The following is a 62,752-nucleotide window of genomic DNA, read 5'->3' as shown; positions in this document are numbered from 1 at the left end:
AATCTCCAAAGTAGGCAGGCATGCACACCAAAGGAAATGCAAATATTGAAGTAGTTTAAGTGTCTCAGATAACAGGTGGAGCTGGTTCTTTGCTGGACAAACTCATGTGAGGGGAATTCACTGGCTGGTGGGGGGTAGCAGAGCTGCGAGGTCTACTGGCAGGGGAGTCACAGGGCTTCCTCCTTTAAGGGGCTCAGTTTCCCTGTCTGCACGTTGCAGTGACTGGACTGCGAGATCCCTAGATTATAAAATAAACAAGGTGCAGAAGTGCAGGATGTCTGTCTGCAGATGGCAGAGAGAAAGGTAAGAAAAAATCAGAGAGCCAGGACCGGTTTGGCTCAGTGGATAGAGCGTCGGCCTGTGGACTGAAAGGTCACAGGTTCGATTCTGGTCAAGGGCATGTACCTTGGTTGCGGGCACATCCCCCGTGAGGAGTGTGCAGGAGGCAGCAGCTGGTCGATGATTCTCTCTCATTGATGTTTCTGACTTTCTGTCCCTCTCCCTTCTTCTCTGTAAAAAATCAATAAAATATATTTAAAAAAAGAAAGGGGGGAAAAAAAGAAAAAAATCAGAGATGCTGATACATCCCCACCCTAGTGCGAACATGGAGAGACTGGGGCTCAGAAAGGGGAAGGGTGTGGCCCACATTTTCCCAGGGCACCAGAGGGGGAGCAGAACCAGAGCCGTCCCTCCAAAGTGCTTTTCTCCCTGATGCTTTCTGCGTTTCTGACCCTGGGGCAGCTGAGAAGCTGGGGCCGGAGAGGGAGGGTGCTGCTATGCCAGGCACGGCACTGGGGACGTGAAGGCTGCCGGGTCCCAAAGCGGTCTGGGTCAGAGAGTTCAGGAGGAATCCAAGCCCCGTTTCACAGGAATGGCACTGGTTTCAGGGAAAGAATTCCCAGATGGGCCTGCCCTGTCCTCCTCTGTTCTACCCCACACCAGCACTGCCAACACTGGCCATTGTTTTATCTTCACATCCTCCCCCTTCCGGGAAAGGACCAGTGGGTGTTTCAATAAAACTCACAGGGCGTAACCTTTCTTAGCTTCGGGGCAGGTACTAATGTTTCCCACAGAGCGTGGACCCATGCCCCTGGAGACCTGCCTGTTATTTCCTGGTAAGATTCTGATAAATTGTAAGAGCATGAGCATGTATGGGTTCTTACTTACGCCTGCATGTGGCTTTTCTTGGGCCTGTTGTGTCTTTGTGGCATACCTGCTCGCTCCTCGATTGACGTGTTTGTCTATGATTCTTGGGCCTGTTGTGTGGACCGCAGACCAGCTGGACTGGCAGACCTGAGAGCTGGAGAAATGCAGTATCACTGGCCCCTCTCAAGATCTGCTGAATCAGAATCTGCATTCCACGGTTCTTGTGCACATTGACGTTGGACAAGCTTGGCATATCTGCATTCTAGATCTGGATAGCAAAGGCACACGTGAGTACAATGTGTCCCTTGTTCAAAGAGGAAGCATTTCCCAGGGCTGACACACTGCAAGTTCTTTAAAAAAAAAAAAAATATATATATATATATATATATATATATATATATATATACACACACACACACACACACACACACACACACACACACACACATATATATATATATATATATATATATATATATATATATATATATATGATTTTCCACAGAGAAGAAGGGAGAGGGATAGAGAGCTAGAAACGTCGATGAGAGAGAAATATCTACCAGCTGCCTCCTGCACACCCCCTACCGGGGATGTACCCGCAACCGAGGTACATGCCCTTGACCAGAATCGAACCTGGGACCTTCCAGTCCGCAGACCGATGTTCTATCCACTGAGCCAAACAGGTTTCGGCACACTGCAAGTTCTTAACACAAAAAAATGTATACCTTCTGCTTCATGTGATTTTCCTAAAGGCCTTGGGAGAAGAGGAGAGTGGGTGTGATTTGTGTTGAAAGTCTTCACAATATTCAAACCCTTGAAATCAATACATTTCATTCTAGGCATCGGTCCTAAGAGAAGAATCTGTGATAAAGAAAAAGTGATTCACGCACAGGGTTTACATATGCACAGAATATACAATAGAAACCAAGAACTGGTCATAACTGGTTTGTCCAGTGGAGTTACAGCTTTGATGTGAGCAACAATATGGCCATTTGCGGCTAAACAGTATTTCTTGGGTGGTCTCTCCATGCCAAGTTCATGCTGTGAAGAAGACTGATGAGCCCACTGAAGTCGTGAACACAGCCCCTGCTCTCATGATCAAGATGCTTAGGAAATTTGTGTAACATGGGAGATTGTGCTATAACATAAACCAGAACAGAGGATATGGAATCTTACCTAATAATAGACAAACATGTAAATTGACTGTACCTCTGCTATGCCCACAGCCAATCAGAGCAAGTATGCAAATTAATCCAACAAAGAGGATGGGTTAATTTGCATATGCAGGCTCAGAGTGGCCAGGAGGGGCAGGATGCCTGCTATGAGGGGTGGGAAGGGGATGGAGGAGGGAGCTACAGAAGCGGTGCTCCAGACAGAAGCGAGGATTTGTCAGCTCCTGGGCAGGCCAGGAGTGGGGATGTGCCGGTTCCTGGGCAGCTGAGAGTGAAACCAGAGGAAGAAGGCCTATTCTTGCACGAATATTGTACAACCAGCCAGGGATCAAACCTGGAACCCAGATAGGTGCTCTTGACCAGGAATAGAACCTGAGACTCTTAGGTGTGCAGGCCAACGCTCTAACTATTGGGAAACACAGGCCAGGTATGATCACTTTTTATCATTGTCCTTAGGTCAGGTTTCCTGGGAAACAGTCTCAGAGACAGATACTTATGTGCAGGAGTTGCTCCTGTGAGAGGTAAGGAGCAGGACTGGAGAGGAGTGGAATTGTGATGCAGTTGCAACAAAGTCTCAGCCATTTTCATGGGAATCCTGAGGCTTAGGGCCCTTCAAGGTGTCTCTAACCAAACAAGGGAGCTAGGCCTTAAGGTGCTAGGCCTTTGTACCTTAACATCCAGCAGTCCAAGGATAAAGTAATATTTCAGGTTCACAGTCTAGGGAATGGGGTGTGATTGTGGGTGGAGCAGCTTACTTTGGCCCAGGGAAAGTCCCAGGGAGGGACTGAGCTATGAGTGCCTCAGCCCTAAATGGGGATCTGGACAACACACCACCCCATCCACTCTAAAAGCCCCAAGAACAAATAAATTTGAAAAACAAAGGACAGGAATGTGGGGTTTGGAGGTAAAGAATATTCAGCTCCACCACTGACTGGCTGTATGATGTTGGGCACTTCTCTTTGGGCCTCAGTTTCCCCATCTTCACAGAAGGTGCTACTAGACAGACTATCTTTCACTTCCTAGTTAAAGCTAATTGCGACACCATTAGTCACAGTCACCAGGTAAGCAGGTGCCCTGGAAGCTGACCACACAACTAGAGAAGATGGGGCTGAGGTGGGGCTGAAGGGTGGAGAGAAGCTATAGTCACAGGGAGTTCACAGAACTAACTGGGGAGACCCACCCCACTGGGACTGTCCCTCAAGGTGTTTCTCCTGAAGCATTACATTAATAGCAGAACAAAATGGGACCTGAATCATCCTTTAATTACACAAATAAAGAATCAAGGAACATGCCCAATGTCACAGACTGAGTCAGTAGCAGACTTAGAAACAAACCTCTTGGTTCTTGAAACCTGGCCAAGTGATTTCTCAATACCCCCACATTGTCTGTACCTGGACAGACTGAATGAAAGTTTGCTTTGGTTGGAAGAAAGAGATATTCTCTCAAGCTAACTTCCCTGATAGGAGACCTGTTTGAAAAGAGTCCGGATGAAAGAGCATTTCCCTCACCATCCTCTTTAAAAAGGAGAGACCAAACCCCTGGCCAGTTTTTCTCAGCGGTTAGAGCATGGGCCAGAGGACTGAAGGATCTCAGGTTCAATTCCCAATCAAGGGCAGGTACCTGGGTTGCAGGTTCATCCCTGGCTCTGGTTGTAGTCAGAGTATTGGAAGGGCAGATGTTCTCTTAGCATCGTAAGGTTAGCATTAGATGAGATTCCCTCATGTAGACTTTGGGAGGTTCTCAGGGAAAAGTAATATTTCAGGTTCACATATTTGATTTTTCAGTAAGCTAGCTGTAGGCTCGAGCCAGAGTGAGAGATGGCAATCCTTATCCTCCTTCTCCCACCAAAGAAGATGAATTTCTCTCTTCTCTCTTCTGGACCTCCACCACTCCACCACACAGAACCAACGGGCACTGAGAGTTGAGTTCTCCCTTCCCCACCCAACACCAGAAGCATATGTAAGAGAAAATTGCTTGCTATTCAGTGTACCTGGAAAGCAACAATAATTTATTTATACATGGTGTTCCTGCAGGGAGGTTTCTGACCCTTCTGCTTTTATTCTCCACCCCCACCCCCACCCCCACCCAAAGATGGACTAGAGACAAACAGGTCCATGTGGGATCCATGATGAAATGAGGCATCACCCAGAACTCCAGGGCAGGAAACAAAGCGAGGTTATCCAACGGATTCCAAACAGTGGTCGGGACTGTGTTACTCATGTAATAAACCAATTCCAAATCTCAGTGGTTTAACACAATGATAATTTATCTCTTGCTCATGTCATAGTCCCAGGCAAGTGGGGAGGAGAAGCTGTGACCCACACGGAAATTCAGGGTCCCAGGCTCCTTCCACCTACACCTTCCTCTGGGTCCTCCAAGTGCTCTCCATGCAAAGACAGCTAGGGACAGAGAAGTTTTGTGGGCCAGGTCCAGAATTTGGACGCATCACTCCCACTCACATGTCATTGACCAGAACCCTGTCATATAGCTACACTCAACCGAAAAGGGACCTATCATGCAATCATTGTGCCATTATGGAACCGGCATTGCTATAATCATCCCTCTATTGTAGATAACCAAACTGAGGCTCAATGGGATAAAGTCATTTGGCCAAAATTACAGAGCCAGTAATCTACAGACACAAGATTTAAACCCATATCTGCTTGACTCCAAACACTTGCCTCTTTCTACTTCAGGGGTTGTGGGAGAAACCCCATACATGCAGACATTTCATTCTTCATCTCACCTATCATATTCTAGGTCAGACTCAATGAGTCAAGGAAGATGGAAACACAGAGAAAACTTTGCACATTTGTTTATTCATTAATCAACATACATTTCCCATTTGTGCCCAAGACTCTTGTTGGATGCTGAGGATTTATAGATAAAATAGGTAAAAACTTAGCCCCCAAGGAGGTATTGATCTTAAAGCCACATCTTCATCAAAGTTCTCTGTTTTTGTCCAGGCTTGAAGAAAAAGGAATCCCAGGAAGTAATTTCATACATAGCAGGAAGTGCTAATCTAGATTTATTCTGTGGAAAGAAAATAAAACAGAGCCTCAGCACAGGAACAACCCAAATGATCCTTACATCCTCCCCACCGAGAGGAGCCTCCTGCCACCAGGCCCTAAGTCCCTTGGGATAAGTGGAGAGAGACCATGTGCTGGAATAGGTGAAAGGCTGCAGATCCCTAGGTCTTTGGTCTAGGGATCAAGAACAAATCCAGACTTTTCACTGACTCTTGCTTCAGTCTTCCCTCTGGTAAAATGAGGACCCTACGTCAGAGGACCCTGCAAAGGCCTCTACATCTGTGCATCATCCTAGGGTTTCCATTGGTTCCAGATGACCCAGCCGACCGAGGCCATAGACATAGCAGTACTATGTCAATGCACATTGCACCTCCAGACTTTTTTTTTTTTTTTTTTTTAGCAAGAAAACATAGTTATTATTATTTACATTTTATGTGCCAGATAGTATGTTCAGAATTGTATTTATATTCGACAAACAGTACTATCTCAGTTAATCTTTGCAAAGCTTTTAAAAATTTGATTTCATCATCATCATCATCATTTTATATATGAGAGTCAGGGAGGCTAAGTCACTTGCCTCGCTCTTACAGCTGGTAAGTAGTAGAGTCAGGTTTGTCTGACCACCAAGCACTTGCTATATGCCACAGAGATGGACAACCTAACAATTACGTTCTTTTAAACTGTGGTAAAATACACATAACAAAATTTACCATCTTGATCATTTTTTTAACTTCTCAATTGCAGTTTACTTTCAATATTATTTTGTCTTGGTTTCAGAGCACCTTCAGTCTTAAAAAGCACTTTTACATTTAGTATTTCAGGGGGTATAAATGCATCCATTTCACAGATGGGGAAACTGAGGCCATGAAGGATGCAGTCAGTTGTTCATAGTCACCCAGTCAGTCAGAGGCAGAGATTATACTAAAAGATAGAACTCTTGCCCCTTTTCATGGCTCCTTCCTCCTGGCTTATTTCAACAATCCTTCCCTTCCAGGACCCAACATCACCGGTCACAGGGGACCCCGGGGGATTCCTGGGGGTAACGGTGTGGAGGCAGAAGGTCTGCTTGTGGCAGGAGGGACAGGGAGAAGCAAGCATCTTCCTTTGCAGGGAAGGGCATAGGTGGTTGAGGCTGCCTGAGGATGTGGGGAGGAGTGGAACGCTCCAGGTCTCCTCCTCACCTTTCACTGGGTGGACACATACGTTCCCACACGGCCCCCTGCAGCACTTGAGACTCTTCTGGCAGTGGCTGTCGTTCAGGCAGTCGCTTGGGGGGCTGAACAACTTACACTGGCCAGTGACCACGGGACACCTCCCAGGATTGGCGAGAAGAACGTTACAACTCAGGCTAGATCCCCTAGGGACCACGCCAGCTCCCATCCCCATCTCCATCTCATGCATGGAAATCAGGTCCTCGCCCACCTCAGCACCCAAACAGAGGCCAGTGCATGTCTTGCAGGAGACTCCTTCCCACTGAGGGAGCCCCAACTGGTAGTGTAAGTGCCAGACAGACAGTTGGACTCATGGACTGACAGCAATCAATGAGTTGACAGATTGACTACTGACCAACCGACCGCCGGAGAGTACAGGGATGGGAGTGAACAAGCCCTGACTCTGCCCCACCCTCCAGCCCACTTCAGAGGAGCCCCCTCCACTTCCCCAAGATGCATGTCCTCAAGCTCAAATCTCACTGGTCCCCTTTCCCAGGACCCCATTTCCTCACCTGGCTCTGATAGTCTACAGGATCCAAGCATTGGAAGCCACAAAGGTCAGGCAGCATTTCTGCTTATTTGGACAGTGCCAGTCACTGTGGCATTGAGGAGGTTCAAACACAAGACACGTGGCTGGCTTTATGGAGGGGCAGGCTCCATGTTTAGCTTTTTCTGAAGGATAGGAACAGAAGAGGGAGAAGGAGCTGATTCTGAGTCAGGACCACAATCTGAACAAGGAATCAACTGCCCAGGAGGGGAGAGAAAATTCAGGTGGCTGACCCCAAATGAATGCAGGGAGCAGTTAGGATTCCAGTTTGAAGGCAGCTATGGGGCAGCATCAAGCTCAGACAAGCACTCAACTAAGAGGGAGTCAATAACCCAGGAAAGAAGGTACAGATGGAAGTGTGCCGATAAATGTTGTGAGAAGGCAGCCTTTGCAGCACTTGCCAATTTCCATTGTGTAAATACTCCCATCATGATTGATTTCAAACTAGTAGTATGATGTCAACTAACTCATGACAGTCTTGGAAACTTGCCAATTGGCCATTGCAAGCCAGTATAAGCCAACTCCAGGGCACGGCTGCATAGAGCTCATTAGGTGTTCCTAGGGAGAGGGAGAGTTACATCCTGGCTGGGAGGGAGGCAGAGAGGGGCAGGAGGGACAACTCATCAGAGACTGGAAGAAAGAGGGCAGATCAACTGATAAACAGAGATAAAGTGACCACCAAAAAAGCGATGCGGAACATTTGGAAAATGAAGCAGGAGATCAAAATGCCGTGACCGGGAAAAAGAGCAAACAGTCGGAAAGAAAGCTTGAAATTAGGGGCCGTGGACCAGACCACGGGAAAGATGACTTCCAGGCACCGGGATGGCCTGGGAGACGCTGACTCGCCTTTGCTAGTACCTACTACAGCCCCGGACGACAGATTCCGAGGGCCAGGAGCACCAGGAGGCTGGTCAGCTTCATGGTGAGGGCAGGAGGCTGTGGTGGCTGTTGCCAGCCGCATCCTTTATACCTTTCGCTGTGGGTGTGGCTCCACCGGAGCTGCCCCAGCCATCCCAGCGGCTATTTCATAAGCAGGGAATTCAGGCAAAGACAGTGACCTCACCACCGGGAGGGTCAGTGGTTCTTTCTCCCCCAGGCAAGAGTACAAGGCCCAGAGAGGGAAAGGTAGAACTTGGAGGGGGACGGTCACTGTTTGGGGGGCCTTTTGGGGTGAATGGAGGAGAGGGGGGTTGGGGAGAGCTTCTTAGAAACCTGGAACAATCGCCAAGATGTGTGGAAAGGCCATCAGCAGCAGCCTCAGAGAAAGTGTAGCAAAAAGCGTCGCTCCTCCTTCTCAGAATAACCTATACACCTTTCATGGGACCCAGACTCAGAAAATATGACTCCACATGCCCCATGGCCCAAAGTCAGGTTTTGGAATCTGACCAACAGGAAATCTGAGTGTCAGAAGAACATGACAGGAAAACAGAAATGCAGGAATCAATCAGAACTCTATGGGAAACAGCCCTGACCGGTTTGGGTAGGTGGATAGAGCATCGGCCTGCAGACTCAAGGGTCCCAAGTTCAATTCTTATCAAGGGCACGTACCTTGGTTGTGGGCACATCCCCAGTGGGGGGTGTCCAGGAGGCAGCTGACTGATGTTTCTCTCTCATCAATGTTTCTAACTCTCTTTCCTCTTCCTTCCTCTCTGTAAAAAAAAAATAAAAAAAAAAATAAAAAAAATCAATAAAATCTTTTTAAAAATCTATATGGGAAACAGTAGCCTCATCCTTTTTTTTTTTTTTTTTTAAGAGGTGAAGACTTTTATATCATATATATATTTTATTGATTTTGTACAGAGAGGAAGGGAGAGCGATAGAGAGTTAGAAACATCGATGAGAGAGAGTCATTGATCAGCTGCCTCTTGCACCCCCCCCACTGGGGACATGCCCGCACCCAAGGTACATGCCCCTGACAGGAATCAAACCCGGGACCTTTCAGTCCCCAAGCCGACGCTCTATCCATTGAGCCAAACCGGTTTCGGTGCCTCATCCTTTTTTACAAACCCTCAAGGATTTTCCCAAAAGGCGGAACACAGAGAGATCCGGCAGTCTTAGATTTTCATGGACAATTGTTTTAGGCATATGACACTTTATTCCTTTGTGTTGTTTTCATAGTAACAAGCGTTGAACTCTGATAAAGGAAGTCTGGGGGATGAGGAGGACATGGAAGAACTGGAGCCCAGTTATCTGAGTCAGAGCCTGTACTACCAGTGTCTTCTCCCGCCCGGGTAAGAAGGGATTTCCACCTGGGGAGAGAAGACAGGGTCAGAGATAGGGAGAAACTGTGCAGGGGACATTGGCTGGGTCCCAGAACCGCTGTGGTCGGAATCCTGCTAAGTCCCTCCCTCCCTAAGGATCAGGGCCTGGGGATTAGGAACACTAGGCAAGCCCTCCTAAGGAATGAAGAACATTGTGTCCTTCACTTCACAGTTTACCTGTGGAGAGGAACGAGATTCATTATTATAAACTAAGAGAAAAAAAGCAAGAGCACCTGAAACCTGCCATCATAAACATTCAGTGACAGCGGAGGAGTTTAGAGGTACATGTCCCCGTCACTCACGGAACAGCGACGCCCACGCCACGACGAGGAACTGTGCCTTTGCTGAGGAGAGAGGTCTCTTGATTGTCCTGGAGGCAAACTGTTCAGGGCCGATCCCCAGTTTCAAAGCTCTGATCTCAGCGACTTCCAAGGCACGGGCGGCGGCTCTCAGCTCCCTCTGGGGACCTGCTTCCCTGGGGGCGTGTCTGGGGCAGGGGCAAGGATGGCAGCAGCTGGGAGATTTCTTACCTCAATCCAGACTCAGCCACGGAGTCATGCACTGCTTTCTGCAGTTGTAGAAACAACACTTCATGTCCTCCTTGCAGCCTTTATCGCGCCAGCACAGCGATATCATGGTGAAGGGACAGTGGATTGTGAACTCCGGGCATATTCCAGGTTTTTCCACATCTGAGGAAGGAAGCCCCAGGGTGAGTTGGGGGCAGCTGTGAGTCCTTGCTGGGCCTCGGTCCCAGCCACTCCTCTGAGGACGCATTCCCCACCCCATCACTCCCAGGACCTCTCCCTATACCCACTCTTCCCCATTTCAGGACGCGCCATGTGGAGGCAGAGGAGGAGGAAAATCCCAGTGAGCGTGGACAGGCTGCTCTGCCTCATCTTGCAGAAGAGAGCGGTGAACCTTGGGACGGGACGTTTATATCGCCCATGGCAGGGGCCCGCCGGCAGGGGGAGCTGTAGTGCCTGTGACCCAAGGTCAGCAGCGCCTTCACTTGACCTTTCTTCTCATCAGCGGTTCCGTTCTGGGACCCCGGGAAGAGGGGGAAGAGGCGCTGGAATAAATTCTGGGGCATAAGTCTGAGAGCCCAGAGGAGCTTCCTCTTTTTCAAGGAGTGTTAGGGCTGGCCCGGCCCTTCGTAATTCTTGCTTTCTGCAGTGGAGTTTGAGGCAAAGAGAGGGAATTACCTTTCAGGACATTCCTCAGGTCTAACACACGTCACTCCTCACTATGTAAGCCACACATCTCCCAACAGATTTAAGAAACAGGGACATTCGAAAAATTTACTTTGGATAAATGAACACTTGAAACACTCACAGGCACGATGAGAAGGCAAGATAATGAGCTATTACGAGGATCATTTTCAGATTATGGAGAATTGGAGATCAGTTAACCAAGTCTGGGGATATATTGTGAACTGACTGCATAGACACAAGTTTAAGTTGTGTGATGAATATTTTCTGCCTTAACTCCTGTCTTTAGGTCTCCATGACTTTGTATAGACTTCTTTTGCTTTTTATTTTTATTTTTAATATATATATTTTATTGATTTAAGAGAGAGAGAGAGAGAGATTAGAGAAAATCATTGACTAGCTGCCTCCTGCGTGCTCCACACTAGGGATCAAGCCCGCAACCCAGGCAGGTGCCCTGACCAGGAGTCAAACCGTGACCTCCTAGTTCATAGGTCCATGCTCAACCACTGATCCACACTGGTCGGGCTTGTTTTTAATTTTTAAAGAAATAGTTACTTTATTTTTTTTTAAATGACCTTTATTGTTGAACATATTACAGATGTCCCCTCCCCCCCATTAACCCTTTTCCCCTGTGCCCCCCACAAGGCCTTCACTACACTATTATCTGTGTACATGGATTATGTATATATGCATATAAATTCTTGGGTTAATCTTCCCCCTCCCCTTTGTTTTTAAGGTTAAAAGTCTAATGAGGTCATTTTGGAATGTGAACCATCAGCCAAATAACTCTTTTAGCTCTTTCTGTGCTCATGTAAAAGTGTGTGTTGCTTCTGCTTGCTTGTTGGCAAAGGAGGAACCTATCTTAAGTCATGGTAAGAACTATGACTTTTTTTTTTTTTACAGAGAAGAAGGGAGAGGGATAGAGTTAGAAACATTGACCAGCTGCCTCCTGCACACCCTCGACTGGGGATGTGCCCACAACCAAGGTACAATACATGCCCCTGACCGGAATCAAACCTGCGATCCCTCAGTCCGCAGGCCAACACTCCATCCACTGAGCCAAACCGGTTAGGGCAAGACCATATTAATGGATGCACACAGGACCATTGGTACCAGGTGTGGGAGGCAGAGAGATGCTGAAGAAAAAGAAGGCTCTCTTCTACCACAACTCTACCCACTAACTGGTAGAGTTACTCTTCCTTCCTTCCTTCCTTCCTTCCTTCCTTCCTTCCTTCCTTCCTTCCTTCCTTCTTTCCTTCCTTCCTTCCTTTCTTCTTTCTTTCTTTCATTTTAATTAAAGTATAGTTGACATACAATATTATATTAGTGTTAGGTGTACAACAAAGTCATCTGACTTTTATATACCTTATAAAGGAATTAATATGACAAGTTTAGTATACACCTGTCACTGTACAAAATTATTGCAATATTATTGACTATATTCCCTATGTTGTGAATTATTTATTTTATAACTGGAAGTTTGTACCTCTTATTCCCTTTCACCTTTTAACCCGTCCTCTCACCCTCTGGTAACCATCATTTTGTTCTCTGTCTCTATGAATCTGGTTCTGTTTTGTTTAGTTTAGATTTCGCAGATTTCATTAGTTTTCATGGCTAAATAATATATACATACATAAATAGCTCACATCTCCTTTATCTATTCATCTATTGATGGACACCTAGGTTGCACTCATATTTTCACTTTTATAAATAAAGCTTCAATAAACATAGGCATTCATATATTTTTATGAATTAGTGTTTTTGTTTTCTTTGTTTTCTGTGGGCTCCCTTTTTGCCACATCTTTGCCAACACGTGTTGTTTGTTATTTGTTTTTTTATGATAGCCATTTTGACAGATATGAGGTTCCTCTTCTTTCTACTGTAATCTTGTGGCTACCTCCTGCTGTTTTGTCACTGTGCACCTACATTGCTCTCTTCTAACTCTAGTTTGGCCTGTCCTCTGTGTGTTTCCATCCAAATTTAGAAGGGGGGAAAAAAAAAACACAAACCCAACCCTTTCTAATTATTTTAATTATGTAAGTCCAACAACTTACAGCGCCTGCACTTTGTTTTGATCATTCTATTATCCTGGAATTCTTACTATGAACTTGATTTCTGGTAAAAGGAGTAAATCAATTGAGAGGAGCAGAAAGATTATTGAGAGGACACCAAAATGATGCAAAACCCGTGGCCTTTTATGGAGTGTCTATTTACAGTTTAATTGTTCTCATCTTCTCCCCCAATACATTATTTTTGATTCTCCACTTTGGTTTGATCATTCCATTATCCTGGAATTCTTACTATGAACTTGATTTATGGTTCAGGTAAAATGAAAAGATCAATGAGCCTTTTTTTTTTTTTTTTTTTTTTTTTTTAAGGCTACTAATCCTCCTGACCAAGCCTATAGAAAGAGATCAAGCCTATTGGCCAGGCAGTTCCCAGCCTCAGCTCTGCCCTTGACGCGTGTAGAAGTCGGTTTCCCTGTCTGCAAGATGAAGATCTGGATTATGTCAGCAGGTACTTCCAATTCCAAATTCAGTGGAAGACTGTGGCTCAGGCCCCTGGGACAGGCTGAGAAGCAAGTGGTGTGAGCATGACCCTCATCACGCTGGACTCCTGGGGGCAGACACACATGGCTGGCTGGGACAGCGTCTCCTCATCTGAGGAGGTTCTGGACAAGGAGAGCCTCAGAAGAGGCCAAAGAATGTCCAGTCATTATCAGTGACTCTGGCTGCTCACCCCCCAGGATGCACACAGAACAGAGCTTGCAGGTGTAACATCAGAGTTACCGCTCAGCAGACGCTCCTCTGCTGGAGAACCCCGTGTCTCTGGGAGGAGCCTGGTAGCTACTGAGCTGCTCCCAAACAGCCGGGAACCTTAAGGCACCATCCTGGGTGCTTCGGCCAGCAGCTGTGGCCCTTTCACTGACACGCAGCTCAGAACTTCACTTCCCCATCATTCTTGCTCTCTCCCCTCCACTTCATGCAGAGCTGAAAAAGCCTTTTATGAGGCCTGAGGGGAGGTTAGGGAATATCGGCCATGAGGCCTTGGAAGCCCTACGAGCTCCAGTTTCCTTCCTTTTCATCATAGGCTAAACTAGAGGCCAGAAGCTGGGGCTGGAAGACGAAATGGAGGGAGGGAGCATAGCAGCTGCCCCAGTGGTCACAGGTGGCATGGGATTGGTTTAGACAACTTTCATTTTTTTAAATATATTTTTTAAAGTTGATTTTGAGAGAGAGAGAGAGAGAGAGAGAGAGAGAGAGAGAGAGAGAGAAAAACATTGACTGGTTGTTGTTTTCCATATGCACCTTGATTATCAACATAACATAACCTGGTATGTTGGCATGAGCCCTGTCTGGGAATCAAACCAGGACCTTTCAGTGCATGGGACAACACCCAACCAACTGAGCCATACAGCCAGGGCCAACTTTCGTTTCTTGACTGCTGTGGTATATAAATTCCCATAATTAGAGCATATTCGCCATGCCAGTCTCAGAAATGGGAAGCTGAGCCCATGTCCACCATGGAAGCTGGAAGGGCCAGATGCCTGCTCTCCCTGCCTCCTCTGCAGCCACCCCATGTGCACATGTACTGGCTCAGACAACACATGCTTCCGTCACAGATGTGGGGACTAGTGATGGTAAAAAACAGACACGGAGGAAGGATGGGGTATAATCCAGCATCCAACGGCTGCAGCATTTCACTTCTAGGAAGGGGCATGGAAGTGATGTCCAAGGCTATGGCAATGCTGGCTGGACAGGATGCGACACCAAATGAAGTGCCCAGAGGCAGCAATGGTATGCTGCACTGTGACTCGAGAGTAAAAGGTTGTGGGAGCTTCCAGGAGCACAGGCATTGTGGATGGATATGTGTCTCCATAAAAATGCCAAGCTGCAGAAAGGGAAGACATAGTACTGCCTAGTGTGAAAAGGCTAAAATGTAACCTGTGATTAAAATAGGGGCAGGAAGATAATTGAGGTTCATCAAAAGTGGCCTTGTGAAACTGATGGAGTAACTGACAGAAGATAAGTCTTGCTGTCTAGCTTGTTATAAGAAGGCACTTTTCTAGGGACATTTCCATGGTGACTGGGGAGTCTTCCAGAGGTGCCAAAGCTGGGGCTAGAACTCAGATCACTGACTCCCAAAATGCTCCTCCTCCCCCTCCTCCTGTGGCTTTGGTTTCCAGAGAGCTTCCTGTCCAAGTGCAGGGGAGGGGGGGCAGTGAGGCCAACAACAGAGCTATGAGGTCATTCAAGTTTGCCCAACGAATACTCTCCATTCTCATCACTACTTGGATCTGCCCCACCCCCAACTTTATATCTCCAGAGAACACTATTCAACATTCCTACTAAAGGATTAAGGACTTGGTGTGTCTTGTCTCCTCATTCACATCTTAAAATGTAAAGTTGGGAGAGGATATTGCTTAATCCAAAAGGAATATGTGTTAATGGAGGCATCTTGGACATGAACAAGTGAAATGTCCAGATTTGCATTTCCTGGTGATATGGAGAATATAGTTCTTGGGATGTTTATTGGATTTCTAATATTAATCCCTAGAAGTGGGCCTCTTGCTCCTGCCCCTTGCTCTCCTTCACACCAGGAACAGCTCACATGGAGCCCTCTCACCCCACCCTCACTGGAGAGAGGAGTCCCAACTCCACACCCACCTCCAGGAGCTTCCAGGAGCAGAGAAGTCATAGGAGCCAAACAAATGGAGTAGAAAGCAGTCTTTTATTGAGAAATCACTGAGGGAAGAAGCCCAAATTTAGGCATCCTCGATGAGAGGAAGAATGAGCCATGTGGGAAAGGAGTTCAAATGCTGTAGGGACCAGGGACTGTAGTCTTGGGCCTTCACCGGTGCAGCAAGAACAGGCTCCACCTGTCAGGAGAGAGGAGAACCAGAGCTGTGAGTCGGCAGGTCAAAGCACTCAGAAGCAGTGAGAGATAGGGTCAAGTTCACCTGTCACTCCTCTAAGAAGCCCAGTTACAGCCTCTGAGACACCTCAGTTTCCCCGTCACTTTCCAGGTTCCTCCCGCTCAAGAACCAAGGATCATTTCCCACCGCTCAGCTTTCTCTGTGCCCTCAGGAGTTACCTCTTCCTCCATTCAGTTCCTCATTCTGGGCCTCGTGCAGATTCTTCCACAGGAGCCCATGCAGCACTTCTTGTTCCCATTGCACTCAGAGTCCCTCATGCAGGCGTTGGGGGGATTCATCATGGCGCACCTCATCAGAACCCTGGGGCAGGAGCCAGGCTTCGAGGGGACTTTTTGTGGTTGTTGGACTGGACCTTTGGCTGGATGTGAACCTTTGGCTGGATATGAACCTTGTCCTTTGGCCATCACATGTTCCACTTGTTGACCTCCATAAGGAACTGTTGAAAGAAAGAAGAAATGTACCGCAGTTAGACCTCATGTCCCTCTTCCAGCGGTCTTGTCTTTATTCTTGGTCCAGTCACTGCTCACTCCCGTGGAAGAGGAGGATCGCCAAGGCTAACTGGGGTTTGTGCTCTGAGCTCTGGGGAAGGGTCTACAGGACCACGCTTTACCATCCCTCCTTCCCAAGTCTGGTGCTCAGGGAGAAATGCCAGACTGGAGCGACTCCAAGAAGTGAGGAGGACATATTGTGACTTCCGAGGGGAGAAGAGCTCGGAGACACATGCCAGGAGACCTGAGCTCCTCCTGGCTCTGGAGATTTCCTAGACAATTCCGCACCCTCTCTTGGTCGCAACGTCCTCCTTAGTAAAATGGTGGTCTTCTTCAAATTACATGCTCTCCGAAGCTCTTCAGGTTCTTTTTTTTTTTTTTTTTTTTTTTAATAATATTTTACAGAGAGGAAGGGAGAGGGTTAGAGAACTAGAAACAACAATGAGATAGAAACATCGATCAGCTGACTCCTGCACACTCCCTACTGGGGATATACCCGCAACCAAGGCACATGCCCTTGACCGGAATCGAACATGGGACCCCTTAATACACTCTATCCACTGAGCCAAACCAGTCAGGGCTGCCCTGCAGGTTCTTAAACTCCTCTTAAAGGACTCACTAGTCTCAGGTGCTTTTACAGGGCAGACAGACAGGGGACAGACCCTACACCCAGGGTCCAGATTCCTGGGACTCCTCACTTCATTCTGCAGAAGTCCCATTGTCTGAGGCCAAGGGGACAGGACAACACTTCTTCCACAGTCTTCCTATCTCAGTCCTGGGGTGAAAAGCTAGACAACTTCCTAATTTATCTGGATACAACAGAGGTGACCAGAGGCTGAAGTGAGGGCCTGAGCCCTGCCTGCTGCTCCAGAAGTGCTTCCTGTCAGCACCCAGGTTGCCCCTGACAGACCCTCCTCAACCCAACCCAGCCCCACCGGGCCGCTTGTCCACTCACCTCCCCTGACAGCGGCCTGTCCCACCAGCACGCCGAGGACAAAGAGAACCGCCAGAACCAAGAAGCTGCTGGGTCTCATGTTGTCGGGATGGTGTGTGGCTAAGGGCTGAGGCCAAGCCTAATTTATGTAGCCACAAGTTGGCCTGGTGCCAAGGGCGGGTCTGTGGTATTACAAGGGACAGGATCTACATTTTTGTGTTTCTTCCAGGAACTACCCACCCCCAGCCTGGGAGGGACCTTGGGGCTTTTCCCAAAGACTATTCACAGAGGGAAATGACAGTCACTGTGTTACGCCACCTATGACAGTGCCAAGAGCTGTCCTACTTTCTCACGGGGAGCAGGGCTGCCGGCCCTGAGGCACCATCACCACCAAATTCTTTATATTTAGAAAGGATAGGAGAAGCCCAGAGAAAAGACAGAATTCACTCAAGGTTACTCAGCAAGTCAGTGGTCCTGTGTTCAGATTTCAGAACGGAGGCCTTCTCCCGTTCCTCCCTGGTCCTGCCAGCCCCACCCAAACAGTTTAACACCCCCCCTTCCCAGCATCAAGTTGGGCTTCTCTTTCATTTTCTCCAGGTCCTAAAAACAAACAAACAAACAAACAAAAAAACAAACAAATGTCAAAAGACAAATTTGCCATAAAAGTCTAATGGCTAATCATTGCATTTTGCCATTTCATGGGTGGTCTCTGAAATGCACCAAAAAAGTAATGAGAAAGGTGGACGTCTATATCTGGAAGGAGATGATGCCTAGAAATCATAATAAGAAGAAAATACCCAGCAAAGTGACAGGTAGAAAATATTGTAGAAATCATCTATTCTTAGAAGAGCACCCTATCTCTGAAGAGTCTAATGAGAACTGCTAATCATGAAAGTAAGGGTGTATGTTCTTGTCGCTCTATTGAAGTTTAGGTATTATATATATATATATATATATATATATATATATATATATAATATTTTATTGATTTTTTTACAGAGAGAAAGGGAGAGGGATAGAGAGCTAGAAACATCGATGAGAGAGAAACATCCATCAGCTACCTCTTGCACACCCCCAACTGGGGATGTGCCCGCAACCAAGGTACATGCCCTTGACCGGAATTGAACCTGGGACCTTTCAGTTCACAGGCCGATGCTCTATCCACTGAGCCAAACCGGTTTCAGCAAAGTTTAGGTATATTGAAGTACATTACTTGAATGGACATTAAGGGGAGGAGGGAAACCCCTCCTCTTGGTTAACATGCTATTATAGATATGAGCCCAGGAACTCCAAGAGATGGTCCCATCCTAGGAGGAGTTCAACTGTGGGAGAAAAATGAACCTAATTAATCCACTAACAGAGAGAAAGTGGCGAGAGAGAATTCAGAAGGCACAAGCCTACCCTTCATTCCCCTTTTTCCTAAGAGCAGTTCATCCCACACTCTACCCACAGTTGGTTATGACCCAATAAACTAGCTTTCTTCCTAAGCTAGTCTGAGTCGGAATTTTGTCATAGCTACCAAAGTTGAGAGTAATAGAAACCAATAGCCAGAAGTTGGGTGTTACCAGGGACAGAACCTAAAATGTAGATATGTCTCAATTGAGACATAGAAAAAACAGACTAATTATTGAGTAGTAAACCAGTAAATAAAATCTTAATGATTTTTACAATTATATAAAAACACAAGGAGCTTATAAATACATTTAATACATTCTGTGCAAGACAGCTACAGAGAAAATTATAAAACTTTAGTAAGAGACCCTTTTTTTTAACTCTCCTAATTAGAAAGGTATACCATAATCATGGATTGGAAGATTGAATATGATAAAGAAGCCAGTTCCCTTCATATTGATTTTTAGATTCAATGCAATCCCAATTAAACCCCCAGAAAGGTTATTGTAAAAGTAAGCCAAAACTTGGCTGTATGATTGTAAAATATACATAAAAACATGCAAAAGGCAAAATAGCCAAGATATTCTTGAATAAGAACAATTTCATAAAACTTTAATATAGCAGATCTCAAGGTATCTTTTAAAGCTGTAGTAATTACAATAAAGTGGTTAGAACATGATAGGTTAAATATGCAAATGAAATAGGATAGAGGGTCTAAAATCAGATGCTTGCACATAGTGAGAGTATGTTTTTAATATGGTTACATTACATAAATGGCTATGGTTATATTAAGAAGATTGCACATCATAATATCAACATAGGTTCCTGAGTGGTTGTTGGAAGAATAAAGAGATTGGATAGGAGAGACAAGGCAAAGAATATAAATATTGCTTCACCAAAAAACTCGTAAGCTCTGATGTATCCTACTATATTTATAAATATCTTAGAAAAAGATCAACAATCACTAGATCTCAGTTTACTGGCTTCTGGAAATGTCCATAAAATCTAACCAGTAGAAAAAAAGCACATTGGAAAGTGGTATCCAACGTTTTGGTATTTCAGGAGAAACACATACAACTTCCATATATGCCTATATTTTTATGGGTGAAAAAGAGTAAAGGTGTGAAGGAATATCCACACTATGCTGGATACAAGAAATGTTGGCGGGAAAGGTATAGGAGGTCAGCAAGTGAAATGAACTGAGGCTGAAGCAGGTCAGAGGCTTAGGCTGAAATTGCATAGTACGGCCTGCAGAGGGGGATGGAGTTCAAGGTCAAGGAAGCTGAGGCTCTGGGATCCCCAGAATTGCAGCACTGAAGTGAAGGACACCCAGGAGAAGGTGACCACCCTTCAGACCCACTTCCCACAAAGCAAGCTGAGGTCCTGGCTAACCTCTTGGCCTTTGCTTGTGACATCTGAGCAGGAATCCATGAAAACTACTGCGTAAATGGAGAGGGGACGAAGAAAGAAGCACCTGTTCCACAGATTGGCATTTTTAGATGTCTCCATGGAATAGGAAAGTTTTGCAAAACTTGAGTTATATTCCTCTGAAAAGGCATTAAGTTATTTCTGTCTATTATATAGCAGGTCTTTTACTTTTGGAGAATAGCAAATCTAGGTTTGTTGTATAGACTTAGAACTTATAAAAAGATTTTATCTTTTAAAAATATAAATTTTTATTGATTTAAGAGAGGAAGGGATAGAGAGATAGGAACATCAATGATGAGAGAGAATTATTGTGCCCTTGACTGGGATCGAATCCAGGATCCTTCAGTCTGCAGGCCAATACTCTATCCACTGAACCAAACCAGCTAGGGCAAAAGATTTCATCTTTTCATCTCATGTTTCTTAGACATTTAATGGTTACACATTGTTTCCTATGCCTTTTAACTCAAGTAATATAAGTATACTAGAGACCCAGTGCACAAAATTTGTTCATGGGGGTGGGGAGGTGGGTAGGGCCCTCAGCCCAGCCTGCACCCTCTCAATCCAGGACCCTTTGAGGGATATCCGACTGCCTCTCACAATCTGGGACCACTGGCTCCTAACTGCTTGCTTGCCTGCCTGCCTGATCACCCATAACCCCTTTGCCTGCCTAATTGCTTGATCGCCCCTAATCACCTCTGCCTGCCCAATAGCCCCTAAGTATCTCTGCCTGCCTGCCTGATCACTCCTAATTGCTCCCCTACTGGTCTGATTGCCCCTAATCACCTCTACCTCACTCCATACCCAGGACCCAGGATTTCCTCCTCTAGCCAGCTGCAGACACCCAAGACCTGGGCTGGCTTCATCTGGGCTGCTGCCGCAGGTGCCTGGGATTACGGGGCAGGTGGCTTGTCCCTTTCCCAAGCCACAGCCCCAGATACTGGCGCCCAGGCCAGCAGGGTGTGCAGCTTGTCCCTCTCCCAGGCTGCAGCCTGGCTGGTCCCCATTCCTCTCTTGTGAGCTCATTTGTGCCTGGCTGGTCCCCATTCCTCTCCTCCCCGTTGAGTGTCTGAGCCATTATGGCATGATGGCATGATAGCATGAGGACATGATGTCCATTGCACATAGCTCTTTATTATATAGGATATTAATAACATATATAAACATATATCAATAATACAATAATATATATTACTACTTTTTCTCTCTCAGATGTAATAAAGATCCCAATTTTTAAAGAAAGAGATAAAAAGTTTCCTCCCTAAAGCTTTCTTGAAGGTCAGGGGCTTTGTCCATGAAAAAGTAGTAAATAGCCCTGACTGGTGTGGCTCAGTTGGTATGAGCATCGGCCTATACGCTGAAAGGTTTTGGGTTTGATACCCAGTCAGGGAACCACCATCAACAAAAAAAGTAGTAAGTAGTTATCTGTAACCTGTGTAGAACAGTAGCCAGACATAAGTAGTCCTTTCTGGCTAAGGGTTAGAACAATGAGTATAATTGTTTGGGCCCTTTTAGTATCTCTTAATCAAAATTACTAGATGATAGAATTCAAGAACTTGTTACATGCTTGGTATGCAGTGTCATGCATAAAAAGGAAAGAATGAAAGACAGAAATGTTTGTGGAAATTAGCAAAATTACTATCATTGAGCACTGAACATTTTGATCTCAGAACTAACTCCAAAGCAAAAGTGGAATAAATAGTATGCAAAATATGATCTTCTGTGAAAATGTAGAAATAATAAAACTTTGATCAAATTGGACAAGGGGGCGAGCAGGTGGATAAGAGAGTCAGCTCTCTGACTGTTTTATATGTATAGCTTCAAGTTTTACACTAGAGGCCTGGTGCACAAATTCGTGCACCAGTAGGGTCCCTGGCCTGGCCTGCAAGATTGGGCCGAAACTGATTCTCTGACACCCCCTGAGGGGTCCCAGATTGTTAGAGTGTGCAGGCCAGGCAGAGGGTTTCCACCGGGGCTGAGGAGGGACTGTGGGAAGACTCCAGGACATGTCCAGCCCATCTCACTCAGTCCCAATCGGCCGGACCTCAGCAGCAAGCTAACCTATTGGTTGGAGCATCTGCCCCCTGGTGGTCAGTGCACATTATAGCGAGCAGTTGAGCTGCCTTAGCATACATATCATTAGCATATTATGCTTTGATTGGTTGAATGGATGACTGGATGACCAAGCACTTAGCATATTAGTCTTTTATTACATAGGATAATTTTAAAAAGTTTTAAAGGTTCTTGAAATAGGAAACTTCCACAAGGTAAAGATTTTCATCTTGGCTAACATAATTTACACCTTAAATAGAATCAAAACAAACACCTGGTGGGTTTTGTGTCCACTAATGAAATCACTGATTCAGGCAATGATCATCCATGTCTTCCAAATCATTAGGGAGAGTGGGAGTAGAGATTAACCAAAGAACAGATATGCATATATGCATAGCTCATGGACACAGACGATAGTATTAGGAAGGCTTGGGTGGGGAAGGGTGGGGTTTGGTGGAGGGGTGCAAAAAGGGAGAAAAATGGGAGACATCTGTAATACTGTCAACAATAAAAAAATAATAAAAATCATTAGGTGAAAGTTTGACTGGGACTGGCTATTTACAGGGGGCCAGCTTATCACCCCATAGTTTATTTGCTGTTTAGGAAAGCATAACTTTACAATGAGGGCAGGAAAGGGCATATGAATGCACATGTCCAGGGTATGAACTCGATCCCTGGTAGGTGGTGTGCAGCAGGCAGCCAACTGATGTTTCACTCTCACATGCATTCATCTATCTTCACCACGCTAGAAGTGGGTGGGTGGAATCCATGTTTCCCCCGAGGTGACGCAAGACAAAGGCACACCTGTAACATGTTTGTGCCAAGGTAGTTGAACTTGAACCTCACTGAGCCTCTAGAGCCAATAGAGAAGGAAGTTGAAAGGGAAGTGGAACATTGTGGGGAACAATTCATCTTTTTTCTTCATCAGGTAAATAGCATGAAGAGAGAGGAGGAAGAGAAGTTGGAGTTGGAGGAAATGCTTTAGATTAAAGAGATATGCAAGACATTGCAACCAATGCAATGTGTGCACCTTGCTTAGATTCTGACTCAAACACACCAACTGAACAATGTCATTTCGGAGACCATCAGGAAGACAGAATACTAGGAGAATATGATGTGATAGACATCACTGCTAATTTTGTCAGGTATGATGAAAACATGCTGATTATGTGAGAAAATGTCCTTATTTCTTTGAGATTCATATTGAAGTATTTAAGGGTAAAATGTAAGACACGTTGGATTTATTTGAAATTTATTTCAGCCCCAAAGGGGTAGGAATATACATGAAGGAAGTGTAAAATGTTAAATTTTGAGACTCTCAGATATAAGATGAATAAGTTCCAGGGATCTAATGTCAAGCATGGTGACTACAACCATCAATACTGGATTGTCTGCTTGAAGGCATGGTGAGTACATCTTTAATGCTCTCACCATGACGACAACAAAATGGTAATTGTGTGGAATGAGGCAAGTGTTGCCTAACTTACTGTGGTATTTCATAATACCTACGTATATCAAATCATTACACTGCATGCCTTACACTTACACAATGTTATATGTCAATTATATCTCAATTAACCTGGGGGAAAATGTTAATTGTTGAATCTGGGTGAACAGCAGTAGGCAATTTTCTCAATCTGACAATGGATTCTGTGTACCAAACCCTGGCCTTTGAAGTGTATATCTACCTAAAAGTATTTACTGTTCTTTTGTGTATTAAAAAATATATATATATATGATTTTTTTTTTTTTTTTTTACAAAAATCAAGATTTATTTTTGGAACTGATTTTAAGGTTCATATGGGAGAATGAAATACTTGTGACATGAATGATTTGAAAATGCAGAGTAGTGAAGGTTAATAGGACACGGTCAGTCATTAAAATGTATTGTGAAGCTGCAACAATTACAAGCAGTACAGGCAGGAGAATAAATAGTCAGAAAGAGAACAGAAAACCCAGAATCAGTCCATTACATAGAATGGACTAAAGCTGTGATTGCCAACCAATGGCAAGAGTTTGAATTATTTACTAAATGATTCTAGGACAATTGCTTAATAACTTGGAAAAAAAGGCATTTTCCTATCTTACACCCCATGCCCAAATAGATTTGGGCTGGGTTAAAGAATTAACATGGTTTTCAAAGTCACAAGAGAGCCCAGCTGGTGTGGCTCAGCTGTCTGGGCATTGTCAGGTGCACTGAAAGGTTACCGGCTCAATTCCCAGTTCAGGGCACAGGTCTAGGTTATGAACTCAATCCCTGGCAGGAGGTAGCCAATTGATGTTTCACTCTCACATCCATGCTTTTCTCTCTCTCTAAAAGAAAAAAAAATTAAAAATCACATGAACCCTGACTGGTTTGGTCAGTAGATAGAGTCTCAGCCTTCAGGCTCGGGAGTTCCAGGTTCGATTCCGGTCAAGGGCATGTACCTTGGTTGCGAGCACATCCCCAGTAGAGAGTGTGCAGGAGGCAGCTGATTGATGTTTCTCTCTCATCGATGTTTCAAACTTTCCCTCCCTCTCGCTTCCTCTCTGTAAAAAATCAATAAAATATATATTTTTAAAAATCACAAAATAATTATAAGTATAGTGAATAATTATCTGGCATTGGAGTAACAATGACTTTACAGCATAAAAACAAAGGGAGAAAATACAAATGAAAAGACTGAGCTAACTACCCCAAAACTGAAAACATTGGTACAAAGGAATAGAAGAGGATAGAATTAAACATTTATCAAGCTTATCTTTTTTTTTCCCCTTCAAGAGAAACATCACAAGTCCTTTATTCAAAGTAATGTCCATCTCTAGCTACACATTCCCCCATCTTTCAGGTAACCTGTGGATACTGTCCTAATAGAACTTCTCTTGTTTTGAGGCAGACCATTCAGAGACTCAATTTTCCATTTCTTCGTACGTTTTGAAGTGCTGCTCACAAAGCGTGTGTGCCATCGATTGAAACAAGTGATCATCTGAAGGAGCAAGGTCTGGTGAATATGGCAGGTGGGTTCATACTTCCCAGGCAAGATCTTTTAACGTGCCTTTAACTGGTTTTGAAGTGTGTGATGGTGAGTCATGAAGCAAAATTACTTTGCTGTGTCTTCTGGCCCATTGTGATCATTTTACAATCAAAGCATGGTTCAGATTGATTATGTGTTGTTGGTAGCAATCAGTATTAACTGTTTCACCTGGTTGTAGAAGCTCATAATACACCACACCTTCCTGATCCCACCAAACACAGATCATTGTCTTCTTTCCTAAGCGATGTTGATGATTGACCTGAATCAATCCGTGATTTTGTGCATTTGGAATTATCAAGATAAATCCACTTTTAAAAATATATATATTTTTTATTGATTTTTAACAGAGAGAAAGGGAGAGAGATAGAGAGCTAGAAACGTCGATGAGAGAGAAACATCAACCAGCTGCCTCTTGCACACCCCCTACCGGGGATGTGCCCGCAACCAAGGTACATGTCCTTGACCGGAATCGAACCTGGGACCTTTCAGTCCACAGACCGACGCTCTACCACTGAGCCAAACTGGCTTCAGCATAAATCCACTTTTTAAAAAACATTCCTTTATTAATTAAGGTATTGCATATTTGTTCTCAACCCCCCATATCAAGCTCATCTGATTCAATTCTCAAAACCATCCTATAAAATAAATATCATCTCTATCTTACTATTTTTTATTTTATAGAAGAGCAAACATGTTTAGAAAAGGTAAGTAATTCATTCAGAATCACAGAGCTTGAACTGGGGACTCTTGTATTCAAAGCCAGGTGTGCCTGACACCAGCTTACATCTGCTAACCACCTTCCCATACTGCTTCTTGTGCACGACAAGTTAGTAGTACCTTTGTAGGGGTGTCGAACTCAATCAGAGAAGGGGCCAAAATCTAAAATCCAGCCTAAATCGCGGGCCGAATGGTTTACTGAACAGTCATAAACTGTCATTGTGATGGAAACGCAGCAGAGTGCAGTGATGACAGCGCGGTGCGGGCCACATTGCAAGGCCTGGCGGGACGGATTTGGCCCGCGGGCCTTGTGTTTGACACATGTGCTTTAATGCAGTGTTTCCCAACCTTCTCTCATGATGAGAATCACCTGGTGGAGTTGTTAAAACACGGATTCCTGAATCCCAACTAAGAAGTGCTAAACTAGAATTTTGGGGAACATATAGGTAAAATTGTATACTTAACTAGTGCTCTAAGACAGATTTTATATACAGAGCACTAAGTTAGGTATGCAATTTTACCTATATGTTCTCAAAAATTCTAGTTTAGCACTTCTTAGTTGGGATTCAGGAATCTGTGTTTTAACAACTCCACCAGGTGACTCTCATCATGAGAGAAGGTTGGGAAACACTACTTTAATGTATAAACAGCTCTTTTTTTTAAAAACATATTTTATTGATTTTTTACAGAGAGGAAGAGAGATAGAGAACTAGAAACATCGATGAGAGAGACACATCAACCAGCTGCCTCCTGCACATCCCCCGCCAGGGATGTGCCCGCAACCAATGTACATGCCCTTGACGGGAATCGAACCTGGGACCTTTTAGTCCGCAGACCAACGTTCTACCACTGAGCCAAACCGGTTTTGGCTATAAACAGCTCTTAAAGCTCCATAATAGAAATAACGGTTCCCCAATAAAAATGGGCAAAGTACAGAACCAGGCAAAAGAAGAAGTACAAGTGGTCTGTGTCCGTACATGAAGAAAGTCTCTCCCTCACCCAGATTCAGAGAAAGGCAAATTAAAATGGGACTGTTTTATTCTTTCGTTGTTTTGAGGCAATAGTTATTGAGCCTTCGATGAACAGGAAAGACACCGCATTGCCCTGGCCCTGCTTTCAGAGGTGGTGGAGGGGCCTCCTGAGTGCACAAAGCATGGTAGCAGGTAGTCTCCCACGCGTCCCAGGTGCAGGACTCCGCAAGGCCTTCCCAAGGAAGAAGCGCTGCCAGAGGCTGATGAGCAGCACCTGCTGTGACTCACCTGGGAGCAAGCAGGCAACACGGGCCAGATAGAACCAGAGGGGAGACATGGTCTGCCTGCTCCACAGATGGAGGTGTGCCAGAAGCCAATTCCAGCACCTCAGCAGGGCTGAATCACCTGGAGATAGCTGAGGCCATTTCCCCAAACCTGAAAGGGATGCATGAATGATTGCTTGCTGCCAGACAGATGAGGGCATCTTAATCTACATGGTATTGCCTCCTCCTAGCCAAACACCTGAACAGCTGTAGGCAATTTTCTGTGTACCAAACCCTGGCCTTTGAAGTGTATATCTACCTTGCCTTAGGAGAATTTGTGTTAATAAAAAGCAAGGGGTCCTGAGACAAGGAGAACTTGGTTTCTTTAGCCAAGCTCCTCTGGCACCCATAATGCCTTCCAAAATTATGTTTCGTCTCTGGACTCTTATTTAAGTTACACAGAGTGCTTCTCCAGATTCCTGAACCCTTCTAGATGCTGGATTAAGACCACTGGCAGTTGTGGTGAAGCACGAACCACCAAGATCCTGTCCTTCATTCAGAAGCCACCTGAGAGCCTCCTGGTTTATTCCAATTCTGCTCCACACATTGCTTGAAGATGTCTGCCTCCCTTTCTGAGAGGAGTGCTGGAATGACACTCCCACCCTTCCCCTCTCCCTTCTTCCCTGCCCGGGGCCCACCTATTTATTTGTGTGTGTTTTTTTAAATTCATTGGGGTGCTATAGGTTAATACCATCATACAGGTTCCAGGTGTGGGTTTCCATATTACAAGATCTGTGTATTGCACCATGTGCCCACCGCCCAAAGTCAAATCACTCCTGTCACCATATATTAGCACCCCATTCACCTTCCTCCTGCCCTCACAGAGCAGTCAAGTGCTTGAGATAAAGAAGCTGCATGCAGGAGCCGAGGCCAGATCCCTGATGCCTGTCCCCTCAGTCCCCGCGCAGGGTAGACCCTGTCCTTGCAGGTTTCAAGGTTGGAGAGTTCTGGGTCCCCCTGACTCCAGAGGGCATGCTGGTCTTAGGCCCCCTCTCTTGCTTATTGAATTTCATCCTTTCAAGATGACCTTGAGAGCATGTAGCCCAATCTGGGTGAGGGGGTTCAGGTTAAAACCCTTCAGCTCCAGTTTGCCTAGGGACTCAAAGAGGCGGTTTACATTCACATGAAGTTGTTTCCAGAGTTTCTCTATTTCTTTATCCAGATGATCCTTCTCTTTCTCAATCATTCCCTCGTCCGCGGGTGAAGCATGCTGATAAGCATGTTCCTGAAGCAAACATCACATCTTCCGAGAGGCTGAGGTCCTTCTGCAGGGCCCTCTCCGTTCTGTTTCCTTTCGGTGTCCAGGTCCACAGTTGTCTACCTGCCCCTCGTCCTCCAGCACCTTCGCCATGAGCTCCTCCACTTCCACCAGGTACCGCAGCACCTGCTTCTCCAGGGGGCAGCATGGTGCCTGCCAGCTCCACTCTGCTCCCGCTCCGCTGCCTACCTCTTTGATAACAGCCTGTATTTGGTGAGCGAATCTGTTAAGGATCTTTGTTTGCAAGCAACGGCAACTGAATTTTAGACCATTCTCTAACCCACTGCCTTCTCTGTTCAGGATTTTAATGGAGGAGTGGACAGACTAGAGGTTATGGAAGAGTTCAGTAGCTCCTACCTGGGTCAGACACTCTCCCTGTGACAGGGGAAGTGTCTGGTGATTGACAGCCAAGCAACCTTACAGGAGGTGGGGCCTAATGACTCCACCAAAGGAAGGGATGCTGGGCAGACAAACACAGGAAGTGTCTGCTACAGAGCTGGCGGAGGCTTTCATACACCAATTTACTTCCTCTCTTTTTAAAAAATCAAATTTATTTATTTATTTATTTATTTATTTATTTATTTACTTTTCTTCAGGTGTACAATTCTATAATATGCCCTGCTGGCGTGGCTCAGTTGATGAGTGTTGACCTATGAGCCGGAAGGTCACAGATGGATTCCCAGTCAGGGTACATGCCCGGGTTGTGGGCTGATCCCTGGGGTGAGGGTGGGTGTGCAGGAGGCAGCCAATCAATGATCTTCTCATCATTAATATTTCCATCTCCCTTCCTCTATGAAATAAATGAAAATATTTTTTTAAAAAATTCTCTAAAACATCTTCTGTATATTGTGTTGTATTCACTACTCCAAGTCAAGTCTCTTTCCATCACCACTTATCCTCCCTTTACTCTCTCCTCCCTCCCCTTGCCCCTTTCTCTTTGGTCATCACTGTATTTCTTCATTTACTTCAGATGTGGGTTTTCTGAAATGCAATTTCAGGATATTCAAAGCCTGAAACAATATCCTGCCCTTTGACGTTGCATTTTTGTTTGCTTGCCTGGTTGTTTCTGGGGCTTGGTTCTTTTCTAATGGAGGTATAATTGACATATAAGATTATAGTAGTTCCAGTATTTGTATATAGAACATTTGCAAAATGTTCTCCACAATTAATCTAACTTTCGTCACCACAATAAATCTAGCTAATTCCCATCACCACAATAAACCTAGCTAACTCCCATCGCCACAATAAATCTAGCTAACTTCCACCAAAACTGGTTTGGCTCAGTGTATAGAGCATCGGTCTGCGGACTGAAGGGTCCCATGCTCGATTCGGGTCAAGGGCATGTACATTGGTGCGGGCACATCCCCATTGGGGGTGTGCAGGAGGCAGCTGGTCGATGTTTCTTTCTCATAGATGTTTCTATTATAGCTCTATCCCTCTCCCTTCCTTTTTGTAAAAAATTAATAAAATGTATTTTTTTAAAAATCTAGCTAACTTCTGTCACCACACAATTTTTTTCTGTGATGAGATCTTTTAATGTCTACTCTCATAGCAATGTGCAAATATTCAATACACTATTATTAACTATAGGAAACACGTTGTATTATTTATTTATTTATTTACTTTATTTTTAACTGGAAGGTCTTATTTATTTTTAACTGGAAGTTTGACTGACTTTGCATTTCTAATTTGACAGACTTAACCCCACGAAAATAGTCAGAGATCTAACTCAAAATGTATGTACAAAGATTGTTGTTGCAGCTTTACTTATAAGACTGGAAAAAATAAAAAAGGAAACTTGTATGTTCCATGAAAGGGAACTGATTATATATGTTTTGGCATATCAATCTTGCAAAATACCATGCCGCTATTAGAAATGAAGATATTGCAGGACACTTCATCACCCGGAAAATGTCTGGGAAATAATCTTAATTGAAAAAAGCATGTCTTTAATATGCAGATGAATTTCAAAATCAGAGAAGATACAGCCTCATAAAATTCTCCTTCCAGATAAAGCCTATCAAGAGAATGCTAGCATGCAAAAAGTAGCACCAGATCGCAGACTAGAGGCCCTGATTCCCAAGAGCTCAGGAGACAGAAACGAGGCCCAGCGAGGGACAAGGCTTGCTCCAGATCACAGCCCAAGCCAGCAAGACAGGCAGGCCTGGATCCTGGCCCCAACACCCAGGTCCTGCCCCCACCCATCGTCTATTCTTGCAAAAGCACCCTGGCATTGAGGCTCTCAGGCAGGGAGGGGGTGGGGCCAGGATGAGGCAGCCACCAGCAGCCACTCCATCCGCCCCCTCGGCCTCCTTCCCTTACTCAGCTGCGTCGCCTCCCTGGGGCCGCAGGTGTTAATTTAGGGGCCCCTGGGCCCTGACCTTATCGGTGCTGCAGCAGAAATATGAGGGCCTGGAACCTCCTCCTCCTGGTGGCCCTCCTGGCTCTGGGAAGCCAGCTGCCCGCTGCCTTGGGCAGGAGGAAGGGAGGTGAGTGAGCTTGAGTTCTTTTCCTCCAGGTACCAGTGGTTTCTGCCTCTCTGGGGAGTGTAAGGATTGAGGGAGGCAGGTAACTCTGTGTGTCTGTGTGTGTGTGTGTGTGTGCCTACTCAGTGGGCATGTTTTGTTTGTGCCCGTCAGCTTGTTCGTGCCTAAGTCTGTAAACATCTTCCTGCCAGTTTCTCTGTGCTTATCCGTGCCAGATGCACAGCTGAGTGTGGGGTCCTGGCTACACGCGTGCCCATCTCAGTGTACATGTGTGTGTTCATGCCTGTGCGGGTCTGTCCCCTCTGCTCTGGTGGTCTCCACGGAGGCGTATGGGTCTGTGGGTCCACATGGCAGGGAGGTGACCTTCCTGTCGTCCTCTGTGGCCGACAGGCCGTGCCTGGTCTGGCTTCTGTCTGTCTCAGGTCCTCTACGTCCCCAGCCCCGTCTGTGGAAGGGACTCTGAATTGAGTAAGGGTGTGGCTCTTTTTAGATCTGGATCTGTTGGGAGGAAGCTCTAGGCCTTCTTCTCTCCCCCCCCCCCCCCCACAACAACAACAAAAAAGGCTGGGGCTGACCCGTCACCAGGGAAGGGAGGCCAAGCTGCTGGAGTAGCTAGACAGGTGCCTCCCCACCTGGGCGAGGCCTCTACTTCCATACCCTTCTGGGCTGGGACACTCTGACCTACATACACTGTGCAGCCTGGCCCTGCCTTGGAAGGGGACAGTGAAGGGGACAGGTCCCCCCCTCCACAGGGCCCTGGGGAGCAGTTCCCTGAATCCTCGGTGCCACATCTAGCCTAACTAAAACAAAACCAAAACCAAAAACAAAACAACTTTTTACTGATTTCTTAGAGCAGCGGGTGCCAACCTTTCGGACCTCAAGGACCACTGGTTGGCGACTGCTGTCTTAGAGAGAGAAAGGAAGAAGGAGAGAGAGAGAGAGAGAGAGAGAGAGAGAGAGAGAGAGAGAGAGAGAGAGAGAGAGAGAGAGAGAGAGAGAGAAAGAGAGACATGGATGTGAGAGGAACATCAATCGGTTGCCTCCTGTATACACCTCAACTGAGGACTGAACTCCCAAACTCCCAGCCTGGGCATGTGCCCTGAGCAGGAATCAAACTGTGACCTTTCAGCACATAGGACAATGTTCAACCAACTGAGCCACACCAGCCAGGGCCCCTCTAGCCTAACGTATGCCTTCCTCAGAGGCAGGGCTCTCTCCCTGGGGATGAGCTGGTTTGGGGAGGAGATTGCTCACAATTCAAGGCTGAGGAGGGAAGGGTGCTGTCAACTTCCACGGCCAGACCCCATGCTGGCAGAGAGTCCCATGCCATCACCACATTCCTCCTCTCCGCAAGGCTGCGAGGTCACAGCTATTTCTATGCCCATTTTGTAGATGAGGAAACCAAGGCTCAGTGGGAAGCCACTTGCCCAAGGATAAAGACTGCCCCTGAGTCAGTGTCCAAGGTGGCTGCTGAGGGCAGGTCTTTGTAACCAAGAAGACTCACCTCCCAAACCTTGTGAAATGGGGTCTCGTGCCTCTCTCTCAGGAGTAAATGGAGTAACACATGCTGGTCGCCCCCAGCTCATCGCATCTGCGTCGCTCCTGGGTTCCCCCCCTAAGGCCTCTGCCTGGCTCTCTGGAGTTTCAGACAGAGGAGGAAAGCAGCAGAATGAGGGAAGGGATGTCTGGGTTTATTTTCCGCGGAAGCGCAGTCACCTCTGTGTATCAGATTCCCTCCACACACACTCAGACACGGCCGGGTGTCTGACATAGAGGGCAGGGCACAGTCCCTGACAGAAAGCGTCTAACAGGTGCTTTCGACGGTCGTATTGTATTCTGAAGAGACCGGGTCTGTGGCTCTTGCATATGGTTGTGCACATGACCGAGTGTGTATGTTCATGTCTCTGTTCACACTCATGCTTCCTGTTTACATATACATGACTGCATGTCTGGGTGTATGTGTAATTTCTGTGCATGGAATCTGGAAATGGCCCAAAATACTAACAAGAAAAGTGGCCAGGTAAGCTCCAGGGCAAAGCATTCTAGAACCGTTTAGAGGCCTGCCTGGACGACCTAGCGGATACAGATCCCTGGTGCAGTGCCACGGGCAGCAGTGCGAGCACAGGGCCAATGTGGCCGGTGGTGGCCGTGTGACAGTGTGCCAGGCTGCCACCACCTGACACGCCTGCGAGGCTGGGCCTCCCTTCAAACTGTTCTTTCAAATAGTCTCTGAGCCCCCCGTGTTTTGTGTCAATGACTGTGCGTCAGCCTAATGGTGAGCAAAGCGGGTGGGGGTGGGGTCTATTGTCACAGCTGCTGGGCAAGTGAGAGAGGCAGGCAAACAGAGACGGAATCACGCACTGAAGGAGGAGCCTCTGGGAGTGTGTGGGCTGACAGAGTGAATCCTGAGGACGTGGTGCTTCAGCTGAGACCTGATGAATGGGTGGAGGACAGAGCAGCAGGCGAGGGCATGGCCAACGCCAGCCCCTGCAAAGAGCAGAGGCTTGGAGCGGATCAGGAGCCACACGAGTGAAGAGGATGAGGCCAGAGAGACGGGCAGGGGCCAGGCCGGGCGCGGCCTAGTTAGCGCAGGTGGAGATTTTGAACTTCATTCCCTCCCCCCGGCCCCTCATCTATTATGCCATCTGAGTCTCAAACCTGCCCGGAAGGAGGGAGTCCAGTTTCCCATTTCATAAACAGAAAACTGGGGCTTGGAGTAAACATTTTTAGAAAGTTGCCAGCCATTTGGGACGGGGAGGGACCGTGAGGGCATTGTGCTGAGTGAAATAGAGAAAGACAAATGCCGTGGAATCTGAACCTTACATGTGAAATCTAAAACACAAAACAAAACCAAGAAAACCAAGCTCGTAGACACGGAGAGCGGACCGGTGGTTCCAGGAGTGGAGGGGCGGAGGGCGAGTGAAATGGGTGAAGGGGATTCAAAGGCACAAGCGTCCAGTTACAAAACAAATACGTCACGAGGATGTCATGTGCAGCAGGCATCTACAGTTAATGACCCTGTATCGCATCTTTCAAAGTTGTTAAGAAAGTAGATCTTAAAAGTTTCATCATAAGGAACAAAATTTTAACAATGCATGGCGACAGATGTTAACTAGACCTATCGTGGTGATCATTTTGAAATATATACAAATATTGAACCATTACCTTGTACATCTGAAGCTAACATAATGTTGTGTGTCGATTATACCTCTATGAAAGAACTAAATAAAAACAAATAAAAGCAAGTCCATCAAAAAAAAAAAAATACAAATAACTTGCCCAATTCAGAGCTGGTGAGTTCTGGGTCAGCCCCGAATCCAGAACTCTGGTCTGCCTCCAGCTGCAATATCTGAAGGGGTCTCTTCCAGAGAGACACGGGGGATGTCCACCGGACGATGGGCCCTGCCCTCAATCGGTGCCTGACCAGTGCGTGGACGACAGCCAGTGTCCCGCCAAGATGAAGTGCTGCCACAAAAGCTGCTTCCGCCAGTGTGTCCGCAGGGTCACGGGTAAGTGTTCCCCTCCACCTTGCTGACCGCCTGAGCCCCAAGCCCCAGGCCCCAGGCCCCCGGCCCCGGGCCCCGGGCCCCGAGCCCCAAGCCCCAAGCCCCAGGCCCCGGGGCCGAGGCCCGGGCAGGCTCACCCAGGCCCCTGTGTTGCAGTGAAGCAGGGCACCTGCCCCGAGGACCGACTGCGCTGCCTGAGCCCCATCCAGCACCTGTGCCACAAGGACGCAGACTGCAGGGGCAACAGCCGGTGCTGCCTCAGTGCCTGCGGCCGGGACTGCCGGAACCCGGTCAGAGGTATGTCCCATGTGCCTGGCAGGCTCTTCCCTCCCTGAGCCCCAGCTCTAAGATGCCAGCCTCCTCAGCACGCAGACTGGGACACCTTCCCAGAGCCTGGGCCTCCCTGAGGCCATCAGTGGGGAAGTGGGTGGGGTGTGCGGGGTCCTGGCAGGATGACGGAGGCACTGGGGATCCTTGGTTCTCTTGGTGAACTTGTCCCCTGGACCACAACCCTGAACCGCTTTGGGCTTCAGGCTGCTCTTGTGAAGGATAGGGGAGAGGAGAGTCCTGTCTCCGGAGGCCACCAGGCCAGGCTGATGGGGTCTGGATGGACCATCAAGCCCAGAACTCAGAGCCCTATTATTGGAGCGGTTAACCCTTTCCTTCTCTCCCCTCAGGCTAATTCTGGTTTAGGATCCGTGGCTCTGAACCTCAGGATGGGGTTCCCTGCAGGAAGGGCTGATGACGGGGCCTGGGACCTGCTGCCTAGACAGCACTGTCTCTCCTGGTGACAGTTCCAACCTCCTGATAAACACCGATCCATGGTGACCTTCCCTGCAGCCATCCACCAGGTTTTTCCTCCTGGGAATCAAGGGCCATGGCCAGACCTCAAAGGACTCCTCTCCATACCACCACCTCACTGAGCTCTTCATCCTTCCTGACACCCACCTTCACATCTCTGTGTACCTGTTTCTGCCACCCAAAATGCCCAGTTCAGATAGGCCTCTCTGTATGGGCTCCTGGCCCCTCCCCAGCCCCTGCTTGTATATTCCAGCAGTTTCCGGAACATGTCTGTTCACCCCCCCCTCCCCCTTACACAATGTTCGCCATGCCTGCAAAATAGCATCGTGATGTTTGGTGTACTGCCTGTACTCCTGTTTATCTTAATGCTTTTCCTAAAGTGAACTCACTTTTGTATTTAAGTAATTTCAAAAGAAAAACTTGATGTGACTAATATAAACAGGATAAACAGGATCACTTGTCACAAATAGACTCCTATATAATAAAGGCCTAATATGCTAAGTGTCCAGTCATCCATTCAACCAATCAAAACATAATATGCTAATGATATGCAAAGGCCACTCAACCAGTTGCTATGATGTGCACTGACCACCAGGAGGTAGATACTCCGATCGGTAGGTTAGCTTGCTGCTGGGTTCTGGCTGATTGGGACTGAGCAAGAAGGGCCAGGCACACCCTGGAGCCATCTCAAGATCCCTCCCCAGCTAGCCAACCTCCCTAACTCTGATCATTCACTGATGGGGATCCCTTGGCCTGCCCTGTGCTCTCTTGTAATCTGGGACCCCTCAGGGGTTTCAGAGAGCCGATTTTGGCTCAATCCCATAAGCCAAGCCGAGTGACCCCATTGGTGCACAAAATCGTGCACCAGGCCTCAAATGTGATTATAAAAGTGAATGCAATGAAAACCACTATGTTCCATTAAAATCATGTTTGATTAAACAGTATTAAAGAACGTTATTAAATTCTAACTAGATGCTGTCACTTGCCAAGACTGTGAGTCTAAAGCATGCTCTCTGTTGTAATAAGTGAAGGTTAAAGATACATGCCTCTAACTCAAGATTCACTCCAAGTCATTGTTGGATAATGTTGCATCCAGGTGCACCCTAAGGTCACTTTAAGTTTAAGTTTAACATTTGGGGAAATGTTGCTTGAGCAGCTGGGATGTCATACTTTGGGGAGGGTCTATCTCCACCATTGGACAATACTTCATTCACTTCCATTTCTTTCTTTTTTGTTTGTTTTGTTAATCCTCACTTGAGGATATTTTTTCCCCCATTGATTTTCAGAGGAGTTGAAGGGAGAGAGTAAGGGGAGGGGAGGGGAGAGAAATATGATGTAAAAGAGACACATTGACTGATTGCCTCCCACATCCTCTCTGATGGGGGCAGGGAGTGAACCTGCAACCCAGGTACATGCCCTTGACAAGAATCACACCCATGACCCTCCAGTGCACAGGCTGACGCTCTAACCATTGAGCACACTGACCAGGGCTCACTTCCATTTCTTGCAGGTCCCCATCTGTAGTCAGGGCCTGATAAGGAGGGAAATCAATGAGGGAATGACAGCCATCCCAAGAGACATTTCTGGACCCAAATAGCTGGATTCCTGGCTATCCCTTTATCCAGGACTTGCTTGGGGAGAGGGTGGAGGTGGGCAGAATCCTCCTGCTTTACCTGCTGGGCGGCCGCTTGTGCATGATAGAATCTGGGTCCTGGGCTTCTGGGTCTCACAGGCTGAAGACAAGATAATGGCCAAGGTTGGGGTTTCATTTGAGCTTTGACTGGAGAAGGAGCCGCTTTCAAGTTCATGTGGTTGTTGACAGAATTTCAGTTTTTTTAAGGCATGTGAATTTAATTCCTTAGTTCCTAGCTGGTGGTTAGTGGGAGATTGCCTTTACTTCCTCGTCTTTCCCGCACGTGATTTGCTTCATTAAAACCAGCCCGGAGCCAACTGTTCTGTAACCTCATCCAGGAAGTGACATTCCATCACATTAGTCCCATTCTGTTCATTAGGAACAAATCAGGAAGTCTTACTCAAAAGGGGAAGGGATTACACAAAGGTATGAATACCCGGAGGCAGGCATCATTGGGAAATATTCTAGAAGCTGCAATGTCACACCCAGCCTACTTAATTCCAAAATCGCTGTACTTTATGTCACATCCAGCTTACTCTTTAGGTAAAACCCCATGGGTTCAGATGGTCCTTGGGGCTAGCAGCTGAAGGAGATTGGAGGGAGTAGCCCATCCATGGCACTGGATGGATATATTCAGCCCCAAAGGCCCCCATGCCCCTTTTCTCACTGCTATCAAGCATGAATTCAAACCTCAGCATGACCTGGGACGAAACCAGATCCTGGCTTCATTCCTTCTGCCCTTTGGAAACAGATCTGTCACACCTTTCTGGAAACAACCTTTCCAACTCCAGGGGGAACCCCCAACTTTTGGGGAGATTGAAGGCTGCAGATAGAGCACCAGAGCAGAAAGTGGGAGACCTGCTTCTCTGCAGATCTGCCTCAGTTTCCTTGTTCAGAAAGTAAGGGAGTTGGCTAAGACAGCACTCAGTGTCTCTTTTCTAATTTTGAGGGAAGAACTGAAGTGATAAAGCCTGCCAATATGGTAGCCACTGGTCACATATGGCTACAGAGCACATACAATGTGATTGGTCCAATTGAGATTTACTGTAGGTGGATGTAGTGGGCAGAGTTCTAAATAATTGCCAGTGACCCTTGTCCTTGGATAATCTCCTTCTCTTTGAGTGTAGGTAGAGCCTGTGATGGCAAAGGGAGATGGTTATGGGTGGGCCTGGCCTTTAAAAGCAGAGCATTTTCCCTGGCCGGTCACAGAAGAGGAAGCCAGCACTCTGGTTTGCTTGGAAGAAAGCAAACATCCATGTTGTGAATTGCCTATGGGACCACCTATGAAGAAACCATGTGTAGCCTCTATCAATGAAGAGGGATCCCCAGCAGACAGCCAGAAGGAAAAGGGGACCTCAGTCTACAACCACAAGGAAATGAATTCTGCCTGTAACCTGTGAGCTCGGAAGAGAACCCCAAGCCCCAGATGAAAACCATAGCACTGGTTGATATCTTGATTTCAACCAAGCGAGGCCTTGGGTAGAGAATCCAGCCATGCTGTGCGCAGACTTCTGACCTATGGAAAATGTAAGATAAGTGTGTATTGTTTTAAGTTGCTAAGTTTGTGGTAACTTCACAGCAATGAATAACTAATCACTGGATTTTGAAGACTTAGTACAAAAATGAAAATGCAACTTCTCATTAGTAATTTATTTACTGATTCCACGTTGAGACTATGGTATTTTGGGTATACTGGTTATATAAAATACATTTGTTCGGTTTGATGGAGCAGTTAAGTTGATATCCTTCCCCCAGGATCTGGCTTTTCAGGATGTTTCACTATGGACATTCCCTTTGCTGAAGACCACTTTTCACTTGCGGTGACCACCTTCCATTGGTCTCCGTCCAGAAAAAATCCGCCGAAAGTCCTTTAAAAGCTGCTGACTCCCCTCCCTGGGTGCACTGCAGGCTCAGCCACCTGGTGTGCGGGTGATGGAATAAATTCATACTCACCACTCCGGCCTCGTGCATGCCTCCTTCGGCGACCTAACAATATTATTAAGACTAATTTAACCTGTTTTCTTTTTAATGTTGCTATCAGAAGACTTTCAGTTATATGGGTGGCTTGCGTTGTATCTGTTGAACAGTGCTGCTCTCGAGGACTCAGAAATTGGTATATGACCTTGGGCAAGTCACCTCTCCAAGCCTTACATTTCTCCTTTTTTTAAAAGTAACATATTTTTATTGATTTCAGAGAGGAAGGGAGAGGAAGAGGGAGAGAGAAACATCAATAATGAGAGAGAATCATTGATTGGCTGCCTCCTGCATACCCCGTACTGGGGATGGAGCCCACAACCAGGGCATGTACCCTGATAGGGAATCAAACTATAACCTTCTGGTTCATAGGTTGATGCTCAACCATTGAGCCAGGCGAGGCGGACTGGGCAAGCCTTACATTTCTTATCTGTGAGGTTGGAATAATGTATTTGCAGCTTAAACGAGAGAGACCTATAGAATACTTAGTCCAATATAAGTGCTTGTTAAATGTTGGTCATGATTATTTTAAAACCATTAATATTTGTAAAGTTAGGAATCCTTTCTTGTATCCAGGTCTAGTCTCCAGCACCCTCTCCCCAACCAGGCATACAGTAGGTGCTCAATCAATGCTTGCAGATTACACAACCTTGACAAACCCTTGGTCACCGTTCTCCTTTACCCTCACAACCCGCTCGGAAGTGGGAAACGGGGACCTCTGGGCAGGTGAGGAGACTGAACTTCAAGGGGCTGAGGATCTATTCTGGGCTCCGCAGCCAGCAGGGAGGGCAGGTCTCCCTGGGGCTCTGGGGCTGGTGAGGCCTCTTCCCCCGACTCCCAGCGCAGCCCCCCCCCCCCCCCTCCAGCAGCCTCCCAGCACAGAGGAGGTGCGTTCTTACCTCAAGTCCACAACGCCCCGCTGAGTGCCCTGAGCAGGTGACGGGGCCCCTGTGTAAAAGGGGGAGCATAAGCCCCTGTCCCTGACAAGTTTGCATGAGCAGCACCTTGGCTAAGTCACCTCCTTAGGCAGAGTGACCAGCACATCACTTAGGGAGCTGTCATTACCGTTGCTCTTTAGGGGGGACCCCGGCCCCTAAAGGCCTGCTCCTACCCGGGTCTCTGACTCGGGAGGATGTCCCAGCCGCAGGGCCCGGTCCCCAGACACCCTCACACCCCCGGGCCGAGTCAGGAATAGAAACCACCGCCTCCGCCGCCCGCCCGCGGCCTCCCTCCTTCCCCCGGCAGCGATCGATGCGGCCTCAGGAGGAGGACAGGGAAGGAGGGGACAGCGGGACCTCCACAGCAGCCAGGCTCGGCGGGGCCTCCAGGCAGAGACCGCCCGGGCGGCCAGGGGGCTCCGGGCCTCAGCCTCGGCGCCTCCGGGACTGACGCTCTTTGCGGCAGGTAAGGGGCCTCCCGCGGGGAGGGGCGTGGTCCTGGGAAGGGAGGTGGGGGCTGCGGTCCCGGTGCTCACACCCTCTCCCTGAGACCCTCCAGGGAGGGAGCAGTGTGGGATGGCCCCGCTTGGAGGCTGGTCCTGCTTGTTCATCTGTCAGGTGGGGTTAGAAACCTCCCCGGAGGGTGGAGGGTTCAGGGTAGGGATGCAAACCAGGGAAGAGTCCACAGAGCCCAGGGAAGTGACCGGGACAAGTGTGGAAAGTCTTGAGAATCACAAAACCTAGTTTCCAGCCTTCCCTGTGTGTGGACTAGCTGTGGGGCACATCACTAACCTTTCCTGCTGGTACTCGTACTCTTCCTGGAGAATGTTTGCTGAATTCATTGTCCCCTTTCATCAACAGGAAGGTGAGTTCCAGAAAGAGAAAGGGGTTTGCCCACAGAGGGGCAGCTCATGGTGATGGAACTGGGTCAGGGACCTCCTTTTAAAAAAAAAAAAAATACATTTTTAAACATTGATTTCAGAGAGGAAGGGAGAGGGAGAGAGAAACATCAACGACGAGAGAGAATCATTAATCAGCTGCCTCCTCCACAGCCCACTCTGAGGATCGAGCTTGCAACTGGAGCATGTGCCCTGACCGGGAATCGAACCCTGACCTCCTGGTTCATAGGTGAGGCTCAACCACTCAGTCATGCCAGCTGGGCAGAAACCTCATTTTTTAAAATAAATATATTTTATTGATTTTTTTTACAGAGAGGAAGGGAGAGAGATAGAGTTAGAGACATTGATGAGAGAGAGTCATCAATCAGCTGCCTCTTGCACACCCCCTACTGTGGGATATGCCCACAACCAAGGTACATGCCCTTGACCGGAATCGAACCCGGGATCCTTCAGTCCGTAGGCTGACACTCTATCCACTTTGAGCCAAACCGGTTTTGGCAGAAACCTCATTTTCTGATGACAAGCCCAGGTGGAGGGTGGGAGGCCGCTGCAGCGCACACATGTTTATTGTGCACAGTGTATGTGCCAGGACCGTGCTGCTGTGAATACTTTCCTCATGTAACCCTCACGGCTCTCCTGGGAGGGACAGTGCTCCCCGCTTTATGGGGCAGCTGAAGCTCAGAGCAGGGTCTGCCCATGGTCAACAGGAAGAGGCAGACTCAGAACTGGAGCCCAGGTCCGACCAGAAAGACATGCAGGAGCACGTACTGTGTTGCAGGGGTTTTGCACACATACTCACAAACAACCCTTCAGCTGAAGCGCTGTTACCCCCCTTCTATAGGCAAGAGAGCCAAAGCCCAGACGGGAGGAGACTGGCCTCCGGCCACACAACACATCTGAGGACAAAAACCTCAACGCGCTTCACCGCCGAGCCCAGGGTAAGTGAAGGACACCCTGCCCACTCCTGGCCAGGCACTGGGCCAGCGGCTTGATGCACCTTCCATCCCTGTCCACCCAGGGAGGCAGGCATTACCGAACCCACAGTGCAGATGACATTATCGAGGTCAGGAGGCGAGTCACTGGCCCTCAGTTCCAGCAGCGCTTGGAGACAGTGGGCAGCGGCAGGAAACTGACATTCCCTGAATATCCACGCAGGCCGACCACCTCTATACCCGCCCCCATCCCCCAGCCCTCCCCGGAAGGTCTGGCTTCTGCATTGTGCAAGAAGCTGAGCCGGAGAAGAGCAGCTTCTCCAAGGCTCCGGGTGCATCTGGAGACAGTGAGCAGGTGGATGATGTATTAACCCTCTTCTGGGAGCCACGCCCAACAAAGACATTGTTAGTTCAGCTGACCTTTCAACCATAGTTGGAGGTGGACATTTTTATCTCCACTTGACAGAGGCTCAGAGAGGTGACATGACTTGCCTACAGTCACACAAGAAAGCCAGAGTTCAATCTGACAGACTCTGCAGATGCCGTAAATAGTCCCGGCCAATGGCTGTCAAGCTTGACCATGCGTCAGAATCACCCATCCCCAGGGTTTCTGACGCAGCCCATCTAGGGCAGGCTGAGAAATCGCATTTTGACAAATTTCCAGGTGATGCCAACGCTGCTAGCAAGGAACACACTTTGAGAACGACTGGCCTAGACTGACTCTCCCCAAACCCTCGGTGGGAAGCACTCACTGTCCCCATTTTGCTAAGGAGGAACTAGGTTCTGAGGGTGGCGTGTCCAAGATCCCACAGGAGACCTCTGGGATGGATGCAAAACTCAAATTCTGTCTGGGAAAGGGAGACATCCTATAGAAGCATCCCTCCCCCCAGATGCCAGACTACCTGCCTCCAAAGTAGGTTCAGCGTTTGTGCCAATGAGGCGAGGGTGGGACGGCTCAGTGATTGACCAAAGTCCCCCCGTCAGGGAGTGAGGACTCGTCCAACCGAAGCCTGACTCTTCAGTCCAGAGGGCATGATACCTACTGAGCGCCCACTGCATACCAGACACATCTGACACCCCTGGTTAAGGTGACCAGGCGTCCCGCTTTTTAACAATTTGTCCGGCGTCCCGGGGCATTTTAAAAAAGTCCCAATTTAGCCGAAACTGGTTTGGCTCAGTGGATAGAGCTTCGGCCTGAGGACTGGGGGGTCAAGGGCATGTATCTTGGTTGCGGGCACACCCCCAGTAGGGGGCGTGCAAGAAGTAGCTGGTCAATGACTCTCTCATTGATGTTTCTAACTATCTCCCTTACTCTCTGTAAAAAAATCAATAAACTATATATTTTTAAAGTCCCAACTTTTTGAAAGATTCTTTCCAAAAACGGGACTTTTTAAAAACGCCGCGGGACATATTGTTAAAAATCGAGACTGTCCCGCCAAAAGCGGGACGTCTGGTCACCTTACCCTGGGTGGTAAATGGGCCGGGGATCTTCCTGGAAGGAATGTCCGGGGACCCCCCCCTCCCGCCTAAGGGCGCTTCTCCCGTGTCCGCAGGGCAGGGCGCCACCGCCATGGTGAGCGAGTCCCCGGAGCCGGGCGCCGCGGCCGTGTGGCGGCGCAGGGACGAGGCGCTGAGCGTGAACGTGGGCGGCGTGCGGCGGCGGCTGAGCGCGCGCGCCCTGGCGCGCTTCCCGGGCACGCGGCTGGGCCGCCTGCAGGCCGCGGCGTCCGAGGAGCAGGCGCGGCGCCTGTGCGACGACTACGACGCGGCCGCCCGCGAGTTCTACTTCGACCGGCACCCGGGCTTCTTCCTGGGGCTGCTGCACTTCTACCGCACCGGCCGCCTGCACGTGCTGGACGAGCTGTGCGTGTTCGCCTTCGGCCAGGAGGCCGAGTACTGGGGCCTGGGCGAGAGCGCGCTGGCCGCGTGCTGCCGCGCGCGCTACCAGGAGCGGCGGGTGGCGCGGCCGCGCGCCTGGGACGAGGACAGCGACGCGCCGAGCAGCGTGGACCCGAACCCGGGCGAGATCTCCGACGTGCAGCGCGAGCTGGCGCGCTACGGCGCGGCGCGCTGCGGCCGCCTGCGCCGCCGCCTCTGGCTCACCATGGAGAACCCGGGCTACTCGCTGCCCAGCAAGCTCTTCAGCTGCGTGTCCATCGGCGTGGTGCTCGCCTCCATCGCCGCCATGTGCATCCACAGCCTGCCCGAGTACCAGGCCCGCGAGGCGGCCGCGGCCGTGGCGGCGGTGGCGGCGGGCCGCAGCCCGGAGGCTGTGCGCGACGACCCGGTGCTGCGGCGCCTGGAGTACTTCTGCATCGCCTGGTTCAGCTTCGAGGTGTCCTCGCGCCTCCTGCTGGCGCCCAGCCCGCGCAACTTCTTCTGCCACCCGCTCAACCTCATCGACATCGTGTCCGTGCTGCCCTTCTACCTCACGCTGATGGCCGGCGCGGCGCTCGGCGACCAGGGGGGCGCGGGCGGCGAGGATCTGGGTGACCTGGGCAAGGTGGTGCAGGTGTTCCGCCTCATGCGCATCTTCCGCGTGCTCAAGCTGGCGCGCCACTCCACCGGCCTGCGCTCCCTGGGCGCCACCCTCAAGGTAGGGCCTCCGAGGCCGGCCGGGGGGCTGCGGGGGAAGCAGGTGGAACCAGGGGGCAGGTCGGCAAATGCACGAAACCGGCCTGCTGTATCCAGGCACACGGTGGACTGAAGCACACCAGACCTCCTTTATACCAGGCACAGGGCCAGACAGCAGGTGTACATTTCACGTCCAATTTGACCTTCCCAGCCTTCCGGTTATCTCTATGCCCCATGGGAGAAAACTGACCCAGGGCTGTGCTGGTCCTCATTTCCAAAAAAATTAAAAATAAAACAGGAAGGTCACTTTTGATCTATGTGTCAAATATCAAATAATACGTAGCACAACAATATGCAACCCAGGACGCTAACTGGCTTCTCCACTGAGCCGTTCTTCCGAGGTTATTAGGGGCCACAGATATCCTAGGTCTTGTCTTGCTTAGTAGACAAGTCTAGTACAGCCCCAGAGCTCACACTGAGTGCTAATTCGGTGCCATTTTCACAAACATTATCGATTTCATCCCCTGAAAGATGCTCTTATTTATTCCCTTCCCGTAGATGACAGACCTGAGGCTGGCTTTTTAAAGCCTGGTTGCAATTAATTGAAGCACCCTCCGTGAGCCAGGCCCTTGCACTGGGGGTGAATCACTGCCCGGGGAAGCTTACCCTTGAGGGGTGAAATTTCCTGGATTGGGGAGGGGTGGAGAGCAGGCACGTGAACAGCTTGGACAGAGGCCTGAAGAGAGAACAGGATGGATGATGGGAGAGGGACATGGAGGGAGGGGTGCCAGTTGATAAGGCTGAAGAGGGTACTGAAGGGCTTTGACCCCTTGGCTGAGGATTTTGGACTTTATCCCAAGGGAAATGGAGTTTAAGTAGGAGCAAGTATTATTGTCGATACTTTGCAGATGTGGAAACCGAGGCCCCAAGAGGTGACGGGACTTGTCGGAGGTTCCTCCATGAGGGGCGGAGCCTAGAGAAGAGCCCAGCTGTGCCTGACTCCAGCACCTCACATTCTTCCTCCTAACCCCCCCTCTAGACCCCCCTGCTAACGATCCCTGGAAGATGCTGGTTATCCCTTCCAACCACAGCTTAGTAAAGCCTTTTGTACGCCTCCTGGCAGGGCAGCCAGCATGCTGGGTGCAGGCAGGGTGACCCGGGCAGAATGCTGGGGCAGTGGACAGATAGAGAGAATTCCACTAGCTAGACACCCTGCACTCAGCGCCTCTCCAGAGATGACCCCTCCATCCCAGAACTCTGCCTTGCCTTCAGCATGCAGGGAGCCAGGGCCCGAGGCCACCAGCTCTTGCTGCGAGGAGGGGAAGAGTACTGATGGAGGCTTCCAGGGTCTCAGACACAGCTGTAAGACTCCAGACAGGAGCCTGGCTACTCCGAGTGAGGCCCCTGACCACCAGCAGCTTTCTCATTAGCTGGGAGCTTGCTAGAATTGCAGAATCCCTGGCCCTAGCCAGACCTCCTCGATTGGGTTCTGCCTTTTAAACAGTTTTGGGAGCCCTGCTCTAGACTAGGAGTTCTCACCTCTATTAACATTTGGGCCAGATAATTCCTTGTTGTGGGGGGCTGTTCTGTGCATTGAAGGATGTTTAGAAGCATCCTCGGCCTCTTACCCCACTAGATACCGGTAGCACACCTGTCTCAGTTGTGACTATCAAAAATGTCTCCAGATATTGCCAAATATCACCTGGGCTGGAAGAACTGCCCTGGTTGAGAACTACAGCCCTAGGGCAGTGGTTGGCAAACTGCGGCTCTCCAGCCACATGCAGCTCACAAGCAGCAGTTTGCCGCTCTGTTGACTAATGAGTTTGCCGACCACTGATCTAGACTCTCGATTCCAATAATTACAGGCTGTTGTTGTTTCCTGTGACTAAGCCCCTATCTCAGTGGTCGGCAAACTCATTAGTCAACAGAACTGCAAACCGCAGCTCTCGAGCCGCATGTGGCTCGCAAGTTGCATATGGCTCTCGAGCCGAAGTTTGCCGACCACTGCCCTAGGGCTTGGCCTCAGGGGCAGAGCAAATATACACACCCATAAGCAAGTGCATTCTGTGAGGGGTCTAGGGAACATATATATCCTCTCAGCTTCCTTGAGAGGCAGAAAATATTTTTGTGCTTATCAGAAATGAGGCCAACCAGTCAAAAGTACACGAAACCGACCCTTTGCATTGTGGAATATAAACTGTGGCTCTCTCTTGATTCTGCAAGAGTAGAAATATCACAGGCCTTTCATTCACCAGCTGCTGCCACATTAGAAGGAACAGATGCAGGCACCTAGGACTGTGGAAATCAGGCCCGTGTTCAGGCCCAGGGACTATGGCTGATTATTGTAGTTGAAAGACCTTCGTTTGGAGTCAGGGACCTAGGTCCTGGCACCAGCTCTGCCTTGCTCTGTAACTTTGGATGGACCTGTCCCTTCTACTCTCCGGGCCTCAGTTTCCCCATCTGCCCAATGCCAGGTCTGTAAGCCCACCCAGCTCTGACTCGGCTTCCTACTTTTCCTCCAGCACAGCTACCGCGAGGTGGGCATCTTACTGCTGTACCTGGCCGTGGGCGTGTCGGTGTTCTCCGGAGTGGCCTACACAGCCGAGAAGGAGGAGGACGTGGGCTTCGACACCATCCCCGCCTGCTGGTGGTGGGGCACGGTGAGCATGACCACCGTGGGCTATGGGGACGTGGTGCCCGTGACGGTGGCTGGCAAGCTGGCGGCCTCGGGCTGCATCCTCGGGGGCATCCTGGTGGTGGCGCTCCCCATCACCATCATCTTCAATAAGTTCTCCCACTTCTACCGGCGCCAGAAGGCGCTGGAAGCCGCGGTGCGCAACAGCGGCCACCAGGAGTTTGAAGACTTGCTGAGCAGCGTGGATGGGGTGTCGGAGGGGTCCCTGGAGACATCCCGAGAGACCTCCCAGGAGGGAAGGTCTGCAGACCTGGAGGCCCAGGCCCCTGGTGAGCCTCCAAACTCTAAGATTTATTAAAACCAGGGCTCATGTTTCCCTCCCCACACTGCTACACTCAGCTACAACAGACCAGAGATCCGTCCCCTGCTGAAGTTCTGCTCAGGGTCACTCATCCTGGCCTGAGAATTGACACCCAGAAGCTGGGCCCCTTCCTCCAAAGGCTCAGGGAAGGACAGTGTCACCCTAGAGCACATGTGTCAAACACAAGGCCCGTGGGCCAAATCCGTCCCGCCAGGCCTTGCAATGCGGCCCGCACCGCGCTGTCATCACTGCACTCCGCTGCGTTTCCATCACAGTGACAGTTTATGACTGTTCAGTAAACCATTCGGCCCGCGGTTTAGGCTGGATTTTAGATTTTGGCCCCTTCTCTGATTGAGTTCGACACCCCTACCCTAGAGGATGTGAGCTCAAAGAGCGACCCAGAGACCTTTATAAACAAACCAAAGCCATCCGGGAAGCAGCATGAGCCAGAGGGAGAAAGTCGAAAGGATGCTAACCATTCCTTGCCACCTGCTATTAGCTAGATCACATATGGCCCTACGTCGTTGGAGGGTGAGAATTAGCCCCATTTCACAGACGAGGAAACGAAGGCTCAGAGAGGCGCAATGACTGGCTGGAATGGCACGCAACTAGAAGTGGTAGGGTCAAGTTTAGAATCCATGCTTATTGGTCTGCCAACGGTGTTTCTTCCACTCTGTCTTCCCTCACGAAGCTTGCATAGGGTTTTAGTAGGTGTGTGGACCCCTAGGGTTGATCTACTTAGCTCCGTCTGTCAGAGAGAGGGAAAGGATGAGACGGGGGATTCAGATGTAGGAGCCCTGGACCTCACTTGTGGTTCTTTTCCAGGAGCGTCCGAAGGACTCGGCTCCCTAAGATGAGGCCCGGGAGGAAGGGGAGCTACCTCCGTAGCTGCTGTGAGATTTGTGAAGCAGTAGCTGTAGCTTCCTCCCGGGGCTGGCTTGAGGTACAGAGAAGGGGCCCTGTCCTGAGGCCTGAAGTCTAGCTCTAGTTCTACTGGGACCTGATTTGTGAAGTGGGCAAGTCCCTGCCCATCTCCAGGTTTCAGCCATTCCGTGAGATGGTCACAGTCAGCCTAGACCACATGTGTCAAACACAAGGCCCGCGGGCCAAATCCGTCCCGCCAGGCCTTGCAATGTGGCCCGCACCGCGCTGTCATCACTGCACTCCGCTGCGTTTCCATCACAATGACAGTTTATGACTGTTCAGTAAACCATTCGGCCTGCGATTTAGGCTGGATTTTAGATTTTGGCCCCCTCTCTGATTGAGTTCGACACCCCTAGCCTAGAGGGAGGTGAAAGCCAATGGAACAGGGAGGTACTGATTTCCAGCCAGCCTGGCTCAGAAATGGTGGCCAGGAGCTGCCATGCATGGACACCTGTCCCCCTGAATCCCCCAATCTGCCCACGGCAGTGCCTCTCAGCCTACTCTGCAGACCTCCGGCCATCTCTTGAGTTACCAACCAGGCCAATGCTTGAGGCTCCTGCCCTTTTGGCCAGATCCAGCCCCTCATTCTTGCTGGGGCATCTCTTGTATACTCACCTCTGAATCCTCTCTACTCGCTAAAGAAGTTGGGAGACAAGGGCCCCATGGCCCTTTCCCACACTATTGCTAGAACATCCATCACTGTACTGTCATTGTCTGGCTGTGGCTCTGTCTGTCCCACCACACTGGCTCCAGGAGGGAGAACACGGTCCAATTGAACTGGGCTTGGTGCACAGTAGGTATTTAGTAAATGCTGAATGGATCAACTGATCTGTGCAGCTACTGGCACTGAGGAGGAAGAGGAAAGAAGGAGCCCAGGGAGACCTTACCCTCCGAGGGTGTAGACAGGCCTGAAAAGGAGGCCCTTTCAGCTCCACCCCCTCTCCCTCCTTGCTCTTTTGAGGCTTTTACAATGATTTCCTTGTAGACTCTACACTCTCTCATTCAACAAATACCCACTGGAAAAGTCGTAAGTTGGGGCTTCACATGTGGCCTGCAGACAGGTTTCATTTAGCGGGACAATATTTTTAGTATATTTTAAAAAACGTGAATGCCTTTGGGTGAGGCATGCAGTCTCAGGTTCCCCATCGTACCCCCCGCCCCCACCCCACACACAGTCGCTCCTGTGTTAGCCCCACCACTTCGATTTACTTTACCCACATTGGCTGTGATTTATGGGCGTCTTATTAGATCCAGCAGATTGAATGCCAAGCAAAATATATATATCCTTGTGTCTTGAAGCTTACAGACTAGTGGGGAGACAGATTTTAATCCAATAATCACGTGAGTAAATAATAAGCTCTACTAAATACAAGAACTATAAGGGTATATAATATAGCAGGGACCATTGACTGAGACGGTCAGAGAAGACTTTCCTGAGCAAGTGGACAGTTTAACATATGGATCAATAGAAATTAGCCAGTTTGGGGGGGGGGGCGGGGGGCCGGCTCCAGGAAAGCAGTGTATACCAAGCGGAGGGAACAGCATGTGTGAAGGCCTCATATCATACACAGGGCCTGGTACATAGGCTTCCGGACACAGATTGGAGCAGAGACTGGAACTGAGCCAAGGGCCACCCATGAATTGACTACACACACACACACACACACACACACACACCACTGGCCCTCCCACATGTTCACTTTGTGACATATAAGTCCAGCTCTGCCCAGGTCAAGGCACAGAGACCAGGTGGGCTGCATGCAACCACCCTCACGGTCTTGCTAAACCCAGCGAGTAACCAGCTAGCTTCCAGGATTTCTGACCCCACAGACAAGGCCCTGAAGCTGGTGTGGGGAAAGCTCAGGAGAGAATCTGGCCTGAGTCTATCGTGTGGTTGTGTGTGGTCCTGGCAGAAAAGCAACAGCTCCCTCCCACTCCCATGTATCAATGTAGCCATTATGCAAATAAAGAGGCTGGGCCCAGGGACCTGTTTGTGCCTGTATGGAGCTGGCTGCCTGGCATGTTTTCTGGGTGATTGGGGAGGGCGGAGTGGTAACGTGGAGTGACTCAGAATCCCCACCTCTGGTTCCAATCTTACACTGGGCACAGGTTGCAAGTGACAGGAATCCAGCTGGAATTAACTTGGTCCAAGAGGGAAATTCACTAGCCTCAATCATGGAAGTGATGAACAACATTTACAACTAGGGTTCTTTGGATACTAGCAAAAGAAACCTTAAGGGGAAAAACTGAATTTATTGGAAGATGTATTCATTTCCTGTGGCTGCATAACAAATCACCACAGATTTGATGGCTTAAAACAACAGACTTACGGTATCCCTTCACCCTTTTGAAGGCCAGAAACCCAAAAATCAAGGTGTCAGCAGGCCACACTGTCTCCGGAGGCTCTGTGGGAGAATTCTCTCCTTGCCTCTCCGGCTTCTGGTGGCTGCTGGCTTCTGGTGGCCGCTGCCATTGCTTGGCTTGTGGCTGCATCACTCCAAACACTGCCTTTGTCATCACAGCCTGTGTGTGTCCATTCTCCCAATGCCCCTCTCTCATAAGGACGCCTATGATGGTAGTTAGGGCCCACTGGGATAATACAAGATGTTCTCATCTGGAGATCCTTAACTTAGTCATTTCTGCCAAAAGACCCTTTTCCCAAACAAGGTAACATACGGGTCCGAGGTTACAGTGTAGACATAGCTTTGGGACCACCATTCAGCCTATTATAAAAGAGGATTGGTGAGGCTCACCCAATCAAAGGACAGGCTGAATGACCACACCTCAGGAAATACAGGAACGAGGCGAGCTCTAGGGACTGATGTACAGGACTCATGAACCTTCTGTTTAGGAAACTGTCATTCAAATGACCCTCCTCCAATCACCTTTCCCTGGATCATTCTACCCATCCAAAATAAAGGGGAGAGATGTTAAACAGGCAAAAATAGTACATTTCCACAACATCCCAACTCGTGGCTGCCCAGCACATGTTCTTCCTAAACATGTTTTATAAATGTGTCTAACATAAGGAAAAGATCTTTGCCCTCTAGGCCCTATCGATGTGATTTAACCAATGTGGTGGATCAGTTTGAGGTCTTGAAGTGGAATCAGGGAATCCGTCTCTCTGATGCAGAGCTGGGAGAGAACTCAGGTGTCCCAGAGTGAACAGTAAAGGAAACTGTTACCCTTCCCAGCAAAAGGCTTCCGGTGGTTTCTGATTCTTGGAAGAGAGAATTAAACCAAGAGATGCCCATGGCTCCAGGGGTGTAATACAGAGCACATACCTAGTACAGCGGTTAAAATTAGAATCGCCTCTTGATTAAAATACCCCCCTGTCAGTTTCCAAGACCCATCCAGCCTTGCGCTGGTCAAACAGGGGAAACTTTTGATGGAAGTCATCCCTCTCCAGAGTCTCTGGTGGGGTCCCTGATCTCTGCAGCCTCCTCAGAGATGTGGTACCACCGCTGAGTGTCTATTCTGGGACAGTGGCTCAATTGGATTCTACTGGCCTCCACAGGTCAGGGAGCCAAGGAGGGATCTTTACAAACTATCACTCAGAAACTGGAGATAGAGGACAGGTTTGGGATCCCACTAGACCTCCGGTGACGTGGAAAAAGGTCAAAACATTATTTTCCACACGATGGTGAGCCTCCAGTAAATGGTACCCTTCGGCCCAAGACATTGATATGAACATATTAGCTCCAAGTCTTCTTCAAGGTTCCCTGAAAGATTTTAGTGTTTGCCTTTCTTCTGCACCTGGTTACCTTGGTCAGTGGCCACAGGTCCTTTTGGAGAAGGCAGGAAATGTTCGCATTCATCCGCAGAGCAGCAGTACCGCAGTCCTTCCTCAGGGCAGTTAGCATATATTCCATTCACAGGGCTTTAGATCAACAACCAGACTCTGGGTATTAGGTATTAGGCGAAGCTCTGCACTGGTCATGGTGGTTTAACTCAGGGTGTTTGTTTTTGCTTTAGAGACTTTTTTTTTTTTTGCTTTTTTTTGTTGGTTATACAATCAAGAATTGAGTGGTCAGCTCTGATTAAAATTTTTAGAGTCCTCTAGCCTGAGATCATGACTTATTCAGAGTCTTTTGAATACTACAATGACCATTCCCGCTTAATTTCTGAGGGTCAGATATCAACACCTGCCCTTCCACACCTCTGCCCTCCCCCTCCCCTCTGGTATCTGGGAGCCCTCCACCCAGAACCCTTGACCTAGACTATCCTCAGAGCAAGGGTCAAGTGTTCTGGGTTCACTGAGGGCCATAGTTAGAGGTATTTGCAGGAAGGAGGCAAAAATGAGATCCAGTCCAGCCTCCTAGCTTCGGAAATATTTGAATCCTTTCCTCTCTGATGCCAAAGAATTTGGGGCCTTTAAATTCCATTTCATGTGGGCCAGCGATTGGTCCAAGTTTGCACTGGCCAATCCATCAGTTGTTAGAACCCAGCCAGCTCCTGGCCGGAGCACGGAGAATGCAAAACCCCTGGTACGTGCTGCATGTCAAGAAGATCAGCCTGGTCCAACATTACCTTCCCCTGGCCTTCTTCAAGCACCACAAAAATCCATTCCCACGAATATTCCCCACGTTGCTGATGGTATCAATTAACAAGTTTCTGTACTTCTGCATGGCTCCAAGATTCTTTCCTACTCACTCAGAGTCTGTTTTTCACCCTGTAGGCCAAAACTGAGTCCCTCCTTCCAGTTAGGCAGCCTTGAGGGGTGGGGCAAGCAGGCACTTGGGAGCTTCCTCCAGGAGGGAAGGGTGGGAACAGTGTTTTGGATTGCCCCACGTCCTCTCATGGAGCCAATCCACTTGTCACTATCCCACGCTTCCTGCCGATGCCCAGCTTCACTGAAGTGCAGCAGGGCTGTGACCTTGGCAACCTGCACATGCATTGTCAACTTTGGTTTGGGGAGATCTCAGCCCCACGGCCAGGGAAGTGCTCTCCGTTTCATTCTGTGCTCAGATTATTCTGGGCTTTGCTTTGTTGACTGTCCCTTTACATTATTCTGTGCAATTAGAAATAAACATTCGATCCCACAGCCTGGATATGCCTCTCCTCTTCAGATCAGACTGTGACAAAAGCTCCCCCTTCTCCACGAGTCACCTCCTCGGTGGTCAGACCATATTTAGAAACACAGGAAGTAGCCCTTGACCGTTGCACCTCATGGTCTGCGGGAGCCTGAGCCAGAGCATGAGCAGCAACCTTGAGTGTCTTGCCTCATGACAGCTCGATAATTTTTAACACCCACATTCTCTGGAGGACATGTTGCCTGTTCTGATTTCTGTATCAGTCAGGAGTTGTTAGTTGCAAATAACAGAAGCCAGTTCTGGAAAACTTAAGCAAAAAAATGAGTGCATGGAATAGCTCCTGGCTAGGATTAAAAAACCGGGCTCTGAGAAAGGAACAAGGGTGATATGGGGACCATGGTATTGAGGACCCATGAACCACCTCTTAGGGCGCTGTAATTAAAACACCTCAGGGACAACTGCCTCTATTCTATGTATAACTGTTCAAATGAGCAATTCCCTGAAGACTGAGTCTAACTGGACTGGCTTGGGTTGCATGCCCATCATGTGGCTGGGGGAAAGAATGGAAGATCTGTCACCGACAGCCCCACCAGGACAGACAGCAGAGTAGGACCTAAAGAAAAATAAAATTTCGTTCAACGTGGCTTTGCTGTGACATTAATGAGATGCCATAGGAATCCAACACTAACTTACATCAATTAGCCTGTGGTAAAATTGGTTTAGTTATGCATCATTTCATTTAAAGTTATAGAACCTATTGACAATATTAAGTGAGGACTGACTTTGTGTTTAAATGTAATGAGGTTTGGTTTAACATGAGGCTTTATAAACAATTTTCTCACACCATTCTATCTGTATAGTCTGGTCTCTCCACCCACGATGCCTTCTCTTCCCACCCTTTCTCCACTTGCCATCACTTCCTCATCTTGTAAGTTCAGGATACCTTCTCCAGAACATTACCTTCTCCAGAAAAGCTTCCTCGGACACTTCAGCAGAACTGACCATCCCTCCTCATGTGTCCACAGGCCGTGAACTTCCTTCTGCCACCGCATTTCCAATGTGGTTCTTGTGCGTTTGACCGACTCTCCAGCTGGTCTGCAAGAACTGTGTCTGGTTCATCTTTATACCCCTGACAGTTAACTAGCTCAGGATCTGGCATACAGTAGGTAATCAACAAAAGTTTACTCCCTATCCTACCACCTCTCCCCTGGCTTTGGATTCTAGAACAAGAATAATACAAAGTCAATGTTACGAAGGTTCACAACACCACTATCCAGGCTATGGACGGAGGATCTCATTTTTAAAAAGAGGACAGCCTTTATTTAAAACAAAGGTGTAGGAAGAAGGAAGGAGGGAAGATAATTCCAACACAAAAGCACATAGGAAGCATCTCAAATTAAAAACAACAAGGCAAAGAAGGAAACTATGTCTCATACATATACAAACTATTGACTTTGACTGATTATTTACATCCAAACCTTATAAAACAGCATTTCAAGTCAACACTTAAGCCAGTGTTATTTTTGTTACAAAAAAGTTAAAGCTACAAACTTCACATTTTTTAAGTTGTACATCTGCAACAGCATTTATGCTTTTTTTCCCAAGTTGATCTGAGTACAAGCTGGTGGAAGAATTTTCCCCCCCAAACACAAATAAGAACATGGATTCCAAAGACAGTGAATATAATCCTGATGAAAACACAAACATAGCGCTTAAGAAAGGATGGGGTGGGAGGGTGTGGAGTGGACAGAAACAGTTTTCCAGTAAATAAGGAGCTGCAAACTTTAGAGGCAACATGGTATGCTGGAAAGGGCACTGGAATAAGAATCAGAAATGAATCTGAATTCTGGCTCTGCCGTATTTTAGCTATGTGACCTTGAGCAGCAGACTTCATCTCTCTGAGCCTGCTGCCTTTATCTGTAAGAAAACAACATACCTAGATCTCTCAGAGCTTGTTTTAATATAGGACTATTCAGCTTATCTATTTCTTCTTGAGTGAGTTTAGTATTTGTACTTTCAATTAGTCTATTTAACTTAAATTGTTGAATTTATTAACATAAAATTGTTCATAATATTAGCCCATGGGATCAATAAAGACCACTCTCATTCTTGATGTTGCTAAGAGCTACTGAATTTTAAATGGTATAATAAATTTTTGGCACCAGCTAGGTGCTAAACAAACATAACCTGGATCAGAATCTATAGTCTCAAGAAGTTAAGGTTACAGTTCTTAAGTTGCTTCAGAGTATTGGTTAGTCTGTCTATAATTCATCCATCCATCCCATCCATTCATCCCATCCATCCATCCCATCCATCCCATCCATTCATCCCATCCATCCATCCCATCCATCCATCCATCCATCCATCCATCCAAACACTCATCCATCAATACAATGGTTGGGAGAAGGGATAATGGAGAAGGAAAAATAGAAATTTGCTTCAAAATTACTGCTGAGGAAGCAATAAAGACATTCTTAGAGAATTCAAGATTTTTTAAAGACACAATTAGGTGTGGGTCATCGTTTCTTAGAAGGAGAGAACAAGTAAGGGGCTAAGAATTCCCTAGAAGCTTGAGTCACAAGTGCTTAAAAAATGACTGCCGCTCAGAGCTCAATTAGTATTCAAGGAAAAACATGACTAGGATTTTCTCCTCTGCCTTCCTGTCACTAGAAAACAAATACAACTGGTCAGGAAGTTTATCTGATCCAAAGGAGGCTGATTTCTGGCAGAGGACTATGTCTAGCTAGACTGAAGAGCACTGCACTTCGTTGGACCAGCATGTTGGGTGCACACATGCTTGAAACAAAATAAACTCCAGATCAAGATTCAGGAATATTTATAGGGAAAAACTGAAACTTGTTTTACTTAGATCTAGCTTAGGAAGACAGAAAAGGGGCATTGCTGGCCAAGTACAAAGTCCTTTTTTAAAAAAGAAAGAGGCTGAGGCCGGACTGCTAGCTAGCACAGCAGCTGGTGTGGGGGAGAGCCTGCTCCATGATTTGGTTCTTAAAATTCACTTGGCTGTCAGACTTGACTACTAATTCAGCTGTTTCCAGCTTACAAATGCCTGTTAAGAGTTATTTAGTCTGAGTGAGAAAAGGTGGTCCCTTCATTTAAAAAAAACTTTCCCCTGTAAATGCTGGTCCCATACAGTGATGTTACGAATCCTGGTTCTATCACTTACTAGCTACACTGCCTTCCCCGAACCTGTTTGTCTATGACATGGAGATAAAGAACTTAACTCACAGTTACCGTGAAATTTGGAGCTCACAGAAAGGGTCTACTGGGCAATGTGCCGGGCACATCACGTGGTCAATGAGTGCTAGCTGCCATTTATTATTCCAGGGGGACCCTCAGATTGTCCCTGTTCTCTGTATCTGCCACACAGCTGCTTAACTGGCCAAGCCCTGCAGAACAACTGGCTCTTGCATTTTTCAAAACTTGCTTTAATCGCAAAGAACAGAATCTGGCCACAGAAGAGGAACATTCCCCCGCCTTTCTATTGATTTCCAGGTTTGAGAAGCAAAAGCAATTCTGGGGTCTAATTTCAGTGTCCTTAGGTGCAACCCAGGCCCAGATCCCTATCTGAGAAGAAGAGATATTTGGGAATAAAAACACATTTGCCCTTCCCAACTGTCTCCTCTTTGCCGTGTGACTAAGTGACGGGCGGCCCTGAGCCATCGCTGCAGAAGGGCTCGGTGCTGTCTTCTGCGAGCCCTCTGCTCTGCTTTTGGCCGTAAATCTGCCTGCAGGAGGCCTGTCTGCTGTCCGGCAGATGGTGCAGAGGCCATGGAGGGGCTGGCACAGGATCTAGCTCCCCTGGGAATCTCCTCACAGCCTCACCCGTTGAAGGGAGAAAGCGAGAGCAAGTTCCCATTAGCAGGCTTGCCTGGAGTAACTTAACCAAAACCGAATGGGTCTCTTCTCTTGGAGAAGGGGCTGCTGGTTCAGTGAAGGGGAGGGAGCAGCTCCCACTTCCACCTGCTTTGTGATTTGGGCCATTCTGCTTGCCCTTTCCGGCCTCAGCCATAACAGACAGCTAGGGTCCCTTCCAGCTCCGACTTCCACGTGTGTGGGTTGAGCCTCCTGGAGAACAAATCTCAGTCTGACATTCACTATCCCTTCCAGACCTCTTAGCAATAAAATAAAAAAGTCACATATTTGAATGTGGATCACAAAATCCATGCCTCCTACCCGTCTGTAAGGAATGCAGTGCAAAATGCCACGCGTGTGATCTTCTCATGAACAATGAGAACTTCAAAGCCCTTTCCCTTTTGTGGATGGATCACAGCCCCGTGTTTGCTGGGAGATCCTAGCAGGCCTGCCCCCTCGCTGGGTCACGTCTCCTCTTAAGGCACTGGGCAGGATCTGGGCGGTGACTCCGGCAGTCGGGAGAGTGGAGGTGGATAAAAGACGCTGAAACCACAAAGGCCAATTTGCAGAGAAGGCGCCAGGCTTCTCCGGGGACTCAAAAGTAAACACGCCTCTCCAGGCTTTCCCCTGGACGCCACCGACAGCTCCAGGAGCCGGGATGACCTACACAAGGCCGAGACGTGGTGAAAACTGGCCCGGACCTAATTTTTAAATAAGCAGCCCTGCAAAAGGGTGAGGTTGGCTTCTGGGAGTGGAGTGGCCCCCAGTGTGCCTGCCCTGTGTTCCACAGTACCATCATCTCACAGAAAAGAGGCAGAAGAACTGTACCTGTACAGAGATGCCACCACACGGAGTGGGGAATCTAGTTACAATTTACACATATATGCATATTTATGGTTTTTAAAAAGTCTTCCGGAAAGAACAGCTGAAGGCTACTGGGAGAAGAAAAACAAGAGACGATGTAAAACTTTCCCAGCTGTCATTTGACTAGGAGTCTCTGTTCCTGGGGTTCGAAACTCTGAGTTTAAAAGTGCCCACACAAATCCTTTGAAACAATAAACCTGACGACTCGCTCGCTGACCAGCGGGCAGCCTTCCCTCCGGCGCACGTTCCTGAGCTCACAGGTGCCTGGAGAAGCCGCGGCGGGTGGTGGCCCACCAGCGTGCGCAGCGAGCGGTCCGATCCGAGCTCAGCGGAGGCCAGTGGGGGTGGGCCCTCCCGCCCGGCCTGGCTCAGAAGTTCTGTTGCCGCCGCTTCTTAGCCTCAATGGCATCCAAGATGGGCTGCCGCTTGGATTGGTACTTCTGCCGGATCTCTTCAATTTCCTGCTCCATCATGGGGTCGAGGGCCAACAGCCTCTTCCGAAGGTCCTCCACTGTCCAGCTCTTAAGCTAGGAGAGAAGGGGAAAGTACTGTCACCCAGGGGGAAGGGAGAGGGATGAACGTGTGGTCACACGGAGTAGGGGAGGCAGGGGTGAAGAGTGGCAGTTCACTCAAATGAAGGCATGCCACCAAGCTTCTCTGAGACCATTGCTTCCTGTAAGAGTTCCAGCTGCTAATTTCTTTGTGCCTGGACCGAGAACTTAATGAATCACACTTCATCTCCCCTACCTTTTAAACTCATTGTTAGGCATTAAAATTACAGCGGTTTGATGTATGCAAACTAGTGGTTGTCTCCTCATTCTGTCTGACCAGGAGATGGGCATCTGGACACCGCACCAAGGAGATGATGCTGAGTAAGGGGCAGGTGCTCTCTCCCCACACCAGGGTCTGTGCGCTGTCACACGCATTAATCATCGCTAACATTTACTGGGGGTAATCGTGCCCAAGACCCCACTCTAAGCACTTTCTGTGGATTATCTACATAAGCATCTTATAAACACAATCCAGGGGTGGGGGATTGGAGAAACCCTGAAACTTCTGAGATTCCATCACCCACAGAAGAAAACAGGACTCGATACATAAATTAGTAACAACGGCTAGCACATAAAATGCTTTACATCCATTGATTCATCTAATCCTTGAAACCCTATCATTTGAGCATGTAATGATCCCCCAGTTACAGATGAACGAGTGAACGAAGAGAGTGGCTAAGCACCCTGCCAGCGCCTCACAGCGAGGAAGGGCAGAGTCTGGGTTCCAAACCAGAGTGGGTGCTCTTGCTCTCCGGCGGCATCGCAGGAGGAGCAGACTCCCCCAGCACCGCTTCACAACCAGCTCACCCCCGGTTAGAACATGGCTCTGCCTCTCGCAAGTGCCGTGAGACTCAGGCAAATTGCCCATCTCCCCTGGCCTTCCTCGTCTACAGAAGTGGGACAGCAACGCCTCATCATGTTCCTCGTTAGAACTGCTAGCACGGTGCCCGGTAGGTGGTGAGCTGAGACACGGCACTGTGTGCGACAGGTAGGTGGTGAGCTGAGAGATGGCACTGCCTGTGACAGCTGGGCCTCCTCACTCAAGCCCAGGAGCGCTCTGCCTGCGTCTGCAGCTGCTGGGTGAGTGGCCTGGCTGCCAACTGTGTGGAGTCTTCACTGAACCCAAGCAGGGCCGGTCCTGGCTGGCAGGGGGAATGAATGCAGCATTGTCCACAGCAGGTGGTGATAAATCCTGTGAGCTCACTACCCTTTTAATAGGTATCGGTTTTAAGAACTCAAAAGGCTCACTCAAATCTTAAGAGAGATTTATAGAATCATCACCTCCCTCGGCCCCTTCCTGAGGCCCCCACCGGGAAGTGGTCAGGCAGGAGCGTGAAGGAGCCTTTCTGTCCCCCTTCCTTTAGGGAGTGGGGGGAGTGAGTGTCGAGTGGCCTCCCCAGCAATGGTTTAGGGACCTGACACCGCAGGAATTTCCACTGGCCCCACTACAGGGAAGTTGTCTGAGAAGTGAGAAAAGCCTAACAGTTTAAGACCAAAGGTCCTTTGTTATGTGAGAATGGAAAGACCCGAGTGTGGGGAAATGATGGGAAAAATGCAACTTCCTTTCCAGCCTGTAGTTTTATACCATCTAGGAGGCTGGTGTTCTTGGCCCAGGGACACCCCAAAAAGTGATGCTTCCTTAGTCTTTGGCTTTTCTAACTCCTTCTGCAGAGAACACCCCAGCTTGAACTGTCGATACTGAATGTGGCTGGTAGTTAAGGACTTCCCTTTCAGATCACAGATCCTAAATCTCTACAGGCTGTGTAACCCTGGACAAATAACTGCACCTCTCCGAGCCTCGGTTTCCTCTTCCGGAAAACAGACAACACCAGTTCCTCCATCCTTAGGCTGTAGTGAGGACTGGATGAGCTAAGGGTGCAGAGTTCTCAGAACTTCATACAGTACGCATGTAGCAGATGGTAAGCATTCCAAAAATGATAGCAGTTATCACTGTTATTTCTATAACTGTTGCTAATATTATTAAAAAGACTACTATTAATCTCCATAAATAAGCTACTTCTGTAACTTCTGTTCTAAGCCAATATCAAACAAGTAAAAAAGAAAATATTCTATACTATTTTGAGCTGACATGCCTACAGGTTGGCACTTGCCTGCAATGCCCATTGAACTTATTATAATTATAGTTCAACTAAATATTTTCCATCCATCCATCCGTCCATTTATCAAATAGTCACTGAACACCGACGATGAGCCGGGCTCTGTCCGGGGCACAGGATGCACGGAGAGAGACGCCTGCGGTGGCAGCTCACTGAGCCACTTCTGGGGAGGCCGCTGCTGCCCGTTTCACTCCCTCACAACCCACGCGGGAGTGTTTTCTTTTTCAGCGGAAACAAAACAAATCGCTGCCCTTTTGAAGCTAACGTTGTAGTGCGGTAAGACAGACAGGTAATATTAGTTAACACAGTAAATTTCTCTTACATTGGACTGTGACAGGTGCTTTGGAAAAAGAAAAAAAAAATTACAGTGAGGAGAGGGGAGTTGGGAACTGGGAGGGGAGACTTGCTTTTTATCCACCGTTAGGATGAAGAATAAAGTGCGGAATGAAGAAATGTGAGTTAGGAGAGCTGCACCAACTTGTTCTTTGACTCAAAGTAGCCCCTCTCCTCCGTACACCTGTCTCCCCTGGGTGAGTAGGGCTGCCTGGATGACCTCAAAGCACTTTTTAGACTCAACGTCTCTCAAAGTGTGATCCGTGGGTCACCTGCACCAGAACCACTTGGTAAAAATAGACTCCTGAGCCCCAACCAGAGCTATTTGATCACCCAGGAGGGAGGCCCAGGACTGCATGCTAAGGAAGCTATTCAGTGAGTCCTATAAACCCTCATGTTCAGTAAGCGTGATCCCCCACCTTCCTGCTTGTTTTCCCAGCAGCAAAATTCTCACAAAATAACTGGCCGGACTCTAGTGGAAAGCTTCTAGGTTTCCTTAGCTTTTTGCCCTTGATGCTAATCTGGGCACCAATGACCTCCTCTGCTTTATCACAGCCACCTTCAGACCAACGGACTTGCCCAGAGGCCTCTGGGGTTTAAGTTACACCTGACCTATTAGTACACAGCCAGCCAGTCACTACTAATGACTCGGTCACACCATCCAGATATGGATTTTTCTGAAAACAAGCTGAGAGGATGGTTTTATGGCGCCAAGTATAGCATTTCACCTTCCTGGTCATTGGTAGCATAAATACATTTCAAGTGTTTTTCTTGCAGTAAAATAACTGTGGTTCTACAGTTTTAATACAGCAAATTCTCAAATTGGCCACGTGGGTAGCCTGAGCTGTTGTCACGAATTAATGGAAATGCCACCATTTAGCATGTCATCTATCCCCCCAAGGCTCAGAGCGCTCTCTGCGCTGTGACTCTCACATTTACATCCCTAGACTATAATTCTCCTCTGCACTCCAGGCTCACATGTCCAGATCAGATCCTTCTGGACAACTCGGTCCCCAATAACCTCACATAAGCCAGCTGCTTATCACATCTACAAGAAAGCTCTGGAATCCTCCCCTTCCTCACTCCATAACCTCCTCCCTACTGCCCAGGCTTCCCCACCTCAGGGTGCTCAAGTCAACATGATTCTTCCCTTCCCCTCACCACACCCCTGCCCATGTCCAATTCTCCAATCTAATCTCTGAAATACTAGTACAGCTCAAATCCAACCACGTTTTTTATCCAAACCTTCAAATCAGGCCACCATTACCTCATAGCAACAAACATAATTAAACATAGAGAAATGGGTTAGATCAGGGGTCGGCAAACTGCAGCTCTCGAGCCACATGCAGCTCTTCAGCCCCTTGTGTGTGGCTCTTTCACAAAACACCACGGCCTGGGCGAGTCTATTTTGAAGAAGTGGCACTAGAAGAGGTTTAAGTTTAGAAAACTTGGCTCTCAAAAGAAATTTCAATCGTACTGCTGATATTTGGCTCTGTTGACTAACGAGTTTGCCGTCCACTGGGTTAGATCACTTCACCCTTGTTTCCTACTACACTTAGAACAAAACCCAACTCACCAAGGTTACAAAGGCCCCCATCTCGGCCTCTCCAACTTCATCACCTACTGCCCAGCCCCAAACCTTTGCTCAGGACCCTGTAGCCACACTTGTAGATCCTCAAACAGGCCACATTTCTTCTGGCCTCAAGGGAAGTTATCTTTCTGCCTTGATGACTCACCTTCTCCCTGGTGCCGCCCCTTCACCCGCCCCTCCCCCCCCCCAACTTTGTCCGTGTCCCTAGGCCTTAGCTCCAAAGTCCCATTCTCTGGCCATTTAATCTACAATAGAAAGGTCGTCTGTTTTCCATTATTCTCTATCTCCGCCCCAAGTTTATTTCCTTCCAAACAGCCATGGCACCTTGTAATCATGCTCATTTGTCTCTCTCACTAGGATGACAGTTCACTATGCTGAGCATGATGATGGCTGAAGGAATGCATGAAGCGACCTTGGTTTCCAGTCAAACAATAAGGGAGCCACAGAAATCCAGGCAGTGGCTTCCGTGGAGCACCACCCCTGGGGCGAGGCTGGGGGCGAGATGCCGAGAGGACTGTGTGTGGAACCAGGAGTGGTTCCCTCAAGGAGCTCCCATTCCTCACAGCATTCTTTTGAAGGAAGTCTTTGCTCACTTGATTAAAATCGAAATGTTTTATACTGACTGATAAGAAAGCAGGTTTCC

General features: G+C 48.3%; 4 protein-coding genes, 1 long non-coding RNA gene and 2 pseudogenes across 10 annotated transcripts in view; 2 read left to right on the top strand and 5 right to left on the bottom strand.

Moving 5' to 3' along the window:
- Nucleotides 1–5,117: 5,117 nt before the first annotated feature.
- On the bottom strand, nt 5,118–8,026 carry LOC118708064 (annotated as a pseudogene).
- A 1,158-nt stretch (nt 8,027–9,184) lies between these two features.
- On the bottom strand, nt 9,185–10,127 carry LOC118708065. The gene is made up of 2 exons (XR_004984460.1): nt 9,897–10,127; nt 9,185–9,354 (listed from the first exon to the last, which is right to left on the bottom strand). It is a non-coding gene; the product is annotated as an uncharacterized LOC118708065 (long non-coding RNA).
- A 5,159-nt stretch (nt 10,128–15,286) lies between these two features.
- On the bottom strand, nt 15,287–17,095 carry PI3 (peptidase inhibitor 3). Its single transcript, XM_036419015.2, has 3 exons — nt 16,954–17,095; nt 15,669–15,946; nt 15,287–15,453 (listed from the first exon to the last, which is right to left on the bottom strand). The coding sequence occupies exons 1-2, from the start codon at nt 17,030–17,032 to the stop codon at nt 15,681–15,683; spliced, it is 345 nt and encodes a 114-aa protein (XP_036274908.1). The 5' UTR covers nt 17,033–17,095; the 3' UTR covers nt 15,287–15,453; nt 15,669–15,680.
- Nucleotides 17,096–27,630: 10,535 nt separating this feature from the next.
- On the bottom strand, nt 27,631–29,321 carry LOC123651538 (annotated as a pseudogene).
- A 1,003-nt stretch (nt 29,322–30,324) lies between these two features.
- Nucleotides 30,325–35,342, top strand: LOC118708062 (WAP four-disulfide core domain protein 5). 2 transcript variants are annotated; one of them, XM_036419013.2, is made up of 4 exons: nt 30,325–30,573; nt 33,939–34,075; nt 34,229–34,373; nt 34,754–35,342. In XM_036419013.2, the coding sequence occupies exons 1-4, from the start codon at nt 30,489–30,491 to the stop codon at nt 34,756–34,758; spliced, it is 372 nt and encodes a 123-aa protein (XP_036274906.1). In that variant the 5' UTR covers nt 30,325–30,488; the 3' UTR covers nt 34,759–35,342. The 2 variants fall into 2 exon arrangements, with proteins under 2 accessions (XP_036274906.1, XP_036274907.1); XM_036419014.2 differs by having other exon boundaries at nt 30,327–30,573; nt 33,939–34,079; nt 34,233–34,373.
- Nucleotides 35,343–41,155: 5,813 nt separating this feature from the next.
- On the top strand, nt 41,156–47,957 carry KCNS1 (potassium voltage-gated channel modifier subfamily S member 1). 3 transcript variants are annotated; one of them, XR_006740252.1, is made up of 4 exons: nt 41,156–41,259; nt 42,807–43,849; nt 46,350–46,996; nt 47,201–47,957. XR_006740252.1 is itself a non-coding variant. In XM_036418999.2 (3 exons), exons 2-3 carry the CDS (start codon nt 42,824–42,826, stop codon nt 46,818–46,820), a joined length of 1,497 nt encoding a protein of 498 aa, XP_036274892.1. In that variant the 5' UTR covers nt 41,156–41,259; nt 42,807–42,823; the 3' UTR covers nt 46,821–47,055. The 3 variants fall into 3 exon arrangements, 2 of the variants coding, with proteins under 2 accessions (XP_036274892.1, XP_045430264.1); XM_036418999.2 differs by lacking the exon at nt 47,201–47,957 and having other exon boundaries at nt 46,350–47,055; XM_045574308.1 differs by lacking the exon at nt 47,201–47,957 and having other exon boundaries at nt 46,355–46,756.
- A 7,829-nt stretch (nt 47,958–55,786) lies between these two features.
- The window catches only part of STK4 (serine/threonine kinase 4), an 82,512-nt gene continuing 75,546 nt past the window's right edge, over nt 55,787–62,752 (bottom strand). For all 3 annotated transcript variants that reach the window (XM_036419002.2, XM_036419000.2, XM_036419001.2), the window contains one exon: nt 55,787–58,044. In XM_036419002.2, the coding sequence (XP_036274895.1) occupies nt 57,886–58,044 (159 nt within the window). In that variant the 3' untranslated portion in view covers nt 55,787–57,885. The remainder of the gene's footprint in view (nt 58,045–62,752) is intronic.

The sequence above is a fragment of the Pipistrellus kuhlii genome, unplaced genomic scaffold, assembly GCF_014108245.1.
Source record: "Pipistrellus kuhlii isolate mPipKuh1 unplaced genomic scaffold, mPipKuh1.p scaffold_m20_p_6, whole genome shotgun sequence".
Taxonomy (NCBI): Eukaryota; Metazoa; Chordata; class Mammalia; order Chiroptera; family Vespertilionidae; genus Pipistrellus; species Pipistrellus kuhlii.
The sequence above is the reverse complement of the archived record's forward strand: the minus strand, read 5'-3'. Positions and strand labels throughout refer to the sequence as shown.

Bases quoted from the DNA above. Each gene is read 5' to 3' on its own strand.
- PI3 (XM_036419015.2), bottom strand. From the start codon at position 17,032: ATGAGACCCAGCAGCTTCTTGGTTCTGGCGGTTCTCTTTGTCCTCGGC. The intron at 15,947-16,953 runs GTGAGTGGACAA...TTCTTTCAACAG, and splicing joins ACAGGCCGCTGTCAGGGGAG to TTCCTTATGGAGGTCAACAA.
- KCNS1 (XM_036418999.2), top strand. From the start codon at position 42,824: ATGGTGAGCGAGTCCCCGGAGCCGGGCGCCGCGGCCGTGTGGCGGCGC. The intron at 43,850-46,349 runs GTAGGGCCTCCG...CTTTTCCTCCAG, and splicing joins CCCTGGGCGCCACCCTCAAG to CACAGCTACCGCGAGGTGGG.
- LOC118708062 (XM_036419013.2), top strand. From the start codon at position 30,489: ATGAGGGCCTGGAACCTCCTCCTCCTGGTGGCCCTCCTGGCTCTGGGA. The intron at 30,574-33,938 runs GTGAGTGAGCTT...GGTCTCTTCCAG, and splicing joins CTTGGGCAGGAGGAAGGGAG to AGAGACACGGGGGATGTCCA. The intron at 34,076-34,228 runs ACGGGTAAGTGT...GGCCCCTGTGTT, and splicing joins GCCAGTGTGTCCGCAGGGTC to GCAGTGAAGCAGGGCACCTG.